Below are 68,170 nucleotides of genomic sequence, written 5' to 3' on the forward strand. Positions count from 1 at the left end.
CATGGAGTTTTGGTGTCTTCCCATGGGGTTTTTGGATCTTCTCATCGGTTTTGGGGTTTTCTCAAGGGGTTTGGGATCTTCTTATGGTTTTGGGATCTTCTCATGGGGTTTGGGATCTTCTCATGGGGTTTGGGATCTTCTCATGGGGTTTGGGACCTTCTCCTGGGGTTTTGGGCACTCTCCGTGGTTTTATGGGGTCTCCTGGTGGTTCTTTGGGGTCTTCTCAAGGATTTTGGGATCTTCTCATGGGTTTGGGGTCTTCTCATGGAGTTTTGGGTGTTCTTATGGGTTTGGGGCCTTCTCATGGGTTTGGGGTCTTCTCCAGGTTTTTGGGATCTTCTCATGGGTTTTGGCATCTTCATGGTTTTATGGGGCCTTCTGGTGGCTTTTGGTGTCTCCTTGGGAGTTTTGGGATCTCCTCATGGGGTTTCCAGGGTCTTCTCCAGGTCTTCTGGAGTTCTGGGGTTTTGCTGTGGCGCTGTGCGGGCTCCTCGTGGCTTTTTGGGATCTCCTGACGGTTTCACGGTGTCTTCTTGTGGATTTCGTGGGGTCCTCAGACGGTTCCCTCATGGTTTTGTGGGGTCTCCTTGGGTTTTTTTTTGGGTTTTGTGGGATCTCCGTGGGGTTTTTTGAGGTCTTCTCATGGTTTTGTGGGATTTCCTTGGGGTTTTTTTTTGTTCCCTCATGGTTTTTGGGGTCTCCTTGGGGTTTTTTGGGGTTTTGTGGGGTCTCCGTGGGGTTTTTGAGGTCTTCTCATGTTTTTTTGGGGTCTCTTTGGGGTTTTTGGAGGTCTTCTCATGGTTTTGTGGGATCTCCTTGGGGTTTTTGAAGTCTTCTCATGGTTTTTTGGTGTCTCTGAGTTTTTTTGAGGTGTTCTCATGGGTTTTTGAGGTCTCTTTGGGGTTTTTTTGGGGTCTCCTCATGGTTTTGTGGGGTCTCCTTGGGTTTTTTGGGGGTTTTGTGGCTTTTCCGTGGGGTTTTTTTAAGTCTTCTCATGGTTTTGTGGGTTTTCCGTGGAGATTTCTTTTGGTTCCCTCATGGTTTTGTGGAGTCTCCGTGGGGTTTTTGAGGTCTCCTCATGGGTTTTTTTGGGTCTCTTTGGGGTTTTTTGAGGTCTTCTCATGGTCTCCTTGGGGTTTTTGGAGGTCTTCTCATGGTTTTGTGGGGTCTCTGAGTTTTTTGGAGGTCTTCTCATGGGTTTTTTGGGTCTCTTTGGGGTTTTTTTTGGTTCCCTCATGGTTTTGTGGAGTCTCCTTGGGGTTTTTTTGGGTTTTGTGGGATCTCCTTGGGGGTTTTTGAGGTCTCCTCATGGTTTTTTTTGGTCACTTTGGGGTTTTTTGAGATCTTCTCATGGTTTTGTGGGATCTCCTTGGGGTTTTTGAAGTCTTCTCATGGTTTTGTGGGATCTCCTTGGGGTTTTTGAAGTCTTCTCATGGTTTTGTGGGATCTCCTTGGGGTTTTTGAAGTCTTCTCATGGTTTTGTGGGATCTCCTTGGGGTTTTTGAAGTCTTCTCATGGTTTTGTGGGATCTCCTTGGGGTTTTTGAAGTCTTCTCATGGTTTTGTGGGATCTCCTTGGGGGTTTTTGAGGTCTTCCCATGGATTTTTTGCGTCTCTTTGGGTTTTTTTTTTTGTTCCCTCATGGTTTTGTGGGGTCTCCTTGGGGTTTTTGAGGTCTTCTCATGGTTTTGTGGGATTTCCTTGGGGTTTTTTCTGGTTCCCTCATGGTTTTGTGGGGTCTCCTTGGGGTTTTTTTGGGGTTTGTGGGATCTCAGTGGGGTTTTTGAAGTCTTCCCATGGGTTTTTTGAGTCTTTTTGGAGTTTTTTGAGGTCTCCTCATGGTCTTGTGGAGTCTCCTTGGGGTTTTTTGGGGTTTTGTGGGATCTCCGTGGGGTTTTTTGAGGTCTTCTCATGGTTTTGTGGGGTCTCCTTGGGGGTTTTTTGAGGTGTTCTCATGGGGTTTTTTTGGGTCTCTTTGGGGTTTTTTTGGTTCCCTCATGGTTTTGTGGGGTCTCCTTGGGTTTTTTTGGGGTTTTGTGGGGTCTCCGTGGGGTTTTTTGAGGTCTCCTCATGGATTTTTTGGGTCTCTTTGGGGTTTTTTTGGTTCCTTCATGGTTTTGTGGGGTCTCCTTGGGGGTTTTTTGGGGTTTTGTGGGATCTCCTTGGGGTTTTTTGAGGTCTCCTCATGGATTTTTTGGGTCTCTTTGGGGTTTTTTTGGTTCCTTCATGGTTTTGTGGGGTCTCCTTGGGGGTTTTTTGGGTTTTGTGGGATCTCCGTGGGGTTTTTTGAGGTCTCCTCATGGATTTTTTGGGTCTCTTTGGGGTTTTTTTGGTTCCTTCATGGTTTTGTGGGGTCTCCTTGGGGTTTTTTGGGGTTTTGTGGGATCTCCGTGGGGTTTTTTGAGGTGTTCTCATGGGGTTTTTTCTGTTTCTTTGGGGTTTTTTGAGGTCTTCTCATGGTTTTGTGGGGTCTCCACCGCAGTTTTGGGATCTTCTTGTGGTTTTTGGGGTCACTTCACGGTTCTATGGGGTCTCCTCACGGATTTTGGGTTTTTTTGGGGTTCCCGTGTGATTTTCTGGGGTCTCCTCATGGGTTTTGGGGTCTCCTTGGGACTTTTGGGGTCTTCTCCTGTTTTTGTCGGCTCCTCTCAAGGTTTTTTGGGTTTCCTCTGGGATTTTTGGGATCTCCTGGAGATTTTTGGGGGTTTCTTGGGTTTTTTGGGGTTTGTCACCATTTTTGGGGTTTCTTTGTGGGTTTTGGGGTTTCTTTGGGCTTTTTTGGCCTTTTTTTTCCTGATTTTCTGGGATCTTCTCTTGTTTTTTGGGGTCTCCTCAAGATTTTTGGGGTCTTGGGGGTTTTTTGGGGTCTCCTTGTGGGGTTTTTGGATCTTTTCATGGTTTTACTTTTTCCCCCAGGATTTTGGGGTCTTCTCCTGGTTTTTGGGGTCTCCTGGTGACTTTTGGGGTTTCTTTGGGATTTTGGGCTTCTCTCACCATTTTTGGGGTTTCTTTGGGATTTTTGGGGTCTTCTCCTGGTTTTTCTGGTTTTCTTGTTTTTTGGGGGCTCCTCAAGGTTTTATGGGGTCTCCTCACGGATTTTGGGGTTTTCTCCTGGTTTTTGGGGTCTCCTGGTGATTTTTGGGATCTCCTCAAGATTTTTGGGGTCTCTGGGGTTTTTTTAGGGTCTCCTTCTGGTGTTTCTGCATCTTTTTGTGGTTTCACTTTTCCCCCACGATTTTGGGGGTCTTCTCCTGATTTTTGGGGTTTCTTTGGGATTTTGGGGCTTTCTCACCATTTTTGGGGTTTCTTTGTGCGTTTTGGGGTTTCTTTGGGATTTTGGGGTCTTCTCCTGGTTTTTGGGGTCTCCTGGTGATTTTTGGGGTTTCTTTGGGACTTTGGGGTTTCCTCACCATTTTTTGGGGGTTCTTTGTGGGTTTTGGGATTTCTTTGGGATTTTGGGGTCTTCTCCTGGTTTTTGGGGTCTCCTCGTGAATTTTTGGGGTCTCTGGGGTTTTTTGGGGTTCTCCTTGTGGGGTTTTTGGATCTTTTTGTGGTTTCACTTTTTCCCCCAATTTTGGGGTCTCCTGGTGATCTTTGGGGTTTCCTTGGGATTTTCTCACCGCTTTTGGGGGTTTCTTTGGGATTTTTGGTTTTTCTTTGGGATTTTTGGTTTTTCTTTGGGATTTTTGATTTTTCTTTGGGGTTTTTGGGGTTCTTCTCCTGATGTTTTTGTGTCTCCCCCCTTTTTTTTGCTTTCCCTTCACCCCTCTGACCCCAAATTCCCCTTTTTGACCCCAAATTCCCTTTTTTGACCCCAAATTCCCCTTTTTGACCCCAAATCCGGGTTCCCACCCCGTCCCCCCCTCGAGCCGCGCCCTCCCCGCGTCCCTCGGGATTTTCTTGGGAATTTTTTATTTCTTGGGAAATTTTTGTTTCTTTGGGAATTTTTTATTTCTTTGGAATTTAAATTTTTTTTCCAGATTTTTTTAAAATTTATTTTAATTTGGAATTTTGAATTGATTTGGAATTTTTAAATCCATTTAAATTTATTGAGAATTTTAAAATCGATTTAAATTTATTCAGGATTTTTTAATTACTTTGGAATATTCAATTTCGAATTTTTCCTTTATTTGGCTTTTTAAAAAAATTTATCCATAATTTTAAATTGATTTGGAATTTTTTATTCGGAATTTTTGATTCATTTGGAATTTTTTATTTGGAAGTTTTTATTTTTTGGAAATTTTTCTTTGGATTTTTAAATTTATTCGGAATTTTTATTTATTTAGAATTTTCATTTTTTTTGGATTTTTTTATTCATTTGGAATTTTATTTTGGGATTTTTTTTTTTAATTTTTATTTGGAATTTTTCATTTTTCCAGAATTTTTCATTTCGGAATTTCCTTGATTTTTTGGAATTTTTAAAAATTTATTTGGAATTTTAAAATTTATTCAGAATTTTTCATTTGGAATTTTTCATTTTTTAATTTATTTTTCATTTATTTCGATTGATTTGAATTTTCCATTGATTTGGATTTTTTTCATTCGGAATTTTTCCTTTATTTGGATGTTTAAATTTTTTCAGAATTTTTAATTTATTCGGAATTTTTTATTTGGAAATTTTCATTCATTTGGAATTTTTGATTTGGAATTTTTCATTGATTCGGAATTTTTAATTTGGATTTTTTGATTTATTTCCTATTTTTATTCAGAATTTTTTCATTTCTTTGGAATTTTTTATACGGATTTTTTTTATTCATTTGGAATTTTTTCTTTGGATTTTTTTATTTAGAATTTTTATTTGGAATTTTCTTAATTTATTGGAATTTTAAAATTTTATTTGGAATTTTGCATTTATTTGGAATTTTTTGTTTGGAATTTTTTCATTTCTTTGGGATTTCTTATTTGGAATTTTTTATTTCGATTTTTTTTTTACAATTATTTGAATTTTTTTAATTGATTTGGATTTTTAAATTTTTTTAAATTATTTTTTAATTTTATATTTTTTTATTTATTCCGAATTTTTCATTGGGAATTTTTCCCTTTCTTTGGAATTTTCCAAAATTTCTTTGGACTTTTTTCATTCCTTTGCATTTTTGAAAATTTATTCTGAATTTTTAAAATTTCGAATTTTTCATTTCTTTGGAATTTTTGATTCAATTTTTTTTTTTTTAATTTGGATTTTCCATTTGGAATTTCTCATTTCTTTGGATTTTTAAAAAATTTATTCTGATTTTTTTTAAATTTTTGATTAATTTGGATTTTTTCCCTTGGAATCCTTCATTAATTTGGGTTTTTTAATCGGAATTTTGATTTTATTCGGAATTTTTTAATTCAGATTTTTTTTCTTGATTTGAAATCTTTTCTTTGGAATTTTTAAAAATCGATTTGGGATTTTTTTTATTCGGCTTTTTTTTATTTCTTATTTTTCTTTCCTTCGTCGATTTTCTTGCGGAATTTTGATTAATTCGGAATTTTCAATTGGGAATTCTTCATTAATTTGGATTTTTAATGAGAATTTTTCATTGATTTGGGATTTTTCATTTATTCGGATTTTTTCAGTGATTTGGGATTTGTTTTATTTGGAATTTTTATTGATTTATTGGTCACTCAGGGGTCACTCAGGGGTCACTCATTGGTCACTCATTGGTCAGTGGTCACTCAGTGGTCACTCAGTGGTCACTCAGGGTCACTCAGTGGTCACTCAGTGGTCAGTGGTCACTCACTGGTCACTCAGTGGTCACTGGTCACTCAGTGGTCACTCACTGGTCACTCGTGGTCACTCAGTGGTCAGTGGTCACTCAGTGGTCACTCGCGGTCACTCCGGCCCCGCCCCTCCCCCAAGCAGGAGTCTCTCAGAGCCGGAAGTGCCGCAGCCTTTAATGGGGGAGGGGCGGGGGGACCCAAAAAACCCCCAAAGGGACCCAAAAAAACCCAAAGGGACCCAAAAAAACCCCAAAGGGACCCAAAAAAACCCAAAGGGACCCAAAAAAACCCCAAAGGGACCCAAAAAAACCCAAAGGGACCCAAAAAAACCCCAAAGGGACCCAAAAAAACCCAAAGGGACCCAAAAAAACCCCAAAGGGACCCAAAAAAACCCCAAAGGGACCCAAAAAACCCACGGGGACCCCAGAGCCACCCGGGTGTCCCACAGTGTCCCAGGAATGTCCCAGAGCCACCCCAGGTGTCCCAAAGTGTCCCATGGGTGTCCCAAAGTGTCCCAAGATCACCCAAAGCCACCCCGGGGTGTCCCAGGGATGTCCCAAAGCCACCGCAGATGTCCCAGGGATGTCACAAAGTGTCCCATGGGTGTCCCAAGATCACCCAAAGCCACCAGAGGTGTCCCATGGGTGTCCCAAAGTGTCCCACGGATGTCCCAGAGCCACTGCAGGGTGTCCCCTTCAGGGTGTCCCAGGGGTGTCCCAGGGATGTCCCAAAGCCACCGCAAATGTCCCAGGGATGTCTCACAGGTGTCCCAAAGCCACCCCGGCGTGTCCCAGGGTGTCCCAGGGATGTCCCAAAACCAGCCGGGGGTGTCCCAGAGACGTCCCAGAGCCACCCCAGGGTGTCCAAAGGTGTCCCAAGATCATCCAAAGCCACCCCGGGGTGTCCCAAAGCCACCCCGGGTGTCCCAGAGACGTCCCAGAGCCACCTGGGGTGTCCCAAGGTGTCCCAAAGTGTCCCAGGGATGTCCCAAAGCCACCACAGATGTCCCATGGGTGTCCCAGGGGTGTCCCAGAGCCACCCGGGGTGTCCCAAAGTGTCCCAGGGTGTCCCAAAGCCACCCCAGGGTGTCCCAGGGGTGTCCCAGGGATGTCCCAAAGCCACCACAGATGTCCCAGGGATGTCTCACAGCTGTCCCAAAGCCACCCCACAGTGTCCCAGGGATGTCCCAAAGCCACCCCAGAGGTGTCCCATGGGTGTCCCAGAGCCACCAGGGGTGTCCCAGGGTGTCCCAGGGATGTCCCAAAGCCACCCCAGCGTGTCCCATGGGTGTCCCAGGATCGCCCAACGCCACCCTGCCGATGTCCCAGAGCCACCCCGGGGATGTCCCAAAGTGTCCCAGGGATGTCCCAAAGCCACCCCAGGTGTCCCAGGGGTGTCCCATAGGTGTCCCAGAGCTGCCCCAGGTGTCCCATGGATGTCCCAGAGCCACCGCAGGGTGTCCCCTTCTGGGTGTCCCATGGGTGTCCCAAAGCCACCCGGGGGTGTCCCAAAGTGTCCCATGGGTGTCCCAAAGCCACCCGGGGGTGTCCCAAGGTGTCCCATGGGTGTCCCAGGGATGTCCCAGAGCCATCCCAGGGTGTCCCATGGGTGTCCCAGGGATGCCCCAATGTGTCCCAGGGTGTCCCAAAACCACCCGGGGTGTCCCAGAGACGTCCCAAAGCCACCGGGGCATCCCAAAGTGTCCCAGAAATGTCCCAAAGCCACCCGGGTGTCCCAGGGTGTCCCAGGGATGTCCCAGAGCCACCCCAGGGTGTCCCAAAGTGTCCCATGGGTGTCCCAGAGCCACCCCGGGGTGTCCCAGGGTTTCCCAGGGTGTCTCAAAACCACCCGGGGTGTCCCAGAGACGTCCCAAAGCCACCCGGGGTGTCCCAAAGTGTCCCATGGGTGTCCCAGAGCCACCAGGGGTGTCCCATGGGTGTCCCAAAGTGTCCCACGGATGTCACAGAGCCACTGCAGGGTGTCCCCTTCAGGGTGTCCCAAGGTGTCCCAAGGTGTCCCAGGGATGTCCCAAAGCCACCCCGGGGTGTCCCAGGGATGTCCCAAAGTGTCCCACGGGTGTCCCAAGATCACCCAACGCCACCCCGCGGCTGTCCCAGAGCCACCCCAGGGTGTCCCATGGGTGTCCCAGAGTCACCCGGGGTGTCCCAGAAATGTCCCAAAGCCACCGCAGATGTCCCATGGGTGTCCCATGGGTGTCCCAGAGCCACCCGGGGGTGTCCCAAAGTGTCCCAGGGTGACCCAAAACCACCCGGGGCGACCCAGAGACGTCCCAAAGCCACTCCTGGGTGCCCCAAAGTGTCCCAGGGATGTCCCAAAGCCACCCGGGGTGTCCCAGGGATGTCCCAGAGCCGCCCCAGGTGTCCCATGGATGTCCCACAGGCTGTCCCCTTCAAGATGTCCCAAAGCCACCGCAGGCTGTCCCCTTCAGGGTGTCCCGCAGCCACCCCAGGACCCCTCAGGACACCCCCGAGACCCTCCAGGCCACCCCGGCCCGCCCCACCCCCTCCCCCAGGGCTCCGGGTCCCACCAGGTCCTCCCCAGGTTGTCCCAGGTTGTCCCAGGTCCCCCCAGGTGTCCCCAGGCTGTCCCAGGTTCTCCCCAGGTTGTCCCCAGGTTCTCCCCAGATTGTCCCCAGGTTGTCCCAGGTTGTCCCCAGGTTGTCCTGGGTTGTCCCAGGTTGTCCCCAGGTCCCCCCAGGTTGTCCCAGGTTGTCCCCAGGTTGTCCTGGGTTGTCCCAGGTTCTCCCCAGGTTGTCCCCAGGTCCCCCCAGGTTGTCCCAGGTTGTCCCCAGGTTGTCTCCGGGTCCTCCCCAGGTTGTCCTGGGTTGTCCTGGGTTCTCCCCAGGTTGTCCCCGGGTTGTCCCAGGTTGTCCCAGGTTCTCCCCAAGTTGTCCCCAGGCTGTCCCCAGGTCCCCCCAGGTTGTCCCCAGGTTGTCCTGGGTTGTCCCAGGTTCTCCCAAGTTGTCCCCAGGTTGGCCCAGGTTGTCCCAGGTTCTCCCCAGGTTGTCCCCGGGTTGTCCCAGGTTCTCCCCAGGTTGTCCTGGGTTGTCCTGGGTTCTCCCCAGGTTCTCCCCGGGTTGCCCCTGGGTTGTCCCCAGGTCCTCCCTGGGTTGCCCTGGGCTGTCCTGGATTGTCCTGGGTTGTTCCCGGATTGTTCTGGGTTCTGCCCGGGTTGTCCTGGGTCATCCCGGGTTGTCCTGGGTTGTCCTGGGTCATCCCGGGTTGTCCTGGGTTGTCCTGGGTCGTCCCCGGGTTGTTCTGGGCTCTCCCTGGGTTATCCTGGGTCATCCCAGGTTGTCCTGGGATGTCCTGGGATGTCCTGGGTCATCCCCGGGTTGTCCTGGGATCTCCCTGGGTTGTCCTGGGTTGTCCTGGGTTGTCCTGGGATGTTCTGGGTTGTCCTGGGTCATCCTGGGGTTGTCCTGGGATCTCCCTGGGATGTCCTGGGATCTCCCCGGGTTGTCCTGGGATCTCCCTGGCTTCTCCCCGGATTGTCCTGGTATCTCCCTGGGATGTCCTGGGATCTCCCTGGGTTGTCCTGGGATCTCCTGGGTTGTCCTGGGGTTGTCCTGGGTCATCCTGGGGTTGTCCTGGGTTCTCCTGGGATCTCCTGGGTTGTCCTGGATCATCCTGGGGTTGTCCTGGGTTCTCCCCGGGTTGTCCTGGGGTTGTCCTGGGATCTCCCTGGGTTGTCCTGGCTTCTCCCTGGGTTGTCCTGGGTCATCCTGGGGTTGTCCTGGCTTCTCCCTGGGCCGCCCCGGGGCCGTCCCCGGGTTCTCCCCGTCTTGTCCCCGGGCTCGTCCCCTCAGGGCGGCCGGGGCGGGGTCCCCGCGGGCCGGAAGAGCCGCCAGGCGCCGCGGCAGATGAGGCCGAACCAGTAGAGCTGCGGCGCCGCCAGCGCGGCGGCGGCGGCGTTGTAGGCCGGGGGCAGCGCGGCCGGCACGCGCAGCAGCGCCAGCCCGCGCTGCCGCCCGTAGGCCCAGTACAGGTAGGGGAAGAGCAGCACGCGGCAGCCCAGGAAGGTCACCAGCAGCGCCAGCCCGTTGAGCTTGTGCAGCGCCGTGTGCTGCCGCCGCAGCTGCGGGGACGGCGCCGCCGTCACCGAACGGCGACGGCGGCTCCGCGGCGCGGGGGACACGGGGACGCCTCAGAGGGGCTTGGGGGGTGAGGAAAAAGGGAGGAACCCGAGGTGGTCACATCTCAGGGGGGTTTGGAGAAACCAATGGAGGGGTGGGAAGGGAAATCCCGATGTGGTTATGGAGTCTCTGGAAGGTGACAAATCCATGGGGACCTCAAAAGTTCTTGGGGGGTGAGGAGAAGGGGAGGAACCTGAGGTGGTTGCATCTCAGAGGGGTTTGGAGAAACCAATTGAGAGGTGGGAAGGGAAATCCCAATGTGGTTCTGGGGTCTCTGGAGGGTGACAAATCCATGGGGACCTCAAAGGGGCTTGGGGGGTGAGGAGAAGGGGAGGAACCCGTGGTGGTCACATCTCGGGGGGGTTTGAGGAGGACAACTGGGAACTTTCTGGAAGGGGCCAGATGTGGTTATGGAGTCTCTGGAAGGTGACAAATCCATGGGGACCTCAAAAGTTCTTGTGGGGTGAGGAGAAGGGGAGGAACCCGTGGTGGTCACATCTCGGGGGGGTTTGAGGAGGACAACTGGGGGCACTCTGGAAGGGGCCAGATGTGGTTATGGAGTCTCCAGGGGTTGGGGGACACGGGGACACCTCAAAGGGGCTTGGGGGGTGAGGAAAAAGGGAGGAACCCGTGGTGGTGACATCTCAGAGGGGTTTGGAGAAACCAATGGAGGGGTGGGAAGGGAAATCCCGATGTGGTTATGGAGTCTCTGGAAGGTGACAAATCCATGGGGACCTCAAAGGGGCTTGGGGTTGAGGAGAACAGGAGGAACCCGTGGTGGTCACATCTCAGAGGGGTTTGGAGAAACCAACTGAGGGGTGGGCAGGGAAATCCCAATGTGGTTATGGAGTCTCCAGGGGTTGGGGGACATGGGGATGCCTCAAAGGGGCTTGGGGGGTGAGGAGAAGGGGAGAAATCTGTGGTGGTCGCATCTCGGGGGGGTTTGAGGAGGACAACTGGGGGCACTCTGGAAGGGGCCAGATGTGGTTATGGAGTCTCTGGAAGGTGACAAATCCATGGAGACCTCAAAGGGGCTTGGGGGGTGAGGAGAAGGGGAGGAACCCGTGGTGGTCACATCTCAGAGGGGTTTGGAGAAACCAACGGAGGGGTGGGAAGGGAAATCCCGATGTGGTTATGGAGTCTCTGGAAGGTGACAAATCCATGGGGACCTCAAAGGGGCTTGGGGGGTGAGGAGAAGGGGAGGAACCCGTGGTGGTCACATCTCGGGGGGGTTTGAGGAGGACAACTGGGAACTTTCTGGAAGGGGCCAGATGTGGTTATGGAGTCTCTGGAAGGTGACAAATCCATGGGGACCTCAAAGGGGTTTGGGGGGTGAGGAGAAGTGGAGGAACCCGAGGTGGTCACATCTCGGGGGGGTTTGGGGCCAGCTGGGATTTGGGGACCCTCGGGAACGAGGCTGGTGGGATTTTTGGGGATTTTTTTGAGGATTTTTGGGATCTTTTGGTGATTTTTTGGGATTTTTTGGGATAGTTTTGGGATTTTTTGGGGATTTTTTGGGATCTTTTTGGGGATTTTTTGGGATTTTTGGGGATTTTTTGGGGATTTTTTTTGGATTTTTGGGGATTTGTGGGGATTTGTTGGGATTTTTTGGGGGATTTTTTCTTTTGATTTTGGGGATTTTTGGGATTTTTGGGAGATTTTTTGGGATTTTGGGGATTTTTGGGGATTTTTTGGGGGATTTTTAGGAGATTTTTTGGGATTTTTGGGGGGATTTTTTGGGTATTTTTGGGGATTTTTTGGGATTTTTTTGGGATTTTTGGGGGGATTTTTGGGATTTTTTGGGGATTTTGGGGGATTTTTTGGGGATTTTAGGGAGATTTTTTGGGATTTTTGGGGATTTTGGGGGATTTTTTGGGATTTTTTGGGGATTTTTGGGGGATTTTTGGGGATATTTGGGGGATTTTTTTGGGATTTTTTTTGGGATTTTGGGAATTTTTGGGGATTTTTATAGATTTTTTTATTTTCTGGGATTTGTTTTAGATTTCGGGGAGTTCTGGGGGAGATTTTTGGGGATTTTTTGGGATTTTTGGGGGGGATTTTTTGGGATTTTGGGGATTTTTTGGGTATGTTTTTGAGATTTTTGGGGATTTTGGGGATTTTGGGGATTTTTGGGGGATTTGGGGGGATTTGGGGGATTTTGGGGGATTTTTTGGGGATTTTGGGGGATTTTTGGGGATTTTTGGGGATTTTTGGGGATTTTTTTGGGATTTTGGGGGATTTGGGGGATTTTTGGGGGATTTTTGGGGGATTTTGGGGGATTTGGGGGATTTTGGGGGATTTTTGGGGGATTTTGGGGATTTTTGGGGGATTTTTTTGAGATTTTTGGGGATTTTGGGGATTTTTGGGGGGATTTGGGGGGATTTTTGGGGATTTTTTTGGGATTTTTGGGGATTTTTTGGGGTTTAAACTGAATTTTTTGGGGATTTTTGGGGATTTGGGGTTTTTTGGAATTTTTGGGAATTTTGGGCTTTTTTTGGGAGTTTTGGGATTTTTGGGGGATTTTTGGGGAAGGGGATTTGGGGGATTTTTTGATGATTCTTTTGGGATTTTTGGGTGGTTTTTAGGGGATTTTTGGTGAATTTTGGGGGAATTTTGGGGAATTTTCTAGGCATTTTTGGGATTTTTTTTAATTTTGGGGATTTTTGGGGGATTTTTTGGGGAATTTTTGGGGAATTTTTTGGATTTTGGGGAATTTTGGGGGAGTTTTGGGGGATTTTTGGGGATTTTTTGGGGGATTTTGGGGATTTTTGTGGATTTTTTGGGGATTTTTGGGGATTTTGAGGATTTTTGGGAATTTTGGGAGGATTTTTGGGATTTCTTTTTTATTATTTTTGGGTTCTGGAGCATTTGGACATTTTTGGGGATTTTCGGGATTTTTGGGGATTTTTTGGATTTTTTCGAGAATTTTTTGGGATTTCGGGGGGAATTTTTTTGGGAGTTTTTTTTGAATTTTCAAAATTTTCAGAATTTTTGGGGAATTTGGGGGGATTTTTTGAGATTTTGGGGGAATTTTGGGGATTTTGGGGGATTTTTGGGATTTTGGGGATTTTTGTGGATTTTTTGTGAAACGTTTTGGGAATTTTTGGGGGATTTTGGGGATTTTTTGGGATTTTTTAGGGGGGAATTTTGAGGTGATTTTTGGGGATATTTTGCATATTTTTAATTTTGGGGTTTTCTGGGATTTTTTTGGGATCTTTTTAGGATTTTGGGGGAATTTTGGGGGCTTTCTTAGGATTTTTTGGGTCTCATTGGGGACTTTGGGGTGGATTTTAAGGGATTTTTATGGGATTTTAATGGGATTTCTCCATGTTTTGGCCATTTTCTATGGGATTTTTTTGGGGTTTTTGGTTTTTTGGGGTTTGGGGACACTCGGGGACACTCGGGGACACTTGGGGACACTCACCAGGATGAGGACCTGGCCCAGGTTTAGCCGTGGATTTTATGGGATTTTATAGGATTTTTATGGGATTTTTATGGGATTTTAATGGGATTTCTCCATTTTTTGCCCATTTTTCGTGGGATTTTTTTTGAGTTTTTGGTTTTTTGGGGTTTGGGGACATTTGGGGACACCCTTGGGGACACCCTTGGGAACATCATTGGGGACACTCACCAGGATGAGAACCTGGCCCAGGTTTAGCAGTGGATTTTATGGGATTTTTATGGGATTTTTATGGGATTTCTCCATTTTTTGCCCATTTTCCGTGGGATTTTTTTGGGGTTTTTGGTTTTTTGGGATTTGGGGACACTCGGGGACACTTGAGGACACTTGGGGACACTCGGGGACAGTCCCCAGAATGAGGACCTGGTCCAGGTTTAGGAGTGGATTTTATGGGATTTTAATGGGATTTTTCCATTTTCTGCCCATTTTCCGTGGGATTTTTTCGGGGTTTTTGGTTTTTTGGGGTTTGGGGACACTCGGGGACATTTGGGGACACTTGGGGACACCCTTGGGGACACTCACCAGGATGAGAACCTGGCCCAGGTTTAGCAGTGGATTTTATGGGATTTTTTAGGATTTTTATGGGATTTTAATGGGATTTCTCCATTTTTTGCCCATTTTCCGTGGGATTTTTTCGGGGTTTTTGGTTTTTTGGGGTTTGGGGACACTCGGGGACACTTGGGGACACCCTTGGGGACACTCACCAGGATGAGGACCTTGCCCAGGCACACGAAGGGCGTGCTCAGCTCGGCCATCAGGAGACAGCCCAGGAAGAAGTCGCCCTTGCCCTGCCGCCACAGCTGGGGACACCGAGGCACAGCCGGCTGTCCCCAAAGTGTCCCCAAAGTGTCCCCAAAGTGTCCCCAGGTGTCCCCAACCCCCCCAGAGTGTCCCCAAACCCCCCAAAGTGTCCCCAAAGTGTCCCCAGGTGTCCCCAACCCCCCCCCAGAGTGTCCCCAAACCCTCCAAAGTGTCCCCAAACGCCCAAATATCACCCAGGGTCCCAAAGTGTCCCCAAGTGTCCCCAACCCCCCCAGAGTGTCCCCAGGTGTCCCCAGGTGTCCCCAGACCCCCAAATGTCACCCAGCGTCCCCAAAGTGTCCCCAACCCCCTCCAGAGTGTCCCCAACCCCCCCAAAGTGTCCCCAGGTGTCCCCAAAGTCACCCAGAGTGTCCCCAAAGTGTCCCCAACCCCCCCAGAGTGTCCCCAAACACCCCAAAGTGTCCCCAAAACCCCAAATGTCACCCAGGGTCCCCAGAGTGTCCCCAAAGTGTCCCCAAGGTGTCCCCAAAGTGTCCCAACCCCCCCAGAGTGTCCCCAACCCCCCCAGAGTGTCCCCAAAGTGTCCCCAACCCCCGCAGAGTGTCCCCAACCCTCTCCAGAGTGTCCCCAAAGTGTCCCAACCCCCCCAGAGTGTCCCCAAACCCCCTAATGTCACCCAGGGTCCCCAGAGTGTCCCCAGGTGTCCCTACCCCCCCCCAAAGTGTCCCCAGCCCCCCCAAAAGTCACCCAGGGTCCCCAAGTGTCCCCAAAGTGTCCCCAGCCCCCCCAAAAGTCACCCAGGGTCCCCAAAGTGTCCCCAACCCCCTCCAGAGTGTCCCCAAAGTGTCCCCAACCCCCCCAGAGTGTCCCCAGGTGTCCCCAAAGTCTCCACGGTGTCCCCAAAGTCACCCAGAGTGTCCCCAGAGTGTCCCCAACCCCCCCAGAGTGTCCCCAAACCCCCAAATGTCACCCAGGGTCGCCAAAATGCCCCCAAAGTGTCCCCAACCCCCCCAGAGTGTCCCAAACACCCCAAAGTGTCCCCAAAACCCCAAATGTCACCCAGGGTCCCCAGAGTGTCCCCAGGTGTCCCTACCCCCCCCAAGGTGTCCCCAAAGTGTCCCCAACCCCCCCAGAGTGTCCCTAAACCCCTAAATGTCACCCAGGGTCCCAAAGTGTCACCCAGAGTGTCCCCAACCCCCCAAGGTGTCCCCAGGTGTCCCCAAAGTCTCCACGGTGTCCCCAGATCCTCCCCAAGGTGCCCCAGGTGTGCCCCAGGTGTGCCCAGGTGTGCCCAGGTGTGCCCAGGTGTGTGCCCAGCTCTATCTCAACTCTATCCCAGCTCTATCCCAGCTGCACCCAGCTGTGCCCAGGTGCCCCAGGTGCCCCCCAGGTGTGCCCAGGTGTGCCCAGGTGTGCCCAGGTGTGCCCAGGTGTGCCCCAGGTGCCCCCCAGGTGTGCCCAGGTGACTCACGGTGGCCACGGGGAAGCAGACGAGCACCATGAACCCCTGTGCCCAGGTGTGCCCAGCTGTGCCCAGGTGTACCCAGGTGCCCCAGGTGCCCCCCAGGTGCCCCCCAGGTGTGCCCAGGTGACTCACGGTGGCCACGGGGAAGCAGACGAGCACCATGAACCCCTGTGCCCAGGTGTGCCCAGCTGTACCCAGGTGTGCCCAGGTGTACCCAGGTGCCCCAGGTGTGCCCCAGGTGCCCCCCAGGTGTGCCCAGGTGTGCCCAGCTCTATCCCAGCTGCACCCAGCTGTGCCCAGGTGTACCCAGGTGTGCCCCAGGTGCCCCAGGTGCCCCCCAGGTGTGCCCAGGTGACTCATGGTGGCCACGGGGAAGCAGACGAGCACCATGAACCCCTGTGCCCAGGTGTGCCCAGGTGTGCCCAGGTGTGCCCAGGTGTGTGCCCAGCTCTATCTCAACTCTATCCCAGCTCTATCCCAGCTGTGCCCAGGTGTGCCCAGGTGTGCCCAGGTGTGCCCAGGTGTGCCCAGCTCTATCCCAGCTCTATCCCAGCTGTACCCAGCTGTGCCCAGGTGCCCCAGGTGTGCCCAGGTGTGCCCAGGTGTGCCCAGGTGTGCCCAGGTGTGTGCCCAGCTCTATCTCAACTCTATCCCAGCTCTATCCCACCTGCACCCAGCTGTGCCCAGGTGTACCCAGGTGCCCCAGGTGTGCCCAGCTCTATCCCAGCTGTACCCAGCTGTGCCCAGGTGCCCCAGGTGCCCCCCAGGTGTGCCCAGGTGTGCCCAGGTGTACCCAGGTACCCCAGGTGCCCCCCAGGTGCCCCCCAGGTGTGCCCAGGTGACTCACGGTGGCCACGGGGAAGCAGACGAGCACCATGAACCCCTGTGCCCAGGTGTGCCCAGCTGTACCCAGGTGTGCCCAGGTGTACCCAGGTGCCCCAGGTGTGCCCCAGGTGCCCCCCAGGTGTGCCCAGGTGTGCCCAGGTGTGCCCCAGGTGTGCCCAGGTGTGCCCAGGTGACTCACGGTGGCCACGGGGAAGCAGACGAGCACCATGGCCGCGTGGTGCAGCACCATGAGCAGCTCCTGGCGCAGGAAGGCGGCGGCGGCGCGCGGGGCGGGGCCGCCCTGCCCGTGCCCCTTCACCTGGGCGCGCTGCAGGTGGCACAGGTACATGGCGTACACGTCGTACACGAAGTAGGGCACGGCGAAGGGCGGGTAGGCGGCGGCCAGCCAGTGCCTGCAGGCACGGGGGCACAGGTGGGCTCAGGTGGGCACAGGTGTGCTCAAAGTGTGCCCAGGTGTGCCCCAGGTGTGCTCAAAGTGTGCCCCAGGTGTGCCCCAGGTGTGCTCAAAGTGTGCCCGGGTGTGCCCCAGGTGTGCCTCAGGTGGGCACAGGTGTGCTCAAAGTGTGCCCAGGTGTGCCCAGGTGTGCCTCAGGTGGGCACAGGTGTGCTCAAAGTGTGCCTAGGTGTGCTCACAGTGTGCCCCAAGTGTGCCCCAGGTGTGCCCCAGGTGTGCTCAAAGTGTGCCCGGGTGTGCCCCAGGTGTGCCTCAGGTGGGCACAGGTGTGCCCAGGTGTGCTCAGAGTGTGCCCAGGTGTGCCCCAAGTGTGCCCCAGGTGTGCTCAAAGTGTGCCCAGGTGTGCTCAGAGTGTGCCCAGGTGTGCCCCAGGTGTGCTCAAAGTGTGCCCAGGTGTGCTCAGAGTGTGCCCAGGTGTGCCCCAGGTGTGCTCACAGTGTGCCCAGGTGTGCCCCAGGTGTGCTCAAAGTGTGCCCAGGTGTGCCCCAAGTGTGCCCAGGTGTGCTCACAGTGTGCCCAGGTGTGCCCAGATGTGCCCAGGTGTGCTCACAGTGTGCCCAGGTGTGCCCCAGGTGTGCTCAAAGTGTGCCCGGGTGTGCCCAGGTGTGCTCACAGTGTGCCCAGGTGTGCCCCAGGTGTGCTCACAGTGTGCCCAGGTGTGCTCAAAGTGTGCCCAGGTGTGCCCCAGGTGTGCTCAGAGTGTGCCCAGGTGTGCCCAGGTGTGCCCAGGTGTGCTCACAGTGTGCCCAGGTGTGCTCAAAGTGTGCCCAGGTGTGCTCACAGTGTGCCCAGGTGTGCCCAGGTGTGCTCAAAGTGTGCCCAGGTGTGCTCACAGTGTGCCCAGGTGTGCCCAGGTGTGCCTCAGGTGGGCACAGGTGTGCCCAGGTGTGCCCCAGGTGTGCTCAAAGTGTGCCCGGGTGTGCCCCAGGTGTGCTCAGTGTTCCCCAGGTGTGCCCCAGAGTGCCCAGGTGTGCTCACAGAGTGCCCCAGGTGTGCCTCAGGTGGGCACAGGTGTGCTCACAGTGTGCCCGGGTGTGCCCCAGGTGTGCCCCAGGTGTGCTCAAAGTGTGCCCCAGGTGTGCCCACGTGTGTCCAGATAACCCATGTGCCCAGGTGTGTCCCCAGCTGCCCCCAGGTGTGTCCCAGGTGTGTCCCAGGTGTGTCCCCAGGTGTGTCCCAGGTGTCCCCAGGTGTGTCCCCAGGTGTGTCCCCAGGTGTCCCCAGGTGTCCCCAGGTGTGTCCCTGGTGTCACTCACTGGTCATCGATGACGTGCTGGCAGGAGCTGGAGATGATGTACCCGGCCGTGGAGGCCATCACGGCCTGCACCGAGGACACCAGCCTGGGGACACAGGGTGACATGGGGACATCAGGGGTGACACGGGGGTGACACGGGGGTGACACGGGGACAGCAGCACCGAGGACACCAGCCTGGGGACACAGGGGTGACACGGGGGTGACACAGGGGACATCAGGGGTGACACGGGGGTGACACAGGGACAGCAGCACTGAGGACACCAGCCTGGGGACACAGGGTGACATGGGGACATCAGGGGTGACACAGGGGTGACACGGGGACAGCAGCACCGAGGACACCAGCCTGGGGACACAGGGGACACGGGGGTGACACAGGGGTGACACAGGGGTGACACAGGCGACACTGGAACACAGGGACAGCAGGGGGGACATGGGGACATCAGGGGACACAGGGACAGCAGGGGACACAGGGGACATGGGGACATCAGGGGACATCAGGGGACATCAGGGGTGACACATGGGGACAGGACGGATGTGGGGACAGCAGTGACAGGGGGGACACAGGGACAGCAGTGACACAGGGACAGGGGCTGTGGGGACAGCAGTGACACGCGGGTGACACCGAGGTGACACGGGTGACACGGTGGGGGATGGGGACACGGGTGACATGCGGGTGACACGGAGGTGACACAGGTGACAGGCAGGTGACATGGAGGTGACACAGGTGACACGGCGGGGGATGGGGACACGGGTGACATGCGGGTGACACTGAGGTGACACGGGTGACATGCGGGTGACACGCAGATGACACAGGTGACACGGCGGGGGATGGGGACACGGGTGACATGCGGGTGACACGGAGGTGACACAGGTGACACGGCGGGGGATGGGGACACGGGTGACACGGGGGGGGCTGGGCCCGCGCTGACGTCCCTAAGCCGTGTCCCCGTGTCCCCGCGCTGTCCCCGCGTCACCGGCTAATCCTGCCCTGCCCCCCCCGGATTGTCACCAAACCCCCCCCGGAGTGACACCAACCCCCCTGGAGTGTCACCAACCCCCCCAGAGTGTCACCAACCCCCCTGGAGTGTCACCAACCCCCCCCGGAGTGTCACCAACCCCCCCAGAGTGTCACCAACCCCCCCTGGATTGTCACCAACCCCCCCCGGATTGTCACCAACCCCCCCTGGAGTGTCACCAACCCCCCCTGGAGTGTCACCAACCCCCCTTGGATTGTCACCAACCCCCCGAAGTGTCACCAACCCCCTGGAGTGTCACCAACCCCCCCCGGATTGTCCCCAAATCCCTCCCCGGATTGTCCCCAACCCCTCCCCCCGGATTGTCCCTGTCCTGTCCCTGATCCCCCCCCGATTGTCCCCAATCCCCCAGGATTGTCCCCAATCCCCCCGGATTGTCCCCAGCCCCCCCGGCCTGGCCTTGTCACTGTCACTGTCCCTGATCCCTCCTGCCCAGGCCACCAGCGGCCTGGAAGTGGCCCTGTCCCCATCCCTGTCCCCATCCCTGTCCCCATCCCTGTCCCCTCCCTGTCCCCTCCCTGGCCCGGTGCCACCCAGCCCTGTCCCCTCCCTGTCCCCACCCCTGTCCCCTCCCTGGCCTGGTGCCACCCATCCCTGTCCCTGCAGTGTCCACATCCCTGTCCTTGGTCCTGCCCCCATCCCTGTCCCCTCAGTGTCCCCATCCCTGTCCCTGCAGTGTCCCCATCCCTGTCCCCTCCCTGTCCCCTCAGTGTCCCCATCCCTGTCCCTGCAGTGTCCCCATCCCTGTCCCCTCCCTGTCCCCTCAGTGTCCCCATCCCTGTCCCTGCAGTGTCCCCATCCCTGTCCCCTCCCTGTCCCCTCAGTGTCCCCATCCCTGTCCCTGCAGTGTCCCCATCCCTGTCCCCTCCCTGTCCCATCCTTGTCCCCTTCCTGGCCCTGGCCCAGTGTCACCCATCCCTGTCCTTGTCCCCTCAGTGTCCCCATCCCTGTCCCTGCAGTGTCCCTGGCCCTGTCCCCATCCCTGTCCCCTCCCTGTCCCGGTGCCACCCATCCGTGTCCCTGCAGTGTCCCTGGCCCTGTCCCCATCCCTGGCCCGATGCCACCCAGCCCTGTCCCTGCAGTGTCCCCAGCCCTGTCCTCGGTCCTGTCCCCATCCCTGTCCCCGCAGTGTCCCCAGCCCTGTCCTTGGTCCTGTCCCCATCCCTGTCCCTGCAGTGTCCCCAGCCCTGTCCTCGGTCCTGTCCCCATCCCTGTCCCTGCAGTGTCCCCAGCCCTGTCCCCATCCCTGGCCCTTCCCTGGCCCAGTGCCACCCATCCCTGTCCCTGCAGTGTCCCCAGCCCTGTCCTCGGTCCTGTCCCAATCCCTGTCCCTGCAGTGTCCCCATCCCTGTCCCTGTCCCTGCAGTGTCCCTGGCCCTGTCCCCATCCCTGTCCCCTCCTTGGCCCAGTGCCACCCATCCCTGTCCCCTCAGTGTCCCCATCCCTGTCCCTGTCCCCGCAGTGTCCCCATCCCTGTCCCTGGCCCTGCAGTGTCCCTGGCCCTGTCCCTGCAGTGTCCCCTCCCTGGCCCAGTGCCACCCATCCCTGTCCCCTCAGTGTCCCCATCTCTGTCCTCTCCCTGCCCCCATCCCTGTCCCCTCTATGTCCCCTCCTTGTCCTCTCCCTTTCCCCTCCTTGTCCCCTCCTCGTCCCCATCCCTGTCCCCTCCCTGTCCCCATCCCTGTCCTCTCCCTGCCCCCCTCCTTGTCCCCTCCCTGTCCCCTCCTTGTCCCATCTCATCCCTGTCCCCTCCCTGTCCCCTGGCTGTCCCCAAGCCCACCTGGCAGCCAGCACGGTGGCCATGGCGAGGGTCCCCCAGCTGTCCCCCTGTCCCTGTTCCACGTCCCCATCCCCTGTCCCCATCCCCTGTCCCCATCCCCGTCCCTAGTCCCCTGTCCCCGAGGTGTCACCTGGTGGCCAGCACCGTGTCCCTGTCCCTGTCCCTTGTCCCCCTCCCTGTCCCTGTCCCCATCCCCTGTCCCCCTGTCCCTGTCCCTGTCCCCATCCCCTGTCCCCATCCCTGTCCTATGTCCCTTGTCCCCATCCCCATCCCCTGTCCCTGTCCCCTGTCCCCATGCCCGTCCCCATCCCCTGTCCCCTGTCCCCGCGGTGTCACCTGGCGGCCAGCACGGTGTCCCTGTCCCCATCCCCATCCCCTGTCCCCTGTCCCCTGTCCCCGCGGTGTCACCTGGCGGCCAGCACGGTGTCCCTGTCCCCATCCCCATCCCCTGTCCCCTGTCCCCGCGGTGTCACCTGGCGGCCAGCACGGTGGCGCGGCTCTGGGGACAGCCGGCGATGGAGGCCAGCGCGCGGCGGGCCAGCAGGAAGAGCCCCGGGAAGAAGAGCAGCCCCGGCAGGCACAGCAGCCCCGCCGGCAGCGCCGGGAACAGCGGCAGCGCCGCGCGCGACACCGGCGACACCGGCGACACCGCGGCCCCGGGCATGGCCGGCCGGGCGGGGCCTGCCGGGGGGGCGGGGCGGCGGCGTCAGGGGGGATGGGCGGCGAGGGGACGGCGAGGGGACGGCGAGGGGACAGCGAGGGGACAGCGCGGGGACAGCCCGGGGGCGGCGGGGACAGCGGCACGGACGGCGGGGACAGCGCGGGGAGCGGGCATGGCCGGAGGGGGCGGGGCCAGGGGACACCGGGAGGGACACCGGGAGCGGCGGGGGCGGGGCTTGGGGAGGGCGGGGCTATGGGGTTAGGGGCGTGGCCAAGGGGATGGGGAAAACGGGACACCGGGGACAGAGGGAATGAGGGGGGCGTGGCTTGGGGAGGGCGGGGCTATGGGGTTAGGGGCGTGGCCAAGGGGGATGGGGACAACGGGGACACAGGGGACAGAGGGAATGAGGGGGGCGTGCCTTGGGGAGGGCGGGGCTATGGGGTTAGGGGCGTGGCCAAGGGGATAGGGACAACGGGACAACGGGAGGGACACCGGGAGCGGTGGGGGCGGGGCTATGGGGTTAGGGGCGTGGCCAAGGGGATGGGGACACAGGGGACACCGGGAATGAGGGGGGCGTGGCTAGGGGAGGGCGGGGCTATAGATTAGGGGCGTGGCCAAGGGGGATGGGGACAAGGGGAAAACGGGCACGGCGGGGGCGGGGCATGGGGAGGGCGGGGCCTAGGGGGCGTGGCTAAGGGGGCAGGGACATTGGGACACTGGGAATAATGGGGCGGGGCTTGGGAGGGCGTGGTTTAATGGGCTTGGGGGCGTGGCCAAGGGGTGGCGACAAGAGGACACCCGGACTGTATGGGGGCGGGGCTTCAGTGAAGGGCGGGGCTTATTGGTATTTAGGGGCGTGGCTATGGGGGGAGGGTCAGTGGGGGATGGGAGCAGAGGGGGCGGGGCCTGAGGGGGAGGGGACAAAGGTACAGAGAAGGACACGGGAAAGGGGCGGGGCTTGGAAGAGGGCGGGGCTTAAGGGGGATGGGTCAGTGGGGGTGGGGACAGAAGGGACAAGGGGACGCTGGGAATGAAGGGGGCGGGGCTTGAGAGGGGGCGGGGTTTCTGTAAGGGCGTGGCTTTGGGAAGGGGGCAGGACTTGAAGGGGAGGGGATGAGGGGGAGGGGCTAAAGAGAGGGAGGGGCTAAAGAGGGGGGGAGGGGGACAAAGGGACACCGGGAAGAAAATGGGAATGCATGGAGGGGGCGGGGCTTCGGGGAAGGAGCCAATCAGGGGATGGGGAATGGCTGGAGGGGCGTGGTCTCTAGGTGAGGGGCGGGGCTTGTATAAAATATGCAGGCGTGTCTCTCTGTGAGGGGCGGGGCTTGCCGTGGGATAAGGGGCGTGGTTAGGTTAGGTCATCAAAGGGGCGTGGTCTCGCGGCAAGGGGAGGATCCAAACCCTTCGCCCCGCCCCCATGGCCCCCACCCCATCCCTCCCCTCCATCCCTCCCCCCCCGGTAAATTTGCATAAATCTCCCCCTCACCGACACCCGGGTGGTTCTGCGGCCTCCCTCAGCGCCTCATGAATATTCAGGGCGGCGCTCCCGCCGCTCATTTACATAAATTTGCATGGATCCCCATCAGGGCCGCTCCGCCCCCTCCGGCGGCCGCGCCGTCCCCACAGCAACGGCGGGAACGCCGCGCGCGCTGATTGGCGGAGCCCGGCAGCCAATCAGGAAGCGTCGCGGGGCAGAGTGAGGCGTTGCAGGGGCGCTGGTTGGCTGAGGCGGCACGGGGAGCGGCGCTGATTGGTGGAGAGGAGAAGGGCGGGGCTTTGAGGGGCGGGCGGCCAATGGGAGCGCGCGGGGAGGGGTTGCCACGGCGACGGCGGCGTTTCGTTGCATATTTATGAGCTGGGCGGGGCTACGCGGTGCTATTTAGCATAAAAACGATCACCTTATCTGCGCTCATGAATATTAACGAGATTTTAACGGTTAACTCGGGTGCGCTGATGAATATTAATGAGATTGTAACGTTGACGTAAGGGAAGGGGGAGGTGGCTCCGCCCCTCGCGCCACGGAGGCCACGCCCCCTCATTAGATCCCCAAAGAGGGGGAGGGGTCAAAGGGGGACCCCAAAATTTGGGGGGGGGGGGGAGGAGGAGCCCCAAAATTTAGGGTCCCAAAAAGGGGGAGGGGCCAAATTTGGGGTCCCAGAAAGGGGGGAGGGGCCAAATTTGGGGTCCCAAAAAGGGGGAGGGGCCAAAATTTAGGGTCCTAAAAAGGGGGAGGGGCCCCAAATTTGAGGGGGGGTCCCAAAAAGGGGGGAGGGGCCAAATTTGGGGTCCCAAAAATTTGGGGGAGGGTCCCGAAATGGGGAGGGGGGGGAGGGGCAAACAGGGGGTGGGGGATTGTACCCCAAAATGGGGAGGGGTAAAAAAAGGAACCCCAAAATTATGGGCGGGACCCCCCCCCCCCAAAAAAAAAAAAAAAAAAGGGGGGGGGAGGGTCCCAAAAATTGGGGAATTGGGAGGGGGGGGGTCCCCAAAAAATGGGGGAGGGGCCAAAAGGAGTCCCCAAAACGGGGGGGAACCCCCAAAATCGGGGGTTAAATAAAGGAGGGGGGGGTCCCCAAAATCGGCTGGGGGGGGGGAGGGGCGGCCTCACCCCTCCCCCAGCGCGGGCGCGCAGGGGTGGGGGAGGGGCGGGGCTATTTTGGGCTCCCGAAAGGGCAAAGGGGACCCGAGAAGGTCACGGGGGGGGGTCCCCCCCCCCCACCCCGATATAAGGGGGAGCCCCCGGAGCCCCCCGCGCCGCCCCCGGACACCCCACGGTGAGTGAGCCCCAAAAAACCCCGAAAAGAGCCCCCAAAAAATAGCCCAAAGCGCTCTGCGAGGGAGGGAGAGCCCAAAAGGTGCCGGAAATCCCCCAAAATCTGCTTGGGGAGGGAGGGAGACCCCAAAAATCCCCCAAAGTCCGCCTGGGAGGGAGAGACCCCAAAAATCCCCCAAAATAACCCAAAATCTGCTTGGGAGGGAGAGAGACCCCAAAATAACCCAAAATCCGCCTGGGAGGGAGAGACCCCAAAAATAACCCAAAATAACCCAAAATCTGCTTGGGAGGGAGGGAGACCCCAGAAATCCCCCAAAAATCCGCCTGGGAGGGAGAGACCCCAAAAATCCCCGAAAATCTGCCTGGGGGGGGGGAGGAAGACCCCAAAAATTCCCCAAAGTCCGCCTGGGGAAGGAGGGAGACCCCAAAAATCCCCCAAAAATCCGCCTGGGAGGGAGGGACCCCAAAAATCCCCTAAAATCCGCCTGGGGGGGGGGGGGAATTGTCCCCAAAAATCCCCCGGACCCCAAAAATCTCCCGGGATTGTCCCCAAATCCTCCCCGGACCCCAAAAATCCCCCGGGATTGTCCCCAGATCCCTCCCAAAACCCCAAAATGACCCCGAAACCCCCAAAATTCCTCCCGAAATGGGGCTGGGACACCCCCAAAAATCCCCCTGAACCCCCAAACTGCCCCGGAGGCCAAAATCCACCCCCTAAACCTGAGCCGAGACCCCAAAATTGATCTCGGGCACCCCAAAACTGACCCCGAGCCCCCAAACTGACCCCCCCCCGCACCCCAAAAGTGATCCTGGCCCCCCAAAATTGACTCAGAACCCCAAAAATGTCCCCTTGACTCTCCCAAGTGACGCCCCCCGAACCCAAAAATGGCCCCGAACCCCAAAAATGCCCCCCCGGGAAGCCCAAAATTCCCACCCTGAAGCCCCAAACTGCCCCTGGACCCCCAAAATCCCCCCGGGAACCCCAAAACTGACCCCCAGAACCCCAAAATGGAGCCCCCTGAACCCCAAAAATTACCCTGAACCCCAAAAAAGATGCCCCAAAACTGACCCTGAACCCTAAAAACGACCCTCCCTAAACCCCAAACCTCCTGAGGCACCCCAAAACTCGCAGGATAATCCTTCAGAAACCCCAAAATCCCTTCGGGATCCCCCAAAATCCCCCCGGGACCCCCAAAACCCCCGGTGGGCCCCACCGTGACTCAGCTCGCGGCGTTGCCCTTTTAAGGCTCCGCCCACTCGGGGGCGGGCATGCGGTGACGTAATCACCGCAAGCACCGCCCACGCCTCGAGAGCGCCTCAGCGGAGCCCAGGTGGGGGGGGGGGGGGCGGAATTTTGGGGTGAAAAAGGGCGAATTTGGGGCCGGGCGGGGAACTGTGAGGGAAAACGGGCTCAGTCTGGCGTGGAAAAGGCGGGATTTGGGCTGAAAGGGCGGAATTAGAGGGGGAAAAAGGCGAATTTTGGGCGTCCGGGAGAACGTTTTGGGCGGTTGGAGGAAGTCGTGAGGGGAAAGGCGCAGGTTTGGAGGTTAAAAAGTGCGGGCTTGGAGGTAAAAAAGTGGATTTTGGGGTGAAAATAGCAGGTTTTGGGGCCGGAGGGCAATCCTGAAGGAAAAAAAGTGCAGGTTTTGAGGTGAAAAGTGCAGATTTTGGGGTGAAAAGTGCAGATTTTGGGGTGAAAAGTGCAAATTTGGAGGTCTGAGGCAGATTTTGTGGTGGGTGAGGAAATCGTGAGGTAAAAAGTGGAGATTGTGAGGTAAGAAAAGCGATTTTGAGGTTAAAATTGGGAATTTTGGAGTTTGGGAGGAAATCCTAAAGTAAAAAGTGCAGATTTTGAGGTAAAAAGCGCATTTTTTGAGGTGAAAAGTGCAGATTTTTGGGTGAAAAGTGCAAATTTGGAGGTCTGAGGCAGATTTTGTGGTGGGTGAGGAAATCATGAGGTAAAAAGTGGAGATTGTGAGGTAAGAAAAGCGATTTTGAGGTTAAAATTGGGAATTTTGGAGTTTGGCAGGAAATTTTGAGGTGAAAAGTGCAGGTTTTGAGGTGAAAAGTGCAGGTTTTGAGGTGAAAAGCGCAGATTTTGAGGTGAAAAGTGCAGATTTTGGGATCCGGGGCACAATATGTGGTGGAGGAAACCGTGAGGTAAAAAGAGGAGGTTTTGAAGAGAAAAGTGCAGATTTTGAGGTTAAAATTGGGAATTTTGGTGTTTGGGAGGAAATCCTGAAGTAAAAAGTGCAGATTTTGAGGTAAAAAGCGCATTTTTTTGAGGTGAAAAGTGCACGTTTTTGAGGTGAAAAGTGCAGATTTTGGGATCCGGGGCAGATTTTGTGGTGGGTGAGGAAATCATGAGGTAAAAAGTGGAGATTTTGAGGTAAGAAAAGCGATTTTGAGGTTAAAATTGGGAATTTTGGAGTTTGGCAGGAAATTTTGAGGTGAAAAGTGCAGGTTTTGAGGTGAAAAGTGCAGGTTTTGAGGTGAAAAGCGCAGATTTTGAGGTGAAAAGTGCAGATTTTGGGATCCGGGGCACAATATGTGGTGGAGGAAACCGTGAGGTAAAAAGAGGAGGTTTTGAAGAGAAAAGTGCAGATTTTGAGGTTAAAATTGGGAATTTTGGTGTTTGGGAGGAAATCCTGAAGTAAAAAGTGCAGATTTTGAGGTAAAAAGCGCATTTTTTTGAGGTGAAAAGTGCACGTTTTTGAGGTGAAAAGTGCAGATTTTGGGATCCGGGGCAGATTTTGTGGTGGGTGAGGAAATCATGAGGTAAAAAGTGGAGATTTTGAGGTAAGAAAAGCGATTTTGATGTTAAAATTGTGAATTTTGGTGTTTGGGAGGAAAACCTGGAGTAAAAAGCGCAGATTTTGAGGTGAAAAGCGCATTTTTTTGAGGTGAAAAGTGCATGTTTTGAGGTGGAAAGTGCAGATTTTGGGATCCGGGGCAGATTTTGTGGTGGGTGAGGAAATCGTGAGGTAAAAAGTGGAGATTGTGAGGTAAGAAAAGCGATTTTGAGGTTAAAATTGGGAATTTTGCAGTTTGGCAGGAAATTTTGAGGTGAAAAGTGCAGATTTTGAGGTGAAAAGTGCAGATTCTGAGGTGAAAAGTGCAGGTTTTGAGGTGAAAAGTGCAGATTCTGAGGTGAAAAGTGCAGATTCTGAGGTGAAAAGTGCAGGTTTTGAGGTGAAAAGTGCAGATTCTGAGGTGAAAAGTGCAGATTTTGAGGTGGAAAGTGCAGATTTTGGGATCCGGGGCAGATTTTGTGGTGGGTGAGGAAATCGTGAGGTAAAAAGTGGAGATTTTGAGGTAAAAATGCAGATTTTTGAGGTGAAAATGCAGATTTTGAGGTGAAAATGCAGATTTTTGAGGTGAAAATGCAGATTTTTCGGGTAAAAATGCAGATTTTGGGGTGAAAAGGGCGAACTTGGGGGGTTGGGAGGAAATCCTGAGGTAAAAAAGAGGAGGTTTTGAGGAGAAAATGCAAATTTTGAGGTTAAATTGTGAATTTTGCAGTTTGTGAGGAAATCCTGAAGTAAAAAGTGCAGATTTTCAGGTAAAAAGTGCAGATTTTGAGGTAAAAGGTGCAGCTTTTCAGGTAAAAATGCAGATTTTGACATTAACAGGGCAGATTTTGGGGATTGGGAGGGGATTCTGAGGTAAAAGGAGCAGATTTTCAGGTAAAAATGCAAATTTTGAGGTAAAAAAATCGGATTTTGGTGTCTGGCTGCGGATTTTGGGGTGAAAAAGAAGATTTTTGAGGGGCTGGAGCAGTTTTGGGTGGGGGAAATGCAGATTTTGGGGTGAGGGGGAGAAATTTGGGGTGAAAATGGGAGAATTTGAGGGTGAAAAAGTCAATACTGAGGTGAAAAAAGGCAGATTTTTGGTGCCTGAGGGGCAAATTTGGGAGTAAAAAAAGCTGATTTTGGGGCAGAACTGGGCAAAAAGAGGCTGATTTGGGGCAAAAAAGGCAAATTTAGGACTAAAAAAGCTGAGTTTGAGGTCTGGAGGGAGATTTTGGGGCAGAACGGGGTGAATTTGAGGCAAAAAAGGTCAAATTTGGGGCAGAAAGAGTCAAATTTGAGGTGAAAATCCCAGATTTGCAGGTGAAAAGGGCAGATTTTGGGGTGAAAAACACGAATTTGGGGTGCTGAAGTAAAAAAATGGGGGTGCAAAAGGCGGATTTTGGGGTGAAAAAGGCAAATATTTGGGTAAAAAATTCAGATTTGTGAGTGAAAAACTCACATTTTGGGGTGCAAAAGGCGGATTTGGGGTGAAAAAAGTGGAATTTTGGGGTGAAAAAGTCGAATTTGGGGCGTAAAAGTTGGATTTGTGTGAGAAAAAGTTGAATTTGGGGGTGTGAAAGGCAGATTTTGGGGTGAAAAAGGGTGGATTTGGGGTAAAAAACTGAATTTTGGGATGAAAAAGTCGAATTTAAAGATGGAAAAAGCAGATTGTGGGTGCAAAAGTCAAATTTTGGTGTGAAAAAGTCGAATTTCGGGGTGCAAAAAGCAGATTTGGGTGTAAAAAAAGTGGAATTTGGGGGTGCAAAAGGCAGAATTTGGGGTAAAAAACTGAATTTTGGGATGAAAAAGTCGAATTTAAAGATGGAAAAAGCAGATTGTGGGAGCAAAAGTTGAATTTTGGTGTCAGAAAGTCGTATTTAGGGGTGGAAAAAGCAGATTTGGGGTAAAAAAGTGGAATTTGAGGGTGCAAAAGGCAGAATTTGGGGGTTAAAAAGGTGGATATGGGGTAAAAAGTGGAATTTTGGGGTGAAAAAGTCGAATTTTAGGGTGCAAAAAGCAGATTTGGGGTGCAAAAGTCAAATTTTGGGGTGAAAAAGTCGAATTTGGGGGTGCAAAAATCAGACTTGGGAGTAAAAAAGTTGAATTTGGGGCAAAAAAAGGCAGAATTTGGGGTAAAAAAGTGGAATTTGGGGTGCACAGTGCAGATTTTAGGGTCCCACATTCAGATTTGGGGTGCACAGTGCAGATTTTAGGGTTCCAGTTCAGATTTGGGGTGCACAGTGCAGATTTTAGGGTTCCAGTTCAGATTTGGGGTGCACAGTGCAGATTTTAGGGTCCCACATTCAGATTTGGGGTGCACAGTGCAGATTTTAGGGTCCCACATTCAGATTTGGGGTGCACAGTGCAGATTTTAGGGTTCCAGTTCAGATTTGGGGTGCACAGTGCAGATTTTAGGGTTCCAGTTCAGATTTGGGGTGCACAGTGCAGATTTTAGGGTTCCAGTTCAGATTTGGGGTGCACAGTGCAGATTTTAGGGTTCCAGTTCAGATTTGGGGTGCACAGTGCAGATTTTAGGGTCCCACATTCAGATTTGGGGTGCACAGTGCAGATTTTAGGGTCCCACATTCAGATTTGGGGTGCACAGTGCAGATTTTAGGGTTCCAGTTCAGATTTGGGGTGCACAGTGCAGATTTTAGGGTTCCAGTTCAGATTTGGGGTGCAAAGGGCGGTGGGGGAGGGGTGCCCGGTGCTTTCCCGGTTCTCCTTCCTCCTCCTCCTCCTCCTCCTCCTCCTCCTCTCCTGCTCCCCTTGAAACGCCCTTGGCGGGGGCGGGGCCGGCCCGCGGCTTTTCCCGGCTCTCGGGGCCCCCCCGGCCATTCCCGGCTCGGCTCCCGCAGCTCCCGGACCCTGCGGACACTCCGGACACTCCGGACACTCCCGGACACTCCCGGACCCTGCGGACACTCCGGACACTCCGGACACTCCCGGACACTTCGGACACTCCAGACACTCCAGACACCGCCGGACACTCGGTCGGTGCCCCCCGAGAACGCCCCGCGTTTCCTCTTCCAATCTGGGATTTTCCTGTCCTGGGGTTTCCCCTTAAACTTTTGGGGTTTTCCCCTTAAAAGTTTGGGGTTTTCCCTTAAAATCTGGTGGTTTTCTCTTAAAATCTTGGAGTTTTCTCCTCAAAATCTTGGGGTTTTACCCTTAAAATTTTGGGGTTTTCTCTTAAAATCTGGTGGTTTTCTCTTAAAATCTTGGGATTTGTCCTCAAAATCTTGGGGGTTTTCCTCGAAATCTTGGGGTTTTCCCCTTAAAATTTTGGGGTTTTCCCTTAAAAGTTTGGGGTTTTCCCTTAAAATCTTGGGGTTTTCCCGTAAAATTTTGGGGTTTTCTCCTCAAAATCTTGGGGGTTTTCCTTAAAATCTGGTGGTTTTCCCTCAATGTCTTGGGGTTTTCCCTTAAAATCTTGGGGTTTTCCCATAAAATTTTGGGGTTTTCTCCTCAAAATCTTGGGGGTTTTCCTTAAAATCTGGTGGTTTTCCCTCAATGTCTTGGGGTTTTCCCTTAAAATCTTGGGGTTTTCCCATAAAATTTTGGGGTTTTCTCCTCAAAATCTTGGGGGTTTTCCTTAAAATCTGGTGGTTTTCCCTCAATGTCTTGGGGTTTTCCCTTAAAATCTTGGGGGTTTTCCTTAAAATCTTGGGGTTTTCCCTTAAAATCTTGGGGTTTTCCCTTAAACTCTTGGAGTTTTCTCCTCAAAATCTTGGGTGTTTCCCTTAAAATCTGGTGGCTTTCCCTTAAAATTTTGGGGTTTTGCTCAAAATCTTGGGATTTCCCCTCAAAATCTTGGTGGTTTACCCTTAAAATCTTGGGGGTTTTGCCTTAAAATCTTAGGGCTTTGCCCTTAAAATCTTGGGGCTTTGCCCTTAAAATTTTGGGGTTTTCCCTTAAAATCTTGGGATTTCCCCTCAAAATCCTGGTGTCTTCTTCTCAAAAACTTGGGGTTTTCCCCCTCAAAATCTTGGGATTTTTCCCTGGAAATTTTGGGATTTCTCCTCAAAGTCTTGGGGATTTTCCCTTTCAGAACTTGGGGTTTGCCCTCAAAATTTTGGGCTTTTCCCTCTCAAATTTTGGTGTTTTCCCCTCAAAATCTTGGGGTTTCCCCTAAAAATTTTGGGGTTTTCCCCTCAAAATCTTGGAGTTCTTCCCAAAAATTCTTGAGATTTTTCCCCCCTCAAATCCTGGGATCCCCCTCCCCAAATCCTGGTGGTTTTTCCCCAAATCTTGGGGTTCTTGCCCCTCAAATCCTGGGATCCCCCTCCCCAAATCCCGGGTTCTTCCCCCAAAATGTTGGGGTTCTCCCCCGCCAGTGTCCCCAGTGCCTTCCCAGTTCAGTCCCAGTCCATTCCCAGTGTCCCCAGTGCCCCCAGTCCATTCCCAGTGCCCCCAGTGCCCCCAGTGCCCTCCCAGTGCCCCCAGTGCCCTCCCAGTGCCCCCAGTGCCCCCAATGCCCCCAGTCCATTCCCAGTGCCCCCAGTGCCCCCAGTGCCCTCCCAGTGCCCCCAGTGCCCCCAATGCCCCCAGTCCATTCCCAGTGCCCCCAGTGCCCCCAGTCCATTCCCAGTGCCCCCAATGCCCCCAGTCCATTCCCAGTGCCCCCAGTGTCCCCAGTCCATTCCCAGTGCCCCCAGTCCATTCCCAGTGTCCCCAGTCCCCTCCCAGTTCAGTCCCAGTGCCCCCAGTCCATTCCCAGTGCCCCCAGTGTCCCCAGTCCATTCCCAGTGTCCCCAGTCCCCTCCCAGTCCATTCCCAGTGCCCCCAGTCCACTCCCAGTGCCCCCAGTCCATTCCCAGTGCCCCCAGTCCATTCCCAGTGCCCCCAGTCCATTCCCAGTGCCCCCAGTCCATTCCCAGTGTACCCAGTCCACTCCCAGTGTCCCCAGTCCATTCCCAGTGCCCCCAGTCCACTCCCAGTTCAGTCCCAGTGCCCCCAGTGCCCCCAGTCCATTCCCAGTGCCCCCAGTGCCCCCAGTCCATTCCCAGTGCCCCCAGTGTCCCCAGTCCATTCCCAGTGCCCCCAGTCCATTCCCAGTGCCCCCAGTCCCCTCCCAGTGCCCCCAGTTCACTCCCAGTTCTCCCCAGTCTCCTTCCCATCCACACCCAGTGTCCCCAGAGCACTCCCAGTTCTCTCCCAGTGTTCCCAGTCCTCTCCCAGTTCAGTCCCAGTGCCCCCAGTCCACTCCCAGTGCCCCCAGTGCCCCCAGTCCACTCCCAGTTCAGTCCCAGTGCCCCCAGTCCACTCCCAGTGCCCCCAGTCTCCCCAGAGCACTCCCAGTTCACTCCCAGTGTTCCCAGTCCCCTCCCAGTGCCTCCAGTTCACTCCCAGTCTCCTCCCAGAACCCTCCCAGTCCCCTTCCAGTCCCTCCCAGTTCACTCCCAGTGCCCCCCCAGTGCCCCCAGTCCTTATCAGTGCCCTCCTTATCTCTTCCCAGTGCCCCCAGTCCTTCCCAGTTCACTCCCAGTGCCCCCAGTTCACTTCCAGTGCCCCCAGACCACTCCCAGTCCCTCCCAGTTCACTCCCAGTGCCCTCCCAGTGCCCCCAGTCCTTATCAGTGCCCTCTTTATCTCTTCCCAGTGCCCCCAGTCCTTCCTGGTCGCTCCCAGTTCACTTCCAGTGCTCCCAGTCCCTTCCCAGTGCTCTGTGGCCTTTACCAGTCACTCCCAGTCGCTCTCAATCTGCTCCCAGTCACTCCCAGTCCCCTCCCAGTTCACTCCCAGTGCTCCCCAGTCCCCTCCCAGTCACTGCCAGTACTCCCCAGTCCCCTCCCAGTCACTCCCAGTGCTCCCCAGTCCCTTCCCAGTGCTCTGTGACCTTTACCAGTCACTCCCAGTCGCTGTCAATCTGCTCCCAGTCACTCCCAGTCCCTTCCCAGTGCTCTGTGACCTTCACCAGTCACTCCCAGTCCACTCCCAGTGCCCCCAGTTCACTTCCAGTGCCCCCAGACCACTCCCAGTCCCTCCCAGTTCACTTCCAGTGCCCTCCCAGTGCCCCCAGTCCTTATCAGTGCCCTCCTTATCTCCTTCCGGTGCCCCCAGTCGCTCCCAGTTCACTCCCAGTGCCCCCAGTTCATTCCAGTGCCCCCAGACCACTCCCAGTCCCCTCCCAGTCATTCCCAGTCACTCAATATATTCCCAGTCACTCCCAGTCCCCTTCCAGTGCCCCCAGTTCACTTCTAGTGCCCCCAGACCACTCCCAGTCTTCTCCCAGTGCCCCCAGTCCCCTCCCAGTTCATTCCCAGTCCCTCCCAGTCCCCTCCCAGTTCATTCCCAGTCCCTCCCAGTCCCCTCCCAGTTCATTCCCCATCCCCTCCAGTCCCCTCCCAGTTCATTCCCCATCCCCTCCAGTCCCTCCCAGTCCCCCTCCCTCCCCTTTCTGGGGACCCCCCCGGGGTGTGGCCGTGTCCCTGCCCCTCCCCTGGCGCAGGTGTGAGCGGTGACGTCACGGCCACCCCGCTGACGTCACGGCTGACGTCACGGCGTCCCCTCAGTGCCACCTCCAGGATGTCCCCTCCCGTGCCCGCGCTGACCCCCGAGCAGAAGAAGGAGCTGGCGTCCATCGCCCAGCGCATCGTGGCCCCCGGCAAGGGCATCCTGGCCGCCGATGAGTCCACTGGTTTGTACTGGGATGGACTGGGAGGGACTGGGATGGACTGGGACAGACTGGGAGGGACTGGGACTGAACTGGGATGGACTGGGACAGACTGGGAGGGACTGGGACAGCCTGGAGCCATCGCCCAGCGCATCGTGGCCCCCGGCAAGGGCATCCTGGCCGCCGATGAGTCCACTGGTTTGTACTGGGATGGACTGGGAGGGACTGGGAGTGAACTGGGATGGACTGGGACAGACTGGGATGGACTGGGAATGGACTGGGATGGACTGGGATGGACTGAGAATGGACTGGGACGGACTGGGATGGACTGGGACAGACTGGGATGGACTGGGAATGGACTGGGACGGACTGGGACAGACTGGGAGGGACTGGGAGTGAACTGGGATGGACTGGGAATGGACTGGGACAGACTGGGATGGACTGGGAATGGACTGGGATGGACTGGGACAGACTGGGATGGACTGGGAATGGACTGGGACGGACTGGGGCCATCGCCCAGCGCATCGTGGCCCCCGGCAAGGGCATCCTGGCCGCCGATGAGTCCACTGGTTTGTACTGGGATGGACTGGGAGGGACTGGGAGTGAACTGGGAGTGAACTGGGACGGACTGGGACAGACTGGGATGGACTGGGGCAGATTGGGACGGACTGGGATGGACTGAGAATGGACTGGGATGGACTGGGACGGACTGGGACAGACTGGGAGGGACTGGGACAGACTGGGATGGACTGGGATAGACTGGGATGGACTGGGATAGACTGGGAGGGACTGGGACAGAGTGGGATGGACTGGGAATGGACTGGGACAGACTGGGATGGACTGGGATGGACTGGGATGGACTGGGATAGACTGGGAGGGACTGGGACAGAGTGGGATGGACCGGGACAGACTGGGATGGACTGGGAATGGACTGGGACAGACTGGGAATGGACTGGGATGGACTGGGAATGGACTGGGACGGACTGGGATGGACTGGGATGGACTGGGATGGACTGGGAATGGACTGGGACAGACTGGGATGGACTGGGAATGGACTGGGACAGACTGGGAATGGACTGGGATGGACTGGGAATGGACCGGGACAGACTGGGAATGGACTGGGACAGACTGGGATGGACTGGGATGGACTGGGACAGACTGGGAATGGACTGGGACAGACTGGGATGGACTGGGACAGACTGGGATGGACTGGGACAGACTGGGAAGAGATGAGGAAGCACCAGGAGGGACTGGGAGTTATTGGGAGGCACTGGTTTATACTGGGGAGCACTGAGGCAATGGCAGGAGCCTGGCTGGGGTTACTGGTTTATACTGGTTTATACTGGCCCATACTGGTTCTAACCGGTTTATACTGGTTCTAACCGGTCCGTCCCCCTGCAGGCAGCATCGCCAAGCGGCTGAGCCATACTGGTTTATACTGGTCTATACTGGTCTATACTGGTTCTAACTGTTTTGTACTGCTCCATACTGGTTTATACCGGTCTATACTGGTCCTGACTGGTTTTTACTGGTTCTAACCAGTCCATACTGGTTTTTACTGGTTCTAACTGGTCCATCCACCCCCAGGCAGCATCGCCAAGTGGCTAAGCCATACTTGTCCATACTGGTTTTAACTGGCCCATACTGGTCTATACTGGTCCATACTAGTTGATACTGGCCCATACTGGTTCTAACTGGTTTATACTGGTCCTAACTGGTTTTCCCCCCACAGGCGGCATTGCCAAGCGGCTGAGCCATACTGGTTTATACTGGTCTATACTGGTCTATACTAGTTTATACTGGCCCATACTGGTTCTAACTGGTCCATACTGGTTTATACTGGTCCGTACTGGTTCTAACTGGTCCATACTGGTTCTAACTGGTCCGTACTGGTTCTAACTGGTCCATACTGGTCCTGACTGGCCCATCCCCCCGCAGGCAGCATCGCCAAATGGCTGAGCCATACTGGTTCATACTGGTCTATACTGGTTCTAACTGGTCCATACTGGTCCATACTGGTTCTAACTGGTTTATACTGGTCCATACTGGTTCTAACTGGCCCATCCCCCTGCAGGCAGCATCGCCAAGCGGCTGAGCCATACTGGTCTATACTGGTCCATACTGGTCCTGACTGGTCCATACTGGTTCTAACTGGTTCATGCTGGTTCTAAGTGGTCCATACTGGTTTATAGTGGTCCATGCTGGTTCTAACTGGTTCTAACTGGTCCCTGCTGGTTCATACTGGTCTATACTGGTTCTAACTGGTCCATACTGATCCATACTGGTTCTAACTGGTCCATACTGGTCCATACTGGTTCATACTGGTCTATACTGGTTCTAACTGGTTCATACTGGTCCATACTGGTTTATACTGGTCTATACTGGTTCTAACTGGTTCATACTGGTCCATACTGGTTTATACTGGTCTATACTGGTTCTAACTGGTTCATACTGGTCCATACTGGTTTATACTGGTCCATACTGGTTCTAGCTGGTTCTAACTGGTCCCTGCTGGTCCTGACTGGGCCATCCCCCCGCAGGCGGCATCGCCAAGCGGCTGAGCCATACTGGTTCATACCGGTCTATACTGGTTCTAACTGATCCATACTGGTTCTAACTGGTCCATACTGGTTTATACTGGTCCATACTGGTTCTAACTGGCCCATCCCCCCGCAGGCAGCATTGCCAAGCGGCTGAGCCATACTGGTCCATACCGGTCTATCCTGGTTCTAACTGGTCCATACTGGTCTATACTGGTTCTAACTGGTTTATACTGGTCCATACTGGTCCTGACTGGCCCATCCCCCCGCAGGCAGCATTGCCAAGCGGCTGAGCTCGGTGGGCGCCGAGAACACGGAGGAGAACCGGCGCTGGTACCGGCAGCTGCTCTTCACGGCCGACAAGCGCGTGGAGCCGTGCATCGGCGGCGTCATCCTCTTCCACGAGACCATGTACCAGAAGGCCGACGACGGGCGCCCCTTCCCGCAGGTCATCCGCGACAAGGGCGCCCTGGTGGGCATCAAGGTGCGACTCGGGGACACCTCGGGGACATTGGGGACGCCTCGGGGACATCGGGGACGCCTCGGGGACATTGGGGACATCAGGGGGACGTGACGGATGTTTGGGAGTTCCTTGAGTTGTGTTGGCCATGGAGAGATGGGAGCAGGGGAGCCACATCTAAGGGGGGTTCAGAGGGTGAGGTGGGGACGTTTGGGGTCTTTGGGACATTGGGGACACATCAGGGACACCTTGGAGATACTGGGGGGACATGGGGGATGTTGGGTGTTGAGTTGGGTTGACCCAACTCAAGGGGAGTTGGGAGAGCAGAGGAGCCACATCTAAGGGGGGTTCATAGGGTGAGGTGGGGACGTTTGGGGACATCGGGGACACCTCGGGGACATCGGGGACGCCTCGGGGACATCGGTGGGACGTGACGGACGTTGGAGTTCCTTGAGTTGGGTTGGCCATGGAGAGATGGGAGCAGAGGAGCCACATCTAAGGGGGGTTCAGAGGGTGAGGTGGGGACATTTGGGGTCTTTGGGGCGTTGGGGACACCTTGGGGATGTTGGGGACACCTCGGGGACATCGGGCACCTGAGGGATGTTGGGTGTTCCTTGGGTTGGGTCAGCCAGGCCATGGTGGGACCAGGCCAGCGTGTCTGAGGTGGGGACACTCTGGGGACACCTTGGGGACATTGGGGACGCTCTGGGGACACCTTGGGGACATTGGGTTCGCTCTGGGGACGCTCTGGGGACACCTTGGGGACATTGGGTTCGCTCTGGGGACACGCTGGTGTCCCCGATGTCCCCGGTGACCGTGTCGCTGTCCCCCAGGTGGACAAGGGCGTGGTGCCCCTGGCTGGCACCAACGGCGAGACCACGACCCAGGGTGAGTGACAGCGCTGTCCCCAAGGCCACCGCCCTGTCCCCAGCCCTGTCACAGCCCTGTCCCCAGTGCCACCGCCCTGTCCCCATCCCTGTCACAGCCATGTCCCTGATGCCACCGCTGTGTCCCCAGCCCTGTCACCGCCCTGTCTCCAGTGCCACCGCCGTGTCCCCAGCCCTGTCCCCAGTCCTGTCACCCTGTCCCCATCCCTGTCACCGCTGTGTCCCCGATGCCACCGCCACGTCCCTGTTCCTGTGTCACAGCCATGTCCCCGATGCCACCGCGGTGTCCCCATCCCTGTCACAGCCGTGTCCCCAGTGCCACCGCCGTGTCCCCATCCCTGTCACAGCCGTGTCCCTGATGCCACCGCGGTGTCCCCATCCCTGTCACAGCCGTGTCCCCAGTGCCACCACCCTGTCCCCATCCCTGTCACAGCCATGTCCCCAGTGCCACCACCCTGTCCCCATCCCTGTCACTGCCATGTCCCCAGTGCCACCGCCGTGTCCCCATCCCTGTCACAGCCGTGTCCCCAGTGCCACCGCTGTGTCCCCATCCCTGTCACAGCCGTGTCCCCAGTGCCACCGCCGTGTCCCCATTCCTGTCACTGCCATGTCCCCAGTGCCACCGCTGTGTCCCCATCCCTGTCACAGCTGTGTCCCTGATGCCACCGCCGTGTCCCCATCCCTGTCACAGCCATGTCCCTGATGCCACCGCCGTGTCCCCATCCCTGTCACAGCCATGTCCCTGATGCCACCGCTGTGTCCCCAGCCCTGTCACCGCCCTGTCTCCAGTGCCACCACCGTGTCCCCAGCCCTGTCCCCAGTCCTGTCACCCTGTCCCCATCCCTGTCACCGCTGTGTCCCCAATGCCACCGCCACGTCCCTGTTCCTGTGTCACAGCCGTGTCCCCGATGCCACCGCCGTGTCCCCATCCCTGTCACAGCCGTGTCCCCAGTGCCACCGCCGTGTCCCCATCCCTGTCACAGCCGTGTCCCCAGTGCCACCGCCGTGTCCCCATCCCTGTCACAGCCGTGTCCCTGATGCCACCGCCGTGTCCCCATCCCTGTCACAGCCGTGTCCCCAGTGCCACCGCCGTGTCCCCATTCCTGTCACAGCCGTGTCCCTGATGCCACCGCCGTGTCCCCATTCCTGTCACTGCCATGTCCCTGATGCCACCGCTGTGTCCCCATCCCCGTGTCACCCTCCCAGCGCAGCGCGTGCCACCACAGGGCCCCGTGTCCCTGATGTCCCCTGATGTCCCCAAGGTGCTCACCATGGCCCGTGTCCCTGTCCCACTGATGTCCCCAATGTCCCCAGGACTTGGTGGCCTCATGGAGCCCATGCAATGCCCAATGTCCCTGGTGTCCCCAATGTCCCCCATGTCCCCGGTGTCCCCAATGTCCCCAATGTCCCCAGTGTCCCCAATGTCCCCAACACCTCCAATGTCTTCCGTGTCCCCAATGTCCCCAACACTCTCCAGATCCTCCATGACCACAACATCCCCCATGTCCCCATTGTCCCAAATGTCCCCGATGTCCCCATTGTCCCGATGTCCCCAGTGTCCCTGATGTCCCCTGCGTCCCCAATGTCCCCAATATCCCTGATGTTCCCATTGTCCCGATGTCCCCAGTGTCCCCAAGGCTCCCAATGTCCCCGATGTCCCCAATGTCCCCAACATCCCCACTGTCCCCAGTGTCCCAAATGTCCCCAATGTCCCCGATGTCCCCAGTGTCCCCAGTGTCCCCGATGTCCCCAAATGTCCCCAGTGTCCCCAGGGCTCCCAATGTCCCCGACATCCCCAATGTCCCCGATGTCCCAAATGTCCCCGATGTCCCCAGTGTCCCCGCTGTCCCCAGTGTCCCCAATGTCCCCGATGTCCCCGGTGTCCCAAATGTCCCTGATGTCCTCGATGTCCCCAAATGTCCCCGCTGTCCCCAGGGCTGGACGGGCTGATGGAGCGCTGTGCGCAGTACAAGAAGGACGGCGCTGACTTTGCCAAGTGGCGCCGTGTCCCCAATGTCCCCAACGTCCCCAATGTCCCCAATGTCCCCGATGTCCCCAGTGTCCCCGCTGTCCCCAATGTCCCCGAATGTCCCCGCTGTCCCCAGGGCTGGATGGCCTCATGGAGCGCTGTGCGCAGTACAAGAAGGACGGCGCTGACTTTGCCAAGTGGCGCTGCGTGCTGAAGATCTCGGCGCACACGCCGACGCGCCTGGCCGTCATGGAGAACGCCAACGTCCTGGCGCGCTACGCCAGCATCTGCCAGCAGGTCACCCGCTGGCCCCAGCTGTCACTGTCACCTGCTGTCACCTGCTGTCACCTGCTGTCACCCGCTGTCACCCGCTGGCACCCGCTGTCACCCGCTGTCACCCGCTGGCCCCAGCTGTCACCTGCTGTCACCCGCTGTCACCTGCTGTCACCCGCTGTCACCCGCTGTCACCCGCTGGCCCCAGCTGTCACCCGCTGTCACCTGCTGTCACTGTCACCCGCTGTCACCCGCTGTCACCTGCTGTCACTGTCACCCGCTGTCACCCGCTGGCACCCGCTGTCACCCGCTGGCCCCAGCTGTCACCCACTGTCACCTGCTGTCACCCGCTGGCCCCAGCTGTCACTGTCACCTGCTGTCACCTGTTGGCCCTAGCTGTCACTGTCACCTGCTGGCCCCAGCTGTCACTGTCACCTGCTGGCCCCAGCTGTCACCTGCTGTCACCCGCTGTCACCCGCTGGCCCCAGTTGTCACCTGCTGTCCCCAGCTGTCACCCGCTGTCACCCGCTGTCCCCAGCTGTCACCCGCTGGCCCCAGTTGTCACCTGCTGTCCCCAGCTGTCACCCGCTGTCACCCGCTGGCCCCAGCTGTCACCCGCTGTCACCCGCTGTCACCTGCTTTCCCCAGCTGTCACCCCCTGTCACCCGCTGGCCCCAGTTGTCACCTGCTGTCCCCAGCTGTCACCCGCTGTCACCCGCTGTCACCCGCTGGCCCCAGCTGTCACCCGCTGTCACCCGCTGTCACCTGCTGTCACTGTCACCCGCTGTCACCCGCTGTCACCTGCTGTCACTGTCACCCGCTGTCACCCGCTGTCACCCACTGTCACCCGCTGTCACCCGCTGGCCCCAGCTGTCACCTGCTGTCACCCGCTGTCACCCGCTGTTACCCGCTGTCCCCAGCCTGTCCCCAGCTGTCCCCAGCCTGGCCCCAGGGTGCGGGGAGGGAGCTGCAGGGGAGGTGGCACCAAGAGGTGGCACCTGGAGGGGGTTTGGTGTCACCTGGAGGGGATTTGGTGGCACTTGGAGAGGGTTTGGTGGCACCTAGACCAGGTTTGGTGGCATCTAGACTGGGTTTGGTGGCACCTCTGTGGACCTGAGTCACCTCCAGGTGTCCCAGAGGGATTGGTGGGGGGCAAGTGACACTTCAAGGTGGCTTCTGCAGGGGGTTTGGTGGCACCTGGAGGGGTTTGGTGGCACCTGGAGAGGATTTGGTGGCACCTGGAAGGGTTTGGTGGCACCTGGAAGAGTTTGGTGGCACCTGGAGAGGATTTGGTGGCACCTGGAGAAGATTTGGTGGCACCTGGAAGGGTTTGGTGGCACCTGGAAGAGTTTGGTGGCACCTGGAGAGGATTTGGTGGCACCTGGAGAGGGTTTGGTGGCACCTGGAGGGGTTTGGTGGCACCTGGAGAGGATTTGGTGTCACCTGGAAGGGTTTGGTGGCACCTGGAGAGGGTTTGGTGGCACCTGGAGAGGTTTGGTGGCACCTGGAGAGGATTTGGTGTCACCTCAGTGCCCTTGGCTGCCCTCCTGCTGTCCCCTGTCCCCCTGTCCCTGGGGCTGTCCCCTGTCCCCGCCGTGGCTGACGTGTCCCCGCTGTCCCCACGGTGTCCCCAGAACGGCATTGTCCCCATCGTGGAGCCCGAGATCCTCCCGGACGGTGACCACGACCTCAAGACGTGCCAGTACGTCACCGAGAAGGTCAGTGCCACCCCCGGGGGTCCCCAAGTGTCCCCAGGGGTCCCCAAGGGTCCCCAGCCCTCGGGGTGACACCAGGAGGTGGCAGCTGGACGGGGGTGGTGGCACCTGAGTGGCTTTGAGTCACCTCCTGGTGTCCCCACCCTGTCCTGGTGTCACCTCCTGGTGTCCCCACCCTGTCCCTGGTGTCACCTCCTGGTGTCCCACAGGGTGCGGCGGGGCAGGGTGACACCTCAAGGTGGCACCTGGATGGGGTTTGGTGGCACCTGGCCTGTCCCCAGGTGTCCCCAACGTCCCCAGCGCTGTCGCAAAGCGCTGGTGGCCGTGTACAAGGACACCACGTGGCCCTGCAGTGTCCCCAGTGATGTTCCCATGTCCCCAATGATGTCCCCAATGTCCCCAGTGATGTCCCCAATGATGTCCCCATGTCCCCAATGATGTCCCCATGTCCCCAATGATGTCCCCAATGTCCCCAGTGATGTCCCCAATGATGTCCCCATGTCCCCAGTGATGTCCCCAATGATGTCCCCATGTCCCCAATGATGTCCCCAATGTCCCCAGTGTCCCTAGTGATGTCCCCAGTGATGTCCCCATGTCCCCAATGATGTCCCCAATGATGTCCCCAATGATGTCCCCATGTCCCCAATGATGTCCCCATGTCCCCAGTGTCCCCAGTGATGTCCCCAATGTCCCCAATGATGTCCCCATGTCCCCAATGATGTCCCCAATGTCCCCAGGTCCTGGCAGCCGTGTACAAAGCCCTCAGTGACCACCACGTGTCCCCAATGATGTCCCCAATGTCCCCAATGATGTCCCCAATGATGTCCCCATGTCCCCAATGATGTCCCCAATGATGTCCCCAATGTCCCCAGTGTCCCTAGTGATGTCCCCAATGATGTCCCCAATGTCCCCAGGTGCTGGCAGCCGTGTACAAAGCCCTCAGTGACCACCACGTGTCCCCAATGTCCCCAGTGTCCCCAGTGATGTCCCCAATGTCCCCAATGATGTCCCCAATGTCCCCAATGATGTCCCCAGGTCCTGGCAGCCGTGTACAAAGCCCTCAGTGACCACCACGTGTACCTCGAGGGGACGCTGCTGAAGCCCAACATGGTGACAGGGGGACACGCCTGTGCCACCAAGTACAGCCCCGAGGAGATCGCCATGGCCACCGTCACCGCCCTGCGCCGCACCGTGCCACCCGCCGTGCCAGGTCAGTGTCACTGTCACCTCTGTGTCACCGTGTGTCACTGTGTGTCACTGTGTGTCACTGTGTGCCACGGCCACCGTCACCGCCCTGCGCCGCACCGTGCCACCCGCCGTGCCAGGTCAGTGTCACTGTCACCTGTGTGTCACTGTGTGTCACTGTGTGTCACTGTGTGCCACGGCCACCGTCACCGCCCTGCGCCGCACCGTGCCACCCGCCGTGCCAGGTCAGTGTCACTGTCACCTCTGTGTCACCGTGTGTCACTGTGTGTCACTGTGTGTCACTGTGTGTCACTGTGTGTCACTTTGTGCCACGGCCACTGTCACCGCCCTGCGCCGCACCGTGCCACCCGCCGTGCCGGGTCAGTGTCACTGTCACCTGTGTGTCACTGTGTGTCACTGTGTGTCACTGTGTGTCACTTTGTGCCACGGCCACTGTCACCGCCCTGCGCCGCACCGTGCCACCCGCCGTGCCAGGTCAGTGTCACTGTCACCTCTGTGTCACCGTGTGTCACTGTGTGTCACTGTGTGTCACTGTGTGCCACGGCCACCGTCACCGCCCTGCGCCGCACCGTGCCACCCGCCGTGCCGGGTCAGTGTCACCTGTGTGTCACCTGTGTGTCACTGTCACTGTTCCTGTGTCCTCTGTGCCCCCCGCTGTCCCTGCAGGGTGGCACGGTGTCACTCGGTGTCCCCACGGTGTCCCCAGGGGTCAGACGAGGAGGAGCCGTCGCTGTCCCTCGGTGCCACCAACCGCTGTCCCCATGTCCCCATGTCCCTGTGCCATACCCGTGTCCCTGAGTGTCCCAGTGTCCCCAGGCTGATGTGACAGTGATGTCCCCATGTCCCCAATGTCCCCATGTCCCCAGTGTCCCTGTGCTGTATCTGAGCTGTCCCAGTGTCCCCAGGCTGATGTCACAGTGTCCCCTCGATGTCCCCACCAGGGATCACGTTCCTGTCGGGGGGTCAGAGCGAGGAGGAGCCGTCGCTGTCCCTCAGTGCCATCAACCGCTGTCCCCATGTCCCCGTGTCCCTGTGCCATACCCGTGTCCCTGGGTGTCCCAGTGTCCCCAGGCTGATGTCCCCATGTCACTTTGGTGTCCCCACCAGGGATCACGTTCCTGTCGGGGGGTCAGAGCGAGGAGGAGGCCTCTCTGAACCTGAACGCCATCAACCGCTGCCCGCTGCCGCGGCCCTGGGCGCTGACCTTCTCCTACGGCCGCGCCCTGCAGGCCTCGGCCCTCAAGGCCTGGGCGGGCAAGAAGGACAACACCAAGGTGGCCCAGGAGGAGTACGTCAAGAGAGCCCTGGTAGGTGCCACCGGGGACACCCTGGGGACATTGGGGACATTGAGGGGGCTTGGGGACAGCGGGGTGGGCAGGAGAAGGGTTTGGGGTTGTCACCACTGGGGACAGGGACAGGGACAACAGCAAGGTGGCCCAGGAGGAGAACGTCAAGAGAGCCCTGGTACGTGCCACCGGGGACACCTTGGGGACATTGAGGGGGCTTGGGGACATCGGGGACATCGGGGTGGGCAGGAGAAGGGTTTGGGGTTGTCACCACTGGGGACACAAGGACAGGGACAACAGCAAGGTGGCCCGGGAGGAGAACGTCAAGAGAGCCCTGGTAGGTGCCACCGGGGACATTGGGGACATTGGGGACATTGAGGGGGCTTGGGGACATCAGGGTGGGCAGGAGAAGGGTTGGGGAGTGACCCATGGGGACACTGGGGACACCCTGGGGACATTGGGGACATCGGGGTGGGCAGGAGAAGGGTTTGGGGTTGTCACCACTGGGGACACAAGGACAGGGACAACAGCAAGGTGGCCCGGGAGGAGAACGTCAAGAGAGCCCTGGTAGGTGGCACTGGGGACATTGGGGACACTCTGGGTCGCCTTGGGGACATTGGGGTACAGGGGGTGCGGTGGGGTTGGCAGGAGGAGGTTTGGGGGGTGACACGTGGGGGGACACACGAGGTGGCCCAGGAGGTCACTGGGGACCTTGGGGACACCAGCGCCCCCAGTGTCCCCAACATCCCCAGTGTCCCGAATGTCCCCAGTGTCCTCTGCTGTCCCCCATGTCCTGGACACTCCTGGTGTCCCCAGTGTCCCCAACACCCCAAATGTCCCCAGTGTCCCTGACACCCCCGATGTCCCCAATGTCACCAGTCCTCCAATGTCCCCTCTGTCCCCTCTGTCCCCTCTGTCCCCTCTGTCCCTGTTGTCCCCTGATGTCCCTGTGTCCCCTCTGTCCCTGTGTCCCCTCTGTCCCCTCTGTCCCTGCTGTCCCCTGATGTCCCTGTGTCCCCTCTGTCCCTCTGTCCCCTCTGTCCCTGCTGTCCCCTGATGTCCCTGTGTCCCCTCTGTCCCTCTGTCCCCTCTGTCCCTGATGTCCCTGTGTCCCCTCTGTCCCCAGGCCAACTCCCTGGCGTGCCAGGGCAAGTACACCCCGAGTGGCACCGCGGGGGCGGCGGCCAGCGAGTCCCTGTTCGTGTCCAACCACGCCTACTGACCGCTGACCGCTGCTGACCGCTGCTGACCATCCGCTGACCACTGCTGACCATCCGCTGACCATCCGCTGACCACTGCTGACCGCAGCTGACCACTGCTGACCATCCGCTGACCGCTGCTGACCGCTGCTGACCATCCACTGACCATCTGCTGACCACCCACTGACCATCTGCTGACCACCCGCTGACCATCCACTGACCATCCGCTGACCATCTGCTGACCACCTGCTGACCATCCACTGACCCCTGACCCCTGCTGACCATCCACTGACCACCTGCTGACCATCCGCTGACCCCTGACCCCTGCTGACCACCTGCTGACCACTGACCATCTGCTGACCACCTATGGACTGCTGACCACCTGCTGACCACCCTGTGGCCACCCTGTGGCCACCCTGTGGCCACTGACCACCCTGTGGCCACCCTGTGACCACCCTGTGGCCACCCTGTGACCATCCTGTGGCCACTGACCACCCTGTGGCCACCCTTGGGCCACTGACCATCCTGTGGCCACCCTGTGACCACCCTGTGGCCACTGACCACCCTGTGGCCACCCTGTGACCACCCTGTGGCCACTGACCACCCTGTGGCCACCCTGTGGCCGCTGCCCCTGCCCCTCCCCGAGCAATAAAGGTCGCGGATGAACCCGGATCGGCTGCAGGAGCTGCTGGGCAAATCTGGGGGGCTGTGACCCCAAATCTGAGGCGTCTGGGGGGGGTGTGACCCCAAATCTGGGGGGTCTGGGGGGGTGTGACCCCAAATCTGGGGGGTCTGGGGGGGGTGTGACCCCAAATCTGGGGGGTCTGGGGGGATTGACCCCAAATCTGGGGGGTTTGGCCCCAAATCTGGGGGGTCTGGGGGGGTTGACCCCAAATCTGGGGGGTTTGACCCTAAATCTGGGGGGTCTGGGAGGGGGTTTGACCCCAAATCTAGGGGGTTTGACCCCAAATATGGGGGGTCGGGGGGGGGTTTGGCCCCAAATCTGGGGGGCTTGACCCCAAATCTGGGGGGTTTGGCCCCAAATCTGGGGGGTTGACCCCAAATCTGGGGGGCTTGACCCCAAATCTGGGGGGTTTGGCCCCAAATCTGGGGGGTTTGGCCCCAAATCTGGGGGGCTTGACCCCAAATCTGGGGGGTTTGGCCCCAAATCTGGGGGGTTTGACCCCAAATCTGGGGGGGTTGACCCCAAATCTGGGGTGTCTGGGGGGGTTTGACCCCAAATCTGGGGTGTCTGGGGGGGGTTGACCCCAAATCGGGGGTGTTTGGCTCCAAATCTGGGGGGTCTGGGGGGGGGTTTGACCCCAAATCTGGGGGCCTGGGGGGGGTTTGACCCCAAATTTGGGGTGTCTGGGGGGGTTGACCCCAAATCTGGGGGGTCTGGGGGGGGTTGACCTCAGATCTTGGGGGTCTTGGGTGGTTTGGGGAGTGTGACCCCAAATTTGGGGGGGTTTGACCCCAGATTTGGGGGGGTCTGGGGTGGTTTGGGGGGATTTGACCACAAATTTGGGGGGTCTTGGGTGGTTTGGGGAGTATGACCCCGAATTTGGGGGGTTTTGGGCTGGTTTGACCCCAAATTTGGGGGTCTGGGGTGGTTTGGGGGGGGTTGACCCCCAATTTGGGGGTTTGGGGTAATTTTGGGATGGTTTGGTCTGATTTGGGGGAAGTTACCCCAAAATTTCTTCCTGTGCTGGGCTCAGCGCTCCATCAGCACGTCCAGCCCTGGGGACAGCGCAGGGACATCGGGGACACCGGGGACATCCGGGGTGTCATGGACATTGGGGACATCGGGGACATTGGGGACATCGGGGACATCCGGGGTGTCATGGACATTGGGGACATCGGGGACATCGGGGACACTGGGGTGTCATGGACATTGGGGACATCGGGGACATTGGGGACATTGGGGACACTGGGGACATCGAGGACATCAGGGATGTCATGGACATTGGGGACATCAGGGACATCGGGGACATTGGGGGTGTCATGGACATTGGGGACATTGGGGACATCGGGGACATCAGGGGTGTCATGGACATTGGGGACATTGGGGACATTGGGGACATCGGGGACACTGGGGGTGTCATGGACATTGGGGACATCGGGGACATTGGGGACACTGGGGGTGTCATGGACATTGGGGACATCGGGGACATTGGGGACACTGGGGGTGTCATGGACATTGGGGACATCGGGGACATCGGGGACACCGGGGACATCCGGGGTGTCATGGACATTGGGGACATTAGGGGTGTCATGGACATTGGGGACATCAGGGACATCAGGGGTGTCATGGACATTGGGGACACTGGGGACATCGGGGACATCGAGGACATCAGGGGTGTCATGGACATTGGGGACACTGGGGACATCGAGGACATCCGGGGTGTCATGGACATTGGGGACATCGGGGACATCAGGGATGTCATGGACATTGGGGACATCAGGGACATTGGGGACATTGGGGGTGTCATGGACATTGGGGACACTGGGGACACTGGGGGCAGTGGAGATGTTGGGGATAACTGGGGACAGTGGGGACATCGGGGACATTGGGGATGTTGGGGACATCAGGGGTGTCATGGACATTGGGGACACCGGGGACACTGGGGGTGTCATGGACATCGGGGACATTGGGGAGATCGGGGACATCAGGGACATTGAGGACATCAGGGGTGTCATGGACATCGGGGACATCGGGGACATCAGGGACATTAGGGGTGTCATGGACATCGGGGACATTGGGGACATCGGGGACATTGGGGACATTGGGGACATTGGGGACACCGGGGACATGGGGGACATTGGGGACACCAGGGACATTGGGCATTGCAGGGGCTCCATGAGGCCACCAAGTCCTGGGGACATTGGGGACATCAGTGGGACAGGGACACGGGCCATGGTGAGCACCTTGGGGACATCAGGGGACATCAGGGACACGGGGCCCTGTGGTGGCACGCGCTGCGCTGGGAGGGTGACACGGGGATGGGGACACGGCGGTGGCACTGGGGACAGGGCTGTGACAGGGCTGGGGACACGGCGGTGGCACTGGGGACACGGCTGTGACAGGGGTGGGGACAGGGCGGTGGCACTGGGGACACGGCTGTGACAGGGGTGGGGACAGGGTGGTGACCTTGGGGACATGGCAGTGACAGGGATGGGGACACCGCGGTGGCATCAGGGACATGGCAGTGACAGGGATGGGGACACGGCGGTGGCACTGGGGACACGGCTGTGACAGGGATGGGGACACGGCGGTGGCCTTGGGGACATAGCGGTGGCCTTGGGGACAGGGCTGTGACAGGGCTGGGGACAGGGCGGTGGCACTGGGGACAGGGTGGTGACCTTGGGGACAGGGCGGTGGCACTGGGGACAGGGTGGTGGCCTTGGGGACAGGGCTGTGACAGGGATGGGGACAGGGCGGTGACAGGGATGGGGACAGGGTGGTGGCACTGGGGACATGGCTGTGACAGGGCTGGGGACAGGGCGGTGGCCTTGGGGACAGCGCTGTCACTCACCCTGGGTCGTGGTCTCGCCGTTGGTGCCAGCCAGGGGCACCACGCCCTTGTCCACCTGGGGGACAGCGACACGGTCACCGGGGACATCGGGGACACCAGCGTGTCCCCAGAGCGTCCCCAATGTCCCCAGAGCGTCCCCAATGTCCCCATGGTGTCCCCAATGTCCCCACAGCGTCCCCAATGTCCCCATGGTGTCCCCAATGTCCCCAGAGTGTCCCCAATGTCCCCATGGTGTCCCCAATGTCCCCAGAGCGTCCCCAATGTCCCCATGGTGTCCCCAACATCCCCAAGTTGTCCCTAAGGTGTCCCTCAGATCCCAAAGTGTCCCTGATGTCCCCAACATCCCCAAAGTGTCCCTGATGTCCCAAAGTGTCCCTGATGTCCCCAATGTCCCCAAATGTCCCCACCTCAGATACGCTTGGCCTGGACCCACCATTGGCCATGGTCGACCCAACTCAAGGAACTCCCAACAGCCCCCACGTCCCCGAGACCCCTCAGCATCTCCAGGGTGTCCCCGATGTCCCCGAGGTGTCCCCGATGTCCCCGACGTCCCCGAGGTGTCCCCTATGTCCCCAATGTCCCCGAGGTGTCCCCAATGTCCCCAATGTCCCCGATGTCCCCGATGTCCCCAAGGTGTCCCCGATGTCCCCGAGGTGTCCCCGATGTCCCCGATGTCCCCGATGTCCCCGATGTCCCCGATGTCCCCAAGGTGTCCCCAAGGTGTCCCCGAGGCGTCCCCAATGTCCCCAAGGTGTCCCCGATGTCCCCGAGGTGTCCCCGATGTCCCCGATGTCCCCGAGGTGTCCCCGATGTCCCCAAGGTGTCCCCGATGTCCCCGATGTCCCCGAGGTGTCCCCGATGTCCCCGATGTCCCCGATGTCCCCAAGGCGTCCCCCATGTCCCCGAGGTGTCCCCGATGTCCCCAAGGTGTCCCCGATGTCCCCGATGTCCCCAAGGTGTCCCCGATGTCCCCGAGGTGTCCCCGAGGTGTCCCCGATGTCCCCGATGTCCCCGATGTCCCCAAGGTGTCCCCGAGGCGTCCCCAATGTCCCCAAGGTGTCCCCGATGTCCCCGAGGCGTCCCCGATGTCCCCGATGTCCCCGAGGTGTCCCCGACGTCCCCGAGGTGTCCCCGATGTCCCCAATGTCCCCCAATGTCCCCGATGTCCCCGATGTCCCCGATGTCCCCGATGTCCCCGAGGTGTCCCCAATGTCCCCGAGGTGTCCCCGATGTCCCCGATGTCCCCGATGTCCCCGATGTCCCCGATGTCCCCAAGGCGTCCCCGAGGTGTCCCCGATGTCCCCGATGTCCCCGAGGTGTCCCCGATGTCCCCGATGTCCCCGAGGCGTCCCCGATGTCCCCGATGTCCCCGATGTCCCCGATGTCCCCGAGGTGTCCCCGATGTCCCCGAGGTGTCCCCGATGTCCCCGATGTCCCCGATGTCCGTTTTTCCTCAGTTTCACCGCTTTGGGTAATTTTGGGTCACTTTCCCCCCACAGTTTCTGGGATTTTGGGGGAATTTCCCTCACAAGTTCCGGGATTTCGGGGAGTTTTGGGTCCCTTTCCCCACAAATTTTGGGATTTTGGGATTTTTGGGTCCCTTTCCCCACAAATTTTGGGATTTTGGGATTTTTGGGTCCCTTTCCCCACAAATTTTGGGATTTTGGGTCTATTCTCCTCACAAATTTTGGGATTTTGGGGATTTTTGGGTCCCTTTTCCTCACAAATTTTGGGATTTTGGGGATTTTTGGGTCCCTTTCTGCCTCAAATTTCGGGATTTTGGGGTTTTTTTGGTCCCTTTCCCCACAAATTTCAGGATTTCGGGTATTTTTGGGTCCCTTTCCCCAAAAATTTCAGGATTTTGGGATTTCAGGTCTATTCTCCTCACAAATTTTGGGATTTCAGGTCTATTCTCCTCACAAATTTTGGGATTTTGGGTCCCTTTCCCCACAAATTTCGGGATTTTGGGGATTTTTGGGTCCCTTTCCCCACAAATTTCAGGATTTCGGGTATTTTTGGGTCCCTTTCCCCAAAAATTTCATGATTTTGGGATTTCAGGTCTATTCTCCTCACAAATTTTGGGATTTTGGGGAATTTTGGATCCATTTCCCCGCAGATTTTGGGATTTGGGGGATTTTTGGGTCCCTTTCTGCCTCAAATTTCGGGATTTTGGGGATTTTTGGGTCCCTTTCCCCACAAATTTCGGGATTTTGGAAATTTTTTTGTTCATTTTCCCCCAAAATTTCGGGATTTTAGGTATTTTGGGTCCCTTTCCCCCTCAAATTTCGGGATTTCGGGTATTTTTGGTTCTATTCTCCCTGCAAAATTCGGGATTTTGGGGATTTTTGGGTCCATTTTCCTCAAAAATTTGGGGATTTTGGGGATTTCGGGTCCCTTTCCCCACAAATTTAGGAATTTTGGGGATTTTTGGGTTAATTTTCCCCAAAAATTTCGGGATTTTGGGGATTTTTGGGTTCATTTCCGCCAAAAATTTCAGGATTTTGGGGATTTTTGGGTCCCTTTCCCCACAAATTTCAGAATTTTGGGATTTTTGGGTCCCTTTCCCCACAAATTTCAGGACTTTGGAAATTTTTTTTGTTCATTTTCCCCCAAAATTTCGGGATTTTGGGTATTTTGGGTCCCTTTCCCCACAAATTTCGGGATTTTGGGGATTTTGGGTCCCTTTCCCCACAAATTTTGGGATTTTGGGGATTTTTGGGTCCCTTTCCTCACAAATTTTGGGATTTTGGGAATTTTTGGGTCCCTTTCCTCACAAATTCCAGGATTTTGGGGATTCTTGTGTCCATTTCCTCACAAATATCAGAATTTTGGGGATTTTTGGGTCTCTTTCCCCACAAATTTTGGGATTTTGGGTCTATTCTCCTCACAAATTTCAGGATTTTCGGGATTTTTGGGTCCCTTTCCCCACAAATTTCAGAATTTCGGGGAATTTCGGCTCCTTTTCCCCACAAATTTCAGAATTTCGGTGAACTTTGCCTCTTTTTTCCCCACAAATTTCAGAATTTCGGGGAATTTCCGCTCCTTTTCCCCACAAATTTCAGAATTTCGGGGAATTTCCGCTCCTTTTCCCCACAAATTTTGGGATTTCGGTGACTCGCGGGTCCCTTTCCCCTCAGCTTTGGCATTTCGGGTCCCTTTTCCCCACAAATTTTGGAATTTTGGGGTCATTTCAGCGCCTTCCCGCTCAATTCCGGGACTTTTTTCGCGCTCCTTTCTCCCCTCCCGCCATTCCCGGGACTTTTTTCGCGCCTCCCCCGCCGCCATTTTGGCTCCTCCTTCCCCTTCACTTCCGGGTGTGTCGCTTCCGGGTGGGCGTGGCCGGAAGTGACGCGCGCGGCGGCGGCGGTGGGTCCGGGCCGGGCCTGGGGGAACTTTTGGGGGAATTTTGGGGAATTTGGGGAATTTGGGGGAATTTTGGGGAATTTTGGGGTTTTTGGGGTTTTTGGGGCGTTCTCGAACCTTCCCTGAGCGGTTTTGGGGCTCTCGGGGAGGATCCCGGGGAGGCTCGGGGGGTCCCGGGTGGGATTTTGGGGCCGTTTGGGGGAAATTTGGGGAATTTTGGGGGAATTTTTTGGGATTTTTGGGGATTTTTGGGGAATTTTGGGGCATTTGAAGGAATTTGGGGCCGTTTGGGGGAAATTTGAGGCAATTTTGGGGGAAATGTTGGGAATTTTGGGGCCGTTTTGGGGGATTTGTGGGAATTTTGGGGGATTTTGGGGCATTTTTGGGGTATTTGGGGGAATTTTGGGGCCATTTTTGGGGCAGTTTTTGGGGATTTGGGGGAAATTTGGGCGATTTTGGGGAATTTTGGGGCATTTTGGGGCGATTTGGGGCATTTGAAGGAATTTGGGGCCGTTTTGGGGGAAATTTGGGGGATTTGGGGGCCGTTTTTGGGGGAATTTTGGGGGATTTGGGGGAAATTTGGGGAATTTTGGGGAGAAATTTGGGCGATTTTGGGGCATTTTTGGGGGAATTTTGGGGCATTTTTGGGGGAATTTTGGGGGATTTGGAAAAAACTTCAGGAATTTGGGGCCATTTGGGGGAATTGGGGGAAATTTGGGGGAAATTTTGGGAATTTTGGGGCCGTTTTAGGGGGATTTGTGGGATTTGGGGCCGTTTTGGGGAAAATTTGGGGGAAATTTGGGCGATTTTGGGGCATTTTTGGGGATTTGGGGAAACTTTGGGGCCGTTTTTGGGGCAGTTTTTGGGAATTTGGGGGAAATTTGGGCGATTTGGGGGAATTTGGGACATTTTTGGGGAATTTTGGGGAATTTTGGGGCGATTTGGGGCATTTGAATGAATTTGGGGCCGTTTTGGAGGAAATTTGGGCGATTTTGGGGCCGTTTTTGGGGGAATTTTGGGGGATTTGGGGGAAATTTGGGGAATTTTGGGGCATTTTTGGGGGAATTTTGGGGGATTTGGGGCCGGTTGGGGCAATTTTGGGGGAAATTTGGGAATTTTGGGGCCATTTTAGGGGAATTTTGGGGGATTTGGAAAAAACTTCAGGAATTTGGGGCCATTTGGGGGAAATTTGGGCGATTTCGGGGCCGTTTTTGGGGAATTGGGGCAGTTTTTGGGAATTTGGGGCCATTTGGGGAAAATTTGGGGAATTTTGGGGCATTTTTGGGGATTTGAAGGAATTTGGGGCCATTTTTGGGGGAATTTTGGGGGGAATTTTGGGGCATTTGGGGGAATTGGGGGAAATTTGGGGGAAATTTTGGGAATTTTGGGGCCGTTTTAGGGGGATTTGTGGATTTGGGGCCGTTTTGGGGAAAATTTGGGGGAAATTTGGGCGATTTTGGGGCATTTTTGGGAGATTTGGGGAAACTTTGGGGCCGTTTTTGGGGCAGTTTTTGGGGATTTGGGGGAAATTTGGGATATTTTTGGGGCGTTTTGGGGCGATTTGGGGCATTTGAATGAATATGGGGCCGTTTTGGGGGAAATTTGGGCGATTTTGGGGCCGTTTTTGGGGGAATTTTGGGGGATTTGGGGGAAATTTGGGGAATTTTGGGGCATTTTTGGGGGAATTTTGGGGGATTTAGGGCCGGCTGGGGCAATTTTGGGGAAATTTGGGGAATTTCGGGGCATTTTGGGGCCATTTTTTGGGGGAATTTTGGGGGATTTGGAAAAAACTTCCGGAATTTGGGGCCGTTTTGGGGGAAATTTGGGCGATTTTGGGGCATTTGGGGGAATTGGGGGAATTTGGGGCCATTTTTGGGGGTTTTGGGGCAGTTTTTGGGAATTTGGGGCCATTTGGGAGAAATTTGGGGCATTTTTGGGGCATTTTTGGGGAATTTTGGGGCGATTTGGGGCATTTGAAGGAATTTGGGGCCGTTTTGGGGGAAATTTGGGGGATTTGGGAGAAATTTGGGAAATTTTGGGGGAAATTTGGGCGATTTTGGGGCATTTTTGGGGGATTTGAAGGAATTTGGGGCCGTTTTTGGGGGAATTTTGGGGGAAATTTTGGGAATTTTGGGGCCATTTTGGGGGTTTTGGGGCAGTTTTTGGGAATTTGGGGCCATTTGGGGAAAATTTGGGGAATTTTGGGGCATTTTTGGGGGATTTGAAGGAATTTGGGGCCGTTTTTGGGGGAATTTTGGGGGAAATTTTGGGAATTTTGGGGCATTTGGGGGAATTGGGGGAAATTTGGGCAATTTTGGGGCCATTTTGGGGGAATTTGGGACCGTTTGGGGAAAATTTGGGGAAAATTGGGGCGATTTTGGGGCATTTTTGGGGAATTTTGGGGCATTTTGGGGCCGTTTTGGGGCATCCTGGGAGGGGATTTGGGATTTTTGGGGTTTTTGTTGGAATTTTGGGGTTTTGGGGCCATTTTGGGGAATTTGTTGGAATTTTGGGTTTTTTTCTTTTAATTTTTGGGGTTTTTGTTGGAATTTTTGGGGTTTTTTGTTGGAATTTTTGGGGTTTTTGTTGGAATTTTTGGGGGTTTTTTTGGAATTTTTGGGTTTTTTTGTTGGAATTTTGGAGGTTTTGTTGCAATTTTTGGGGTTTTTGGGGCCATTTTTGATTTTTGGTGGAATTTTGGGGATTTTTTTGGAATTTTGGGGTTTTTTGATGGAATTTTGGGGATTATTTTTTAATTTTTGGGTTTTTTTATTGGAATTTTTGGGGATTTTTGGGGCCATTTTGGGGTGTCCTGGAGAGAATTTGGGGGGAATTCGGGGAATTTTGGGGAATTTTGGGGTTTTTGGGGATTTTGGGGAATTTTAGGATGAAATTTTGGGGGATTTGGGGCTGAGCTTTGGGATTTGGGATCAGATTTGGGGGAATTTTCGGGAATTTCTTTGGATTTTGGGGAGATTTTGGTTTTTTTGGGATTTTTTGGGGGAATTTTGGGATTTTTGGGGAATTTTGGGGATTTTTGGGGAATTTTTGGGGGGTTTTGGGAATTTTTGGGGAATTTTTGGGGTTTTTGGGGAATTTTTGGGATTCTTGGGGAATTTTGGGGATATTTTGGGGGAATTTTTTTGGGAATTTAGGGAATTTTGGGGTTTTTTTTTGGATTTTGGAATTTTTGGGGATTTTTTGGGGGAATTTTGGGGGAATTTTGGGGATTTTTTTTTGGGATTTTTGGGGGAATTTTGGGGATTTTTTTTTGGGATTTTTGGGGGAATTTTTGGGGATTTTTTTTGGGAATTTTGGGGGAATTTTGGGGATTTTTTTGGGGATTGTTTGGGGAATGTTTGGGATTTTTGGGATTTTTTTGGGATTTTTTGGGATTTTTTGGGGAATTTTGGGGGAATTTTGGGATTTTTGGGGAATTTTTTGGATTTTTTGGGATTTTTTTGGGAATTTTTGGGATTTTTGGGGAATTCTGGGGGAATTTTGGGATTTTTTTGGGGATTCTTGGGAATCTTTTGGGATTCTTGGGAATCTTTTGGGATTTTTGGGAATTTTTGGGGATTTTTGGGGATTTTTGGGGATTTTTTGGGGATTTTTGGGGATTTTTTGGGGATTTTTTTGGGGATTTTTTGGGGTCTCTGGGTGGGTGGGGGAGGGGCGGGGGGTAATTAACGCCCTCCCTCATTAATTAGGCCTCAATGAGCCCCTTCCCACCCCTTTTAATTGGCGCTTAATTACCCCTGGCTCGTTAATTACCCCCGGGCTCGTTAATTCCCCCTGGCAGGGCTTAATTAGTCCAATTAACGAGGCTCCCAATTAATTAATTAGGGGTTAATTAACCCCTCCCTGCCACTTTGAACCCCTTGCGAGCCCCTTTGGCTAATTAGAACCTGGGAGTTAATTAATTAATTACCCCCGGGATTGTTAATTACCCCCGGGATCATTAATTACCCCCGGAATTGTTAATTACCCCCGGGCTCGTTAATTACCCCCGGGCTCGTTAATTAACCCCAGGATTGTTAATTACCCCCAGGCTCATTAATTACCCCAGGCTCGTTAATTACCCCCGGGATTGTTAATTACCCCCAGGCTCGTTAATTACCCCCGGGCTCGTTAATTACCCCCAGGATTGTTAATTACCCCCAGGCTCATTAATTACCCCGTGGCTCGTTAAGATCATTAATTACCCCTCTGGGATTGTTAATTACCCCTGGGATTGTTAATTACCCCCGGGATCGTTAATTACCCCCGGGATCATTAATTACCCCCGGGATTGTTAATTACCCCCGGGCTCGTTAATTACCCCCCGGCTCGTTAATTACCCCCGGGCTCGTTAATTACCCCCGGGATTGTTAACTACCCCCCGGCTCGTTAATTACCCCCGGGCTCGTTAATTACCCCGGGGCTCGTTAAGATCGTTAATTACCCCCAGGCTCGTTAATTACCCCCGGGATTGTTAATTACCCCCGGCTCGTTAATTACCCCCAGGCTCATTAATTACCCCCAGGCTCATTAATTACCCCAGGCTCGTTAATTACCCCCGGGATCGTTAATTACCCCCAGGCTCGTTAATTACCCCTGGGATTGTTAATTACCCCCGGGATTGTTAATTACCCCCGGCTCGTTAATTACCCCGGGGCTCGTTAAGATCGTTAATTACCCCTCTGGGATCGTTAATTACCCCTCCGGGATCGTTAATTACCCCTCCGGGATCGTTAATTACCCCTCCGGGCTGGCGCGGCTGCGGGTTAATCAATGGCTGAATTAATTAGGGGTTAATTGGCGCCGCCATGGGGGAGCTCAGCGACCTGGACCGGCAGATCGAGCAGCTGCGGCGCTGCGAGCTGATCCGCGAGAGCGAGGTCAAGGCCCTGTGCGCCAAGGCCCGGTAATTAGCGCTAATTAACGCTAATTAACACTAATTAGTGCTCCTGGAACGGTCATTGGTGCTGCTACGGGGGTTATTGACCCTCATTAGTGCTCATTAACAGTGATTGATTAACGCTCATTAACGCTCATCCGCGAGAGCGAGGTCAAGGCCCTGTGCGCCAAGGCCCGGTAATTAACACTAATTAACACTAATTAGTGCTCCTGGAACGGTCACTGGTGCTGCTATGGGGGTTATTGACCCTCATTAGTGCTCATTAACAGTGATTAGTGCTCATTAACAGTGATTAACGCTCATTAACAGTGATTAACGCTCATTAACGGTGATTAGTGCTCATTAACGGTGATTAGTGCTCATTAACAGTGATTAACGCTCATTAACAGTGATTAGTGCTCATTAACAGTGATTAACGCTCATTAACGGTGATTAGTGCTCATTAACAGTGATTAACGCTCATTAACGGTGATTAGTGCTCATTAACAGTGATTAGTGCTCATTAACAGTGATTAACGCTCATTAACAGTGATTGATTAACGCTCATTAACAGTGATTGATTAACGCTCATTAACAGTGATTAGTGCTCATTAACAGTGATTAACGCTCATTAACAGTGATTAACGCTCATTAACAGTGATTAACGCTCATTAACAGTGATTAGTGCTCATTAACAGTGATTAGTGCTCATTAACAGTGATTAACGCTCATTAACAGTGATTAACGCTCATTAACAGTGATTGATTAACGCTCATTAACGCTGATCCGCGAGAGCGAGGTCAAGGCCCTGTGCGCCAAGGCCCGGTAATTAGCGCTAATTAACGCTAATTAACACTAATTAGTGCTCCTGGAACAGTCATTGGTGCTGCTATGGGGGTTATTGACCCTCATTAGTGCTCATTAACAGTGATTGATTAACGCTCATTAACGCTCATCCGCGAGAGCGAGGTCAAGGCCCTGTGCGCCAAGGCCCGGTAATTAACACTAATTAACGCTAATTAACGCTAATTAGCAGGGATTGGTGCCTGTGCAAGGCTCGTTAGTGCTAATTAACACTAATTAACCCTGGTTAACGATCGTTAGTGCTCAGCAATGAGCGCTCACTGCGGCTCGTTAGTGCTAATTAACGCTAATTAATGCTAATTAATTATTGTTAATTGCCGCTAATTAGTGTGAGTTGCTGTTAATTGCTGTTAATTGCTGTCTGTGGCTGCTAATTAGCGACAGTAGTGCTAATGAGCGTTAATTAGCATTAATTGGGGTTAATTTGGAGTTAATTTTGGCTTAATTGGGGTTAATTACTGCTAATTGTGTGTTAATTAGTGTTAATTATGGGTTAATTAGCGTTAATTGTGCGCTAATTAGCGTTAATTTTGCATTAATTATGTGTTAATTAGTGTTAATTATGGGTTAATTAGCGTCAATTGTGCGTTAATTAGCATTAAGTGTGTTAATTAGCATTAATTTATGTTAATTGTGTGCTAATTAGCATTAATTTGCGTTAATTGTGTGTTAATTAGCGCTAATTATGTGGTTATTTGGTGTTAATAATGGGTTAATTAGTGTTAATTGGGGTTAATTTGGAGTTAATTTTGTGTTAATTGGCGTCAATTGTTCTGTTAATCAGCGCTAATTAGCGTTAATTAGCATTAATTAGAGCTAATTAGTGCTGATGAGGGTTAATTGGGGTTAATTGGGGTTCATTTGGTGCTAATTGGCATTAATGAGCGTTAACGTGCACTAATTAGCGTTAATTGGCGTTAATTGGGGTTAGTTCCCTGTTAATTGCCCTTAATTAGCGCTCATTTGCTGCCAGCCGCTGTTAATTAGCGCTAATTAGCGTTAATGAGCGTTAACGAGCGCCAATTGCTCTTGGGGCAATGCTGGTGGGTGTTAATTAGTGCTAATTGCCGTTAATTAGTGTTAATTGCCGTTAATTAGTGTTAATTGCTGTTAATTAGTGTTAATTGCTGTTAATTTCAGTTAATTACTGTTAATTGCTGTTAATTTCAGTTAATTACCGTTAATTGCTGTTAATTGGGGTTAATTACCGTTAATTGCTGTTAATTTCAGTTAATTGCTGTTAATTGGGGTTAATTTGCGTTAATTATCGTCAGTTTGGGTTAATTGGGGTTAATTGGTGTTAATTGCTGTCAGTTGGGGTTAATTGCTGTTAATGAGTGTTAATTACCATTAATTACCGTTAATTAACGTTAATTTGGGTTAATTACCATTAATTACCGTTAATTACCGTTAATTGGGGTTAATTGGGGTTAATTGGAGTTCTTTTGGGATAATTTCTGTGAACTAGCGTTAATTACCGTTAATTTGCGTTAATTACCGTTAATTGGTGTTAATTACCGTTAATTGGCGTTAATTACCGTTAATTGGTGTTAACTGGTGCTAATTGGGGTTAATTAGTGCCAATTAGGATTCATTTGGGTTAATTAATTAGGGTTCATTTGGTGTTAATTGATGCTAATTGGGGTTAATTTGGGTTAATTACCATTGATTGGGGTTAATTACCGTTAATTACCGTTAATTACCGTTAATTGGCGTTGATTGCAGTTAATTTGGGTTAATTACCGTTAATTACCGTTAATTGGTGCTAATTGGGGTTCATTTGGGTTAATGACTGTTAATTACCGTTAATTACCTTTAATTGGTGTTAATTGGGGTTCATTTGGATTAATTACTGTTAATTACTGTTAATTACCGTTAATTACCGTTAATTACCGTTAATTAGCGTTGATTGCCGTTAATTGGTGTTAATTGGTGCTAATTGGGGTTCATTTGGGTTAATTACCGTTAATTACCGTTAATTACCTTTAATTGGTGTTAATTGGGGTTAATTGGGGTTAATTACCGTTAATTACCGTTAATTAGCGTTGATTGCCGTTAATTGGGGTTGATTAATTCGGGTTCATTTGGTGCTAATTGCCGTTAATTGGGCTTCATTTGGGTTAATTACCGTTAATTACCGTTAATTAGCGTTGATTGCCGTTAATTGGGGTTGATTAATTCGGGTTCATTTGGTGCTAATTGCCGTTAATTGGGCTTCATTTGGGTTAATTACCGTTAATTACCGTTAATTAGCGTTGATTGCCGTTAATTGGGGTTGATTAATTCGGGTTCATTTGGCGCTAATTGCCGTTAATTGGCCTCCGCTCGCTGTCAGCGGGCGCCAATTACCACCAATTACCATAAATTACCATAAACCAGCCTAGACCAGGGTTAACGAGCGCTAATTACCGCTAATTACCGCTAATTGCCGCTAATTGGGCTCGGCAGGGAGATCCTGGTGGAGGAGAGCAACGTGCAGCGCGTGGACGCGCCCGTCACCGTGAGCGGCCACCGGGGGGCGCTGCGGGACAGCCGGGAGAGCGCCGGGGGGAAATCGGGGAAAAAAATGGGAAATCGGGGAAAAAAAATGGGAAATCGGGGAAAAAAAATGGGAAATCGGGGAAAAAAAATGGGAAATTGGGGAAAAAAAATGGGAAATCGGGGAAAAAAATGGGAAATTGGGGGAAAAAAATGGGAAATTGGGGAAAAAAAATGGGAAATTGGGGAAAATTGGGGGGAAATTGGGGGAAAAATGGGAAATTGGGGAAAAAAAATGGGAAATCGGGGAAAAAAATGGGAAATTGGGGAAAAAAAATGGGAAATCGGGGAAAAAAATGGGAAATTGGGGAAAAAAATGGGAAATTGGGGAAAAAAAAAGGGAAATTGGGGAAAAAAAATGGGAAATCGGGGAAAAAAAATGGGAAATCGGGGAAAAAAAATGGGAAATCGGGGAAAATTGGGGGGAAATTGGGGGAAAAATGGGAAATTGGGGAAAAAAATGGGAAATTGGGGAAAATTGGGGGGAAAATTGGGGAAAAAATGGGAAATTGGGGAAAATTGGGGGGAAAATTGGGGAAAAAAATGGGAAATTGGGGAAAAAAAATGGGAAATTGGGGAAAAAAATGGGAAATTGGGGAAAAAAATGGGAAATTGGGGAAAATTGGGGGGAAATTGGGGGAAAAATGGGAAATTGGGGAAAAAAAATGGGAAATCGGGGAAAATTGGGGGGAAATTGGGGGAAAAAAATGGGAAATTGGGGAAAAAAAATGGGAAATTGGGGAAAATTGGGGGGAAATTGGGGGAAAAATGGGAAATTGGGGAAAAAAAATGGGAAATTGGGGAAAATTGGGGGGAAAATTGGGGAAAAAAATGGGAAATTGGGGAAAAAAATGGGAAATTGGGGAAAATTGGGGGGAAAATTGGGGAAAAAATGGGAAATTGGGGAAAATTGGGGGGAAAATTGGGGAAAAAAAATGGGAAATTGGGGAAAAAAAAAGGGAAATTGGGGAAAAAAAATGGGAAATTGGGGAAAAAAAATGGGAAATTGGGGAAAATTGGGGGGAAATTGGGGGAAAAATGGGAAATTGGGGAAAAAAATGGGAAATTGGGGAAAATTGGGGGGAAAATTGGGGAAAAAATGGGAAATTGGGGAAAATTGGGGGAAAATTGGGGGAAAATGGGAAATTGGGGAAAATTGGGGGGAAAATTGGGGAAAAATGGGAAATTGGGGAAAATTGGGGGAAAATTGGGGGGAAATTGGGGGGAAATTGGGAAAAAATGGGAAATTGGGGAAAATTGGGGGGAAAATTGGGGAAAATTGGGGGGAAAATTGGGAAAAATTTGGGGAAAAAAATGGGAAATTGGGGGAAATTTGGGGGGAAATTGGGGGGAAATTGGGGGGGAAATTGGGAAAAAATGGGAAATTGGGGAAAATTTGGGGGAAAAATTGGGAAAAAAATGGGAAATTGGGGAAAAATTTGGGGGAAAATTGGGAAAAAAATGGGAAATTGGGGAAAATTGGGGGGAAAATTGGGGAAAAAAATGGGAAATTGGGGAAAATTGGGGGGAAAATTGGGGAAAATTGGGGGGAAAATTGGGGAAAAAATGGGAAATTGGGGAAAATTGGGGGGAAATTGGGGGAAAATTGGGGAAAAAATGAGGAAAAATTGGGGGAAAATTGGGGAAAATTTGGGGAAAAATTGGGGAAAAAATGGGAAATTGGGGAAAATTGGGGGAATTTTGGGGGAAAAAGTGGGGAAAATTGGGAGGAAATTGGGGGGAAAATTGGGAAAAAAATGGGAAATTGGGGAAAATTTGGGGGAAAATTGGGGAAAAAATGGGAAATTGGAGAAAATTTGGGGAAAATTGGGAAAAAAATGGGAAATTGGGGAAAATTTGGGGGAAAATTGGGGAATTTGGGGGACATTGGGGGAAATTGGGGGAAAAGTGGGGGGAAAAATTGGGGGAAAAGTGGGAATTTTGGGGAAAAATTGGGGGAAATTGGGGGAAAAGTGGGGGAAATTGGGGGGAAAGTGGGGAAAAATCGGGGAAAATTGGGGGGACATTGGGAAAATTTGGGGGAAAATTGGGGAAAATTGGGGAAATTGGGGGGAAATTGGGGAAATTTGGGGAAATTGGGGGGAAATTTGGGGAAAATTGGGGGGGAAATTGGGGAATTTTGGGGAGAAATTGGGGGAAAATTGGGGGGAAATTGGGGGAAATTGGGAAAAATTGGGGGAAAATTGGGGGAAATTGGGGGAAAATTGGGGAAAATTGGGGAAAAAGTGGGGAAAATTGGGGGAAAATTTGGGGAAAATTTGGGAAATGTTGGGAGAGATTTGGGAGAAAATTTGGGGAAAATTTGGGAAAAATTTTGGGATGTTTTTGGGGAAAATTGGGGGAAATTTTGGGGAAAATTTGGGGATTTTTAGGGGGAATTTCGGGGAAAATTGGAAAAATTTAGGGAATTTTGGTGAAAATTTGGGGGAAAATTTGGGGAAAAATTGGGGAAAAATTTGCGGAATTTTGAGGGGAATTTTGGGGAAAAATTGGGAAAAATTTTGGGACATTTTTGGGGAAAAATGGGGGGAAATTGGGGAAAAATTGCCGAAATTTGGGGGAAAATTTGGGGAAAATTTGAGGGAAAATTTGGGAGAAAATTTGGGGAAAATTTGGGGGAAAATTGGGGAAAAATTGGGAATTTTGGGGAATTTTGGGGAAAATTGGGGGAAAAATCGGGAAAAATTTGGGGGAAAATTGGGGAATTTTCAGGGGAATTTTGGGAGAGATTTGGGAGAAAATTTGGGGAAAATTTGGGGAAAATTTGGGGAAAATTTGGGAAAAATTGGGGGAAATTTGAAGAATTTTTGGGGAATTTTGGGGGGAAATTTGGGGAAGATTTGGGGGAAAATGTGGGGAATTTTGAGGGGAATTTTGGGGGAAAATTGAGAAAAAATTGGGGAAATTTGGGGAATTTGGGGAATTTTGAGGGGAATTTTGGGGGAAAATTGGAGAATTTTGGGGAAAATTTGGGGAAATTCTGGGAAAAATTGGGAAAAATTTTGGGACATTTTTGGGATATTTTTGGGTGAATTTTAGGGGGAAATTTGGGGAATTTGGGGAATTTTGGGAGAAAATTTGGGGGAAATTTGGGAAATTTCGAAGAATTCTTTGGGGAAGTTGGAGAATTTTTAGGGAAATTTGGGAATTTTTTGGGGGAAATTTTGGAGAAAATTTGAGAAAAATTTGGGAAAAAATTGGCAAAATTTTGGGGAATTTTGGGGGAAATTTGGGAAAATTGGGTAATTTTTTGGGGGGGAATTTTGGGGGAAATTTTTTTAAAATTTGGAGAAATTCGGGGATTTTTGGGGGAAATTTGGGGAAATTTGGGAATTTAGGAAGGAGTTTTGGGGAATTTTAGGGAATTTTTAGGGAAGTTTTGGGGGAAATCTGGGAATTTGGGGGGAAAAAAATTGGGAATTTTGGGGAATTTTTGGGGAAATCTGGGAATTTTTGGGGAAAATTTGGGGAATTCGGGGAAAATTTTGGTGAAAATTTGGGGAATTTTGGGGGGAATTTGGTTCATTTTTTGGGTGATTTTGGTTCATTTTGGGTGATTTTGGGTGGTTTTGGGTGATTTTGGGATATTTTTGGTTCATTTTTGGGTGATTTTGGTTAATTTTGGGAGAATTTTGGGTGATTTTTTGGGTGATTTTGGGTGATTTTGGGTGATTTTGGTTCATTTTTTGGGTGGTTTTTGTTCGTTTTGGGTGGTTTGGTGTGAATTTTGGGATATTTTTGGGTGAATTTTGGGTGGTTTTGGTTAATTTGGGTGATTTTGGGTGATTTTGGGTGAATTTTGGGTGATTTTTGGGTTAATTTGGGTATTTTGGGTCATTTTGGGTGAATTTTGGGTGGTTTTGGTTCATTTTGGGTGAATTTTGGGTGATTTTGGGTGATTTCAGTTCATTTTTGGTTCATTTTTGGGTGATTTTGGGTGAGTTTTGGGTGGTTTTGGTTCATTTTGGGTGAATTTTGGGTGTTTTTGGGTGCTTTTGGGTGTTTTTGGGAGTTTTTGGGTGAATTTTGGGTGGTTTTGGGTGTTTTTGGTTGTTTTTGGGTGAATTTTGGGTGGTTTTGGGTGCTTTTGGGTGTTTTTGGGTGTTTTTGGGAGTTTTTGGGTGAATTTTGGGTGTTTTTGGGTGAATTTTGGGTGTTTTTGGGTGTTTTTGGGTGAATTTTGGGTGTTTTTGGGTGTTTTTGGGTGTTTTTGGGTGAATTTTGGGTGCTTTTGGGTGTTTTTGGGTGAATTTTGGGTGAATTTTGGGTGTTTTTGGGTGTTTTTGGGTGCTTTTGGGTGTTTTTGGGTGTTTTTGGGTGTTTTTGGGTGAATTTTGGGTGAATTTTGGGTGTTTTTGGGTGAATTTTGGGTGTTTTTGGGTGTTTTTGGGTGAATTTTGGGTGTTTTTGGGTGTTTTTGGGTGTTTTTGGGTGAATTTTGGGTGCTTTTGGGTGTTTTTGGGTGAATTTTGGGTGAATTTTGGGTGTTTTTGGGTGTTTTTGGGTGAATTTTGGGTGTTTTTGGGAGTTTTTGGGAGTTTTTGGGTGACCCCGGCCCCGCTGCCCCCCAGGTGTGCGGGGACATCCACGGGCAGTTCTACGACCTCAAGGAGCTCTTCAGGGTGAGTGACCAGGAGTGACCACTGAGTGACCACTGAGTGACCACTGAGTGACCAATGAGTGACCAGGAGTGACCACTGAGTGACCACTGACCACTGACCACTGAGTGACCACTGACCACTGAGTGACCACTGAGTGACCACTGAGTGACCAATGAGTGACCAGGAGTGACCACTGAGTGACCACTGAGTGACCACTGACCACTGACCACTGAGTGACCACTGACCACTGACCACTGACCACTGACCACTGAGTGACCACTGACCACTGAGTGACCACTGAGTGACCACTGAGTGACCAATGAGTGACCAATGAGTGACCAATGAGTGACCAATGAGTGACCAATGAGTGACCAGTGAGTGACCACTGAGTGACCAATGAGTGACCACTGAGTGACCACTGAGTGACCATGAGTGACCAATGAGCGACCACTGAGTGACCAATGAGTGACCAATGAGTGACCACTGAGTGACCACTGACCACTGAGTGACCCCTGAGTGACCAATGAGTGCCCTCACCTGTCTGTTCTCACCTGTCTGTTCTCACCTGTCTCTCTCACCTGTCTGATCTCACCTGTCTGTTCTCACCTGTCTGTTCTCACCTGTCTGATCTCACCTGTCTGTTCTCACCTGTCTGTTCTCACCTGTCTGATCTCACCTGTCTGATCTCACCTGTCTCTCTCACCTGTCTGATCTCACCTGTCTGGTCTCACCTGTCTCTCTCACCTGTCTGATCTCACCTGTCTCTCTCACCTGTCTCTCACCTGTCCCCAGGTGGGCGGGGACGTCCCAGAGACCAATTACCTGTTCATGGGCGACTTCGTCGACCGCGGCTTCTACAGCGTGGAGACCTTCCTGCTGCTGCTGGCCCTAAAGGTGAGACAGGTGTGCTCACCTGGACAGGTGAGACAGGTGTGAGACCTTCCTGCTGCTGCTGGCCCTAAAGGTGAGACAGGTGTGCTCACCTGGACAGGTGAGACAGGTGTGAGACCTTCCTGCTGCTGCTGGCCCTAAAGGTGAGACAGGTGTGCTCACCTGGGCAGGTGAGACAGGTGAGACAGGTGTGAGACCTTCCTGCTGCTGCTGGCCCTAAAGGTGAGACAGGTGTGCTCACCTGGGCAGGTGAGACAGGTGAGACAGGTGTGAGACCTTCCTGCTGCTGCTGGCCCTAAAGGTGAGACAGGTGTGCTCACCTGGACAGGTGAGACAGGTGAGCTGCAGACAGAACAGGTGAGGGCCAGGTGAGACCTGGGCGTGGCCACACACCTGTGTGTGACCGTGGGCGTGGCCCTGAGCTCAGCTCACCTGCCCAGGTGTGGCACAGGTGTGGCACAGGGGTGTGTGTGTGTGACTGTGGGTGTGTCCCTGAGCTCAGCTCACCTGCCCAGGTGTGTCACAGGTGTGTCCCTGAGCTCAGCTCACCTGCCCAGGTGTGTCACAGGTGTGTCACAGGTGTGCATCCCCCACCTGCATCCTTTGCTGGGCGTGTCCCTGAGAGCCAGATGTGCCCAGGTGTGTTACCTGTGCCCAGGTGTGTTACCTGTGCCCAGGTGTGACCCCGGTACATTACCTGTGCCCAGGTGTGTTACCTGTGCCCAGGTGTGACCCCGGTACATTACCTGTGCCCAGGTGTGTTACCTGTGCCCAGGTGTAACCCCGGTGCGTTACCTGTGCCCAGGTGTGACCCCGGTGCGTTACCTGTGCCCAGGTGTGTTACCTGTGCCCAGGTGTGACCCCGGTGCGTTACCTGTACCCAGGTGTGTTACCTGTGCCCAGGTGTGACCCCGGTGTGTTACCTGTGCCCAGGTGTGACCCCGGTGCGTTACCTGTGCCCAGGTGTGTTACCTGTGCCCAGGTGTGACCCCGGTGCATTACCTGTGCCCAGGTGTGTTACCTGTGCCCAGGTGTGACCCCGGTGCGTTACCTGTGCCCAGGTGTGACCCCGGTGCGCTACCTGTGCCCAGGTGTGTTACCTGTACCCAGGTGTGTTACCTGTGCCCAGGTGTGACCCCGGTGCGTTACCTGTACCCAGGTGCGTTACCTGTGCCCAGGTGTGACCAGGTGCTTACCTGTGCCCAGGTGTGACTGCGGTGCGTTACCTGTGCCCAGGTGTGCCCAGGTGCGTTACCTGTGCCCAGGTGCATTACCTGTGCCCAGCTGTGTCCAGGTGTGTTACCTGTGCCCAGGTGTGTTACCTGTGCCCAGGTGTGACCCCGGTACGTTACCTGTGCCCAGGTGTGCCCAGGTGTGTTACCTGTGCCCAGGTGTGCCCAGGTGCGTTACCTGTGCCCAGGTGTGACCAGGTGCTTACCTGTGCCCAGGTGTGCCCAGGTGTGTTACCTGTGCCCAGGTGTGTTACCTGTGCCCAGGTGTGTTACCTGTGCCCAGGTGTGACCCCGGTGCGTTACCTGTACCCAGGTGTGTTACCTGTGCCCAGGTGTGTTACCTGTGCCCAGGTGAGGTACCTGGCAGATTCCAAAGGTGTGGCACACCTGGCACAGGTGATGCTGTACCTGCACAGGTGTGCTGTACCTGTCTCAGGTGTGTTGTACCTGTCTCAGGTGTGCTGTACCTGTCTCAGGTGTGACTCAGGTGTGTTACCTGTGCCCAGGTGAGGTACCCGGACCGGATCACGCTGATCCGGGGGAACCACGAGTCGCGGCAGATCACGCAGGTGTGCCACACCTGGCACAGGTGATGCTGTGGCTGTGCTGTACCTGTCTCAGGTGTGCTGTACCTGTCTCAGGTGTGACTCAGGTGTGTCTCACCTGTCCAGGTGAGGTACCCGGACCGGATCACGCTGATCCGGGGGAACCACGAGTCGCGGCAGATCACGCAGGTGTACGGCTTCTACGACGAGTGCCTGCGCAAGTACGGCTCGGTCACCGTGTGGCGCTACTGCACCGAGATCTTCGACTACCTGAGCCTGTCGGCCATCATCGACGGCAAGGTGAGCGCACCTGGGCACACCTGGGGCACCTGGGGCACCTGGGATACACCTGGGCACACCTGGGATACACCTGGGATACACCTGGGCACACCTGGGATACACCTGGGGGC

General features: G+C 54.1%; 3 protein-coding genes across 4 annotated transcripts in view; 2 read left to right on the forward strand and 1 right to left on the reverse strand.

Moving 5' to 3' along the window:
• Positions 1–5,856: 5,856 nt before the first annotated feature.
• Positions 5,857–23,258, reverse strand: TLCD3B (TLC domain containing 3B). Of its 2 annotated transcripts, XM_053968615.1 has the most exons (6): positions 23,062–23,258; positions 21,388–21,595; positions 18,102–18,185; positions 16,570–16,783; positions 14,023–14,118; positions 5,857–9,800 (listed from the first exon to the last, which is right to left on the reverse strand). In XM_053968615.1, exons 2-6 carry the CDS (start codon positions 21,576–21,578, stop codon positions 9,528–9,530), a joined length of 858 nt encoding a protein of 285 aa, XP_053824590.1. In that variant the 5' UTR covers positions 21,579–21,595; positions 23,062–23,258; the 3' UTR covers positions 5,857–9,527. The 2 variants fall into 2 exon arrangements, with proteins under 2 accessions (XP_053824590.1, XP_053824591.1); XM_053968616.1 differs by lacking the exons at positions 21,388–21,595; positions 23,062–23,258 and adding an exon at positions 21,251–21,261.
• Positions 23,259–25,614: 2,356 nt separating this feature from the next.
• On the forward strand, positions 25,615–45,962 carry ALDOA (aldolase, fructose-bisphosphate A). Its single transcript, XM_053968614.1, has 11 exons — positions 25,615–25,679; positions 27,871–27,910; positions 29,999–30,133; positions 33,655–33,779; positions 36,568–36,779; positions 37,589–37,643; positions 39,748–39,908; positions 41,519–41,602; positions 42,635–42,809; positions 43,913–44,112; positions 45,218–45,962. The coding sequence occupies exons 4-11, from the start codon at positions 33,668–33,670 to the stop codon at positions 45,311–45,313; spliced, it is 1,095 nt and encodes a 364-aa protein (XP_053824589.1). The 5' UTR covers positions 25,615–25,679; positions 27,871–27,910; positions 29,999–30,133; positions 33,655–33,667; the 3' UTR covers positions 45,314–45,962.
• A 6,202-nt stretch (positions 45,963–52,164) lies between these two features.
• The window catches only part of PPP4C (protein phosphatase 4 catalytic subunit), a 25,142-nt gene continuing 9,136 nt past the window's right edge, over positions 52,165–68,170 (forward strand). The window contains exons 1-6 of the mRNA XM_053968608.1: positions 52,165–52,192; positions 56,980–57,095; positions 60,381–60,432; positions 65,063–65,113; positions 65,885–65,986; positions 67,887–68,060. Of these exons, the coding sequence (XP_053824583.1) occupies positions 56,998–57,095; positions 60,381–60,432; positions 65,063–65,113; positions 65,885–65,986; positions 67,887–68,060 (477 nt within the window). The 5' untranslated portion in view covers positions 52,165–52,192; positions 56,980–56,997. The remainder of the gene's footprint in view (positions 52,193–56,979; positions 57,096–60,380; positions 60,433–65,062; positions 65,114–65,884; positions 65,987–67,886; positions 68,061–68,170) is intronic.

The sequence above is a fragment of the Vidua chalybeata genome, chromosome 37 (assembly GCF_026979565.1).
Source record: "Vidua chalybeata isolate OUT-0048 chromosome 37, bVidCha1 merged haplotype, whole genome shotgun sequence".
Lineage (NCBI taxonomy): Eukaryota > Metazoa > Chordata > Aves > Passeriformes > Viduidae > Vidua > Vidua chalybeata.

Bases quoted from the DNA above. Each gene is read 5' to 3' on its own strand.
- ALDOA (XM_053968614.1), top strand. From the start codon at position 33,668: ATGTCCCCTCCCGTGCCCGCGCTGACCCCCGAGCAGAAGAAGGAGCTG. The intron at 36,780-37,588 runs GTGCGACTCGGG...GCTGTCCCCCAG, and splicing joins GCGCCCTGGTGGGCATCAAG to GTGGACAAGGGCGTGGTGCC. The intron at 42,810-43,912 runs GTCAGTGTCACT...TGTCCCCACCAG, and splicing joins CGTGCCACCCGCCGTGCCAG to GGATCACGTTCCTGTCGGGG.
- TLCD3B (XM_053968615.1), bottom strand. From the start codon at position 21,578: ATGCCCGGGGCCGCGGTGTCGCCGGTGTCGCCGGTGTCGCGCGCGGCG. The intron at 18,186-21,387 runs GTGACACCGCGG...CTGTGTCCCCAG, and splicing joins GCCACCGTGCTGGCCGCCAG to GCTGGTGTCCTCGGTGCAGG. The intron at 9,801-14,022 runs GTGAGTGTCCCC...CCGTCCCCGCAG, and splicing joins TGGGCAAGGTCCTCATCCTG to CTGCGGCGGCAGCACACGGC.